The sequence below is a fragment of the Gymnogyps californianus genome, chromosome 12 (assembly GCF_018139145.2).
Source record: "Gymnogyps californianus isolate 813 chromosome 12, ASM1813914v2, whole genome shotgun sequence".
Taxonomy (NCBI): Eukaryota; Metazoa; Chordata; class Aves; order Accipitriformes; family Cathartidae; genus Gymnogyps; species Gymnogyps californianus.
Genome location: NC_059482.1, coordinates 23,625,830 through 23,695,116, shown reverse-complemented (window position 1 = coordinate 23,695,116; position 69,287 = coordinate 23,625,830). Strand labels below are relative to the sequence as shown.

Sequence of the window (69,287 nt, the reverse complement as noted above, 5' to 3'; positions counted from 1 at the left end):
CCCTGGATAATGTAATAACATACCATTTGTGTCCTTCGTAGGTTCGTGGTGCTGAAAGCATAGCCTTGGTGTTGCAGCCTCTTAACTTGCTTTCAGTGTAACATTCCCTGCTGTGATGGTCTGTAGAGTGAAAGCCGTAACTCCAGGTGAGAGATTTGTTTTGGGCTAGAAGTGTTACCCTGATTTACCATCAGCCCAGCAGTACAATGGCAACATGTCCCAGAACTGATGTGATTGTCACTGTAGGAGAGCTGCTGTACTATCTTTAACACTCAAAATTACAAAGCATTTAAAAGTATATGGGGCAGACTTGCTAAGTAACTCTTGTGTAGCTTATGAGCAGGTTTTATACAGCATGCAAAGCACAGGGGGTCAATTCTTGAAGGCATTCTGTCTTTCTATATTAAGTGTAATAATCTCTGCCCCTTGTATACGTGTGTAGCCTCCATCAGGGAAAATGGTAATGAGTTTGCATACCAAGGAGATATTAAATCCCCATTCCCCTTCAGTAATGTATAATGTCAACAGAAGTCTTTGATGAATGCAGCTTCTTCTTAATTAGATGCTTGAGCAGGAGATTATTAATCCATTTATCTCAAATTCTAATTGTACCATGAATTGCTTGCTGTTTTATGCCTAAGTTTATGATCATAGTTAACTTCCTAGAACCTTTAAAGAGACATACTCATAAATGAATGTATTTCTGGAAACTTGAATTGTTGTATTCTTGTTTGTATTACTTTCCTCAATATGTGTGTGTAAATATTCTGAAAGCCTCACTCCATGAGCCAGGGGTATCCTGCAACATAACAATTGAGCAATGGCAGCTATATGCCATTTCCATGGTAGTGACATCTGACCTTTAAAAAAATGGATTTTGGCACCAGTAAGGGGAACCGGCTGATTATCATGGCAAAGGCTGGTCTTTCTGTACCGGAATTACTGAGTGGGCATGATTTGGGGACCTGCCAGCTTTCAAATGCATGTTAAAATCATAAGCTTAGGTTCTGATACTAATGTATAATTACTAATGATCCTATAGATCTAAAAATCCATCCTAGGACATTCAGGGCAAGCCAATCCGTTTGCTAAAAGAGCAGGTAGTTGCCTGGATGACACACATTTGCCTGGATACAGCCAAGGATTCTTTTGAAAATATCCTCATAGCAGGCAGAAGCTTTTTTTCCTTTGAACACGCTGAATTGGCCTAGTTGGCAATTCATGGTCTATACTGCAATGGCTCCATCTGCTGAAACAACTCATAAATCACTGGAAACTTCGGAAAGTTGCAGCAAATGGGATTCTTTCTCCTATCGTCTGTGCTATTAATGCCCTCTGTGTTTCTATGTCTAGGGTGGGCTGCTTAAGAGTAGACTAAGAACATACTGCAGTTTCTGTGTGTGTATGTGTGCCCACACAACAGAGGGATGAGATCGACAGGCACGTGGCTGACATTCAGTCAAGTGGAATAATAAATTATAGTGAATGAAGTCACTTTCTCAGAGTGTCGCTGTTTTTATATGGGCTGTTGTGTAGGGCTTGCTGTGTGCAAACAAAGGTTTAATGGCACCATCTAAACTGTACAGTGATGTCTGGGAAGAGAGAAAGTATTAAAGTGAGGGGTTTTTTTCTGCTGTGTTCTACGGTTTTAACCATCTATACTGGCTGCTATTAAAAAATACAAACAAACCCTACCACAGTTACTTCCTATTCTAAACACAGTGGCAGATGATAGCTCTTCTGGCACCTATGGGCTCACATGTTGCCAAATGATTGCTTTTCGGTGGTGTTACTGATGTCCTAGCTGACAACATGTCCCAGTTGTCCTTTCCAGTGCTGAGTGTGTTTCTCATTAAGGTCCCTGTATCTCACTGCTGAACAAATTAAGACTGGGATGAGACTGACTGCTCCCATCCTTTTGGTTCTAGGAGGAGCCTTCATGGCAGGTGCTGTATCTATGTTGACATGCAACTGGGCTGAGTTTAGTTCCAAGTATGTATGAAATAAAATTATATCTGCACAGCTGAGTGTCATTGCATCTCATTTTAGACAAGAGAATAATTTGCAGATGTCTGTTCTGGATGCGTCTGGCAGGCTGTATAAACAGAGATATCTGCTATCTGATTAGCAAACACAGAGGAGTTTCTTGCACTGTCTGCACTTGGGAAGCTACGGTAACTTGGTGTGTTAGCTCCTGCTTCACTTTAATTTTTTTCCTCTCCTTTCTTTTAGTTGGAGGGCTGCTGACCTTTTTTGTGTGTCTCATCATTACCCTGAAACTGTTCTCTTACTACCAGGTGAATCGATGGCGTGGGGAGGGGAGCACCAAGTCTGTCAGAGGAACTGCCAGGACACAAAGTCAGCAGATCCCAGAACCCTTCCGTCAGTGTGACTGGCAGCAGACATTAAAAATTACGATCAGAACTGCGATTTCTGCACCCTACAGTTTTCTGAACCCCTCCCAGTTCTGCCAAGGGTGTACTTTGTGGCTCGGAGAAAGTCAGTTCTCTCTTTTTCAGTTTCCCTATCGGAAGAGAGAGTCTTTGGGCCATGTAGACGTCTCTTGCCTCACCAAGACTGGAAGGATTAACTTGTACATTTCAAGGCATAAATTGCTATGCAGGGCCAGACCCTACGTCAGTGCATCAAAGGGAGGTTTTGTGATTGACTTTGAGGGGAGCACGACTGTGGTCCAAGTGCCTACAAATGGACAAACCCCACAAAGATGGGGCAAGTTAATGCTTCAGTTCCTTCCCCTCTCTCCCCTAAACCTCTCTGTTTGCTTTTCTTATTAACCTAATAATATTCCTGCTCAGTCTTCAGGCTCAGTTTTCTCCTGAGCGTTGTTTGTTCCTGCCGTTCTTTCTGGCAGAGCTCTTCTGCTTGAAAAAGGCACTTTGATTCATTCTGTGCTCTTGACTTGGAACTAATAGGACTCATCCGATCTGGTGAGTCAGAGTAAGTTCCCCTGCATCTCTGCCTTGTGGACTGAGTGAAGCAGAGGCTCTGCGGAAAACAGACATGGGATCATATAAGTAAAGATTGGATAAAGTGTATGCACAGTGTGCCAGATTCAAGCTGGATAACTAATTCAGTGTAAAAACACGCCTTTTTTGCCATGAGGGCGTAGCCTTAATGGAGAATAATGGCTAAAATTATTTCAGTTCCTCTCTGCCTTTCACAAATTTGAAAGCAGTGTTAAGCTGATGCTGAGCTTTTTTTGAATGCTGCATGCTTCTTTTTAGTCAGTCTTACTTATTCTGCTTTTTAGCCTCTCTTGTCTTCTCTTCTTAGAACATATGAATCTTTTTTAATGTAGTACACGATCTTGCAAGAAAATCCTGCTTTCTGGTTATAGCATTTTGTGAGGCACATAATCTCAAAGGGGAGATTTTTCATGACAGGATCTCCTTTTAAATTAGCCCAAGAATGACAGTGTCGGATCCAGGCTTCCCATGTTGTCTGCGTGTGGCACTGAAGGAGCCATTTATGCCAGAAGCCAAGGAGGTACCTAAGTGCCTAACTCACAGCTGAAACCTTAGAGACAAGAGGAATTGATGCTGAGGAGGAGCTCATAGTCAAACGCCAAAACACAATTAAACACAATTAAGGATTTGTGCAACAGTCTGGCTGTTCCTCTGTGCCCCATTTGTAAGAAGGGGACAGCAGCGTTGTCTTAATTCCCAGGTGGGTTAAGTAGGTACACCAGTTAGAGACTGTGGGTGCTCAGAGTCTGGGGCGGTGGAAGGGCCCATTGAATCCCAGAAGACAGAGGGAAGGGATCCCTGACCCAGTTTGCTGGAGACTGCCCAGGGACCAAAGCAAAAGCAGAAGGGGATAAAATATTCATGCTGATAGCAGCACCTTGACTTCATGAGAAGTTGACTGGTGCAGTATCAGCCATTCCTGCTTACGTAACGTCGTTCGTGGCCTCGGATTCACCTGATCCCTATGATCCCTTTTGTGCTTTTTGTTCGCAGCAGAACATTCCAGCCATCACTCCAGGAAGAATGAAAGAGGACAGTCAGAGCAGATCACGTACCCAGTGAACCTGAAAGTAAAAGGTAACTAACTATTCGTCCTTTTACAGTGGTTACCTCTTCTCTGTCAGCAGAGTAGGATTTTTATAACAAATCCTACATCACGTTGCTGAGATAGGCTAGCAAGTGGGTAGTTTCTGCTTCTGCCAAAGGAACAACTATTGCTTTCATAACCTCTTAGATGTGACATTATTCCTTCAAAATCAAACCTTTGTCGGAAATTACTGTTTTTAGAAGTGATCTAAGATTGCCATCTTCAAGCTTGATGTTGTATATTTGACAGCACTTCAGGTATAAGAAGTACTGCCATTTCCTCCTGTCTGGTCTTTTTTGTGTGTATGTGTCTTTCACTAGGCAATGGAGGCATAGAAATAAATTTTCAAATGGAAAGTATTTTTATAAAATCACAAGTGTTGGTGGCTAGTGAGTATTCCAGGGCACATGAAGTTCCTGGAAACATTTTCAAACACGTTTTTGTCTCATCTTTTTTTGGTGGCTGATAAAAGTAATTTGTATCTTTGAAAAATCCCTTCACTTGGACTCCTTGGGTGTTGTGGAGCTTTTTGTGTTTTGAAAGTCAGGGTATTAGTTTAGGTTCCTAAACAATAGTCTAACATTAGATATCCATTTATTAAAAATCCCCAAACTCTTCATCATGAGTTTCACGTGTGATGCATGCCTCACAGTCTTGCAAGTCAACAAGCAAACCAGTCTGTTTTGTAAAGGACTGGTAGTAGTGCCTGCCCACTGTACAGCTGTGCAAGAGTGCTCTTTGATCTACCGGTGCAGAGATAAGACCCTGCTAAGAGGATGTGTTTACCTTAGAAGCTCTCTTTGATGGGTTCTCTCATTTATGAGAGTTGAGCTCTGTGTCTGCTAAATTCCACTGAACAAACACCATATCAGCTTCTTAGCATGAGACTTTGGGGTGCTAGCCCTTACACATTGCAAAAGATTTTGTACTAAACGTGACAAGGCAGCCGTCAGGCAGTCTGATTTACAAATGCAGTGAATTTTATCTGCCATGCAGTGCAATTTGGGCTTATGAGGCTCTTTCAGCTTTGTCCTTAGATCAAGGTTGTAAATTTGTTGAGTGCATGGGCACCTAGGATATGCAAAAATAGAGAACAAATTCTTCACTGCCCCACCCTTTAATATCAAGAACATTCTCATTGACTTCAACCAGCCAGCAATCACCCTATGTCAATACAGTGTAGATACTGTTTTCTCTGTCCATGTCATTCAGTGTCACCCCATCAATGTTGCGGTCCTGCACTTGGCATCATCTGCATCTCATTCTGTTTACTACCACATTATTAGTTCTGAAGGGAAGCTTAAAGTCCCTATTCTTCTTTTTACATGAGGTTAACTTATGGTAGGGATTCAGTGATGTGCTGGTCATGGTTCTGTGCAGTCACAAGAGGATGTACATGCCCCAGGGCTGGGAATGGTCTTCATAAAGCCTGAGGCTCTGCTTAAGATTGCTATATCTATGTGGGTTTCAAAAACATGGTGACTCCCATCTATTTCCCAGCTACAGCTAGTGAAACCATGACCGGGTATGCACTGATACAGCACCCAGAACTCCACAGAACAAGCTGGGGTCTGAATGTTAGAGCAGATTGGTTTTTCACTAGACTTTACACAAGAAAACTATGTGGTATTTCCCTTCTTTCTTCCCAGACTTGTACTACTTTCTGCTAGCCCCCCCACTTTGCTACCACCTGAATTTCCCAAGAAATTCACACTGCAGACACAGCTATGTCATTAAGAGGCTCCTGGAAGAGGTAAGAAAAGGACACTGCACTTAAACCTGTCAACTTCTGAGACTCTCCTTGGATAGTAACACTTCTTGTACTGAGCCATGAGATTCATACCAAGGTTGACATTGCTCCCTTGGATGCTGACGTTACAACTGTGTGTCAAACATTGCCTTATCACATGGGCATATTTCTTCTGATGTTTGACAAAAAGCGGGAAGCTATTTCTGATATTACAAAACTGTTTTCTTAACTCTGTGGGGCCCTGGAGGAGTAAACAAATGTCCTACAGGCTGTATGTGCACTCTGCTAAAAACGCAGCGATCACCAGAGCTGTCAGCAGTTGCTTTCCTTGTGTCTAAGTCCAACGGTGATGCAATTACACTGTGAAATAATGAAAATTTCAGACATCACACAGTGGTATTTTGCTAATCATGGGGATTTCACACAGTCCTTTCTAATCCCTCTCCCCTTTTTTAGGATATTTTAATGGAAGTTACTGTTTGATCATCATGGATTAACGTATAAAGGAGCTCTTGAAGGATCTGGCAACTTCATAGAGGTGATACGAAGTGTGTGGGACTCTTCCACTTCCTGCCAATGAACCAGACCAAATTAAGCCCCCCGGTCCAGCAGCTCATCACAGATCACAGAATCATAGAATCATATAGGTTGGAGAAGACCACCCACCTCCATTGGCCCAGCCAGGCAAGGCTGAGCGTGGGCCATGGTCAGTGCAGGCAACATGCATGGTGAATGCTCTGAAACACTGACAGCAAGAAGAATCCTTGCACTAAGATGTTGACATCTTGTGTTAGAGTGAGTAATGTGCTGGGATGCGGGTCAGCCTCTGAGACCTTCACGGGATGGCTGCAGCATAAGCAATTTCAGCGTCAGTTAATTACACTTGAAGACACTATGGTGGTTGTGGTATCTAAACACAAAATAGATGGAGATATGGAGTGATGCCTCAGGACATGGTGACTTTAGTGTGAGGGAATCAATGAAGGGCTTTGAAGTCTCTTCTTGTTTGCTTTGCAGATATTTCTCTTTCATCTGATGCTGTTGCTATTTCAACAGGTATCGGGGTTTTGTTTAATGTTAAAAACCAGGGATTCGGTTGTCACATATAACAAGAACTGCTGGGATGCAGTTCTTAGCATCTAACATTATAGGAAAGTTATGGCTGACCTGCACCACTTTATTCTCCTAACTGCCTCTGCAACTACCTTAATGTTGATGTACCGCAGACATGGCTCACTTTATCATGTCCGTACTTATCCTCATCTCCTTAAACACAGCAGCTACCCCACAGATGACGATTCCAGTGCCTACTCAGTGTAAAGAAAGGAAAGGGAAGACACTGGGATCAGGGGTGCTGCCTGTCTCATTTTATGGCCTGTTAGATGACCCTTTGCATCTCTGGGTCTAAGTTTTCTCTTCTCTGTGAAAGGCTGTAACTTTTTAAGGTACTTTGAGATCTGCAGAAGAAAACCTTTGTAGCTCCGTTAATACAAATAATTCTTTCCTGTGCTTCCCGTGGCAGTCTCCCAGCGGCTGTCACCTGGCTTGTCCAGGATCCCCTGCAGAATTTCTCCAGAACCCTTTCTTCCAGCAGCGTGGGCAGCTGAGAACAGTAAAGGAATATTTGTTCAAAGATTTTTGGGGGTATAAAGTATATTTTTCATGCCAGTGAAAGTATGATATAGTTCTCATAAAGCCCTCGCTGTTATAAAGCACTTAAAATAGCTATCCTTGCAAGCTGTTCACCTCAGCTGGCAGCCTTTTTCACACAAGAGGATGTGCTGTGGATGCTCTGCTCTGTTAATACATCCCGACAGAACTTTTTTGTGCCTTTCTGTCCCGGGTAGAGGAGGCTGGAGGACTTTGTCCTGCTGCCGTTGGCCTGTCCCGCTTACACAAGGGGGTTTCACTGGTGAAGGCTTTACAGCCATCCTCGGTGCTAAGGGAAGGAGCCACCCGTGGGTTATCTGCTGGCTGTTTGCCAGCGCCGGCATCTCATCGGTCTGTATGGGCTCGTATGCGGCAGAGGCTGCAGCTGTGTTTTCTCACCATAGCAGACACAAAATAATGACTCATTTTACAGGGCCTTCCAATCAAAACTGCGTGTACCTTAATTGCTCTCTATTTTTTCTTTTCAGTGGATTTTACCAAATATACATGAGTCAGTGAAGCTTATAAATGTAAGCAAGTAATGCCAGTTTATTTTCTTTAAGCATATTCTACTTCATAGCATTGCTAGAGGTAAGGTTCTAGTCTGTTTTATTTATTTGTGCAGGAAATAGAGTCTGCCTTGCTTACAGAATACATCTTGAAATTAGCAGTAAGGTCAATCTACATGCTTTTTGTTGCACAGCTACTCTGATGTATGTTTGTTACAGAGTTCACCTTGCAACATAAAACAAAGGAGGTCAGGGAATGCAAGCATGTTAGTTCTGTTCCCTTCTAAATACTGTCAAATACCATTCGTTGCCCTTCATGGTAGCATTACTGAAATGCCTTCATACAAAATACCAATATCAAAACCAATGGATTTCATGGAGTCTCTGTTTAGTGTCTCTTGTGAGAATCGTTACTTTGGGTAGGCTGTTTCATCAGTTTTGATGGGGGTGGTGAATAAAAAGGGCTTGAGGAGGTATCGGTACTTTCCGCTAGAAAGGCTTTTTCGGAGAAGAGTATTTTGCAGTATTTCTTAAAATCTGCCCTGGAACTTAATTCCCTAGCTGGAGAATATTTCATTTCCAGCTCTTCCCTGGCTTCTTTTTGGGCTATTGTCTCCTGGAAGTGTAACTCTGGTGGTTTGGGGATCAAAATGCAATATCTGATACAGCAGTATTGTATGCATCGTGATGATCCGAAGGAACGAGACTTTAAACTGCCTTGTGTAAGCTGGGCAGTGGCAGGCTGTACTGGCTGGAGCGCATGCCCCACATTCACAGCCAGCTTCATGCAGTGACTTGTGGTGACACAGCTAGGAAGAGAGGAACACACAGAATCTGGGCTGAGAAAAAGAAACAGCATTTCTTAGAGCTGGAGAGAAAATTCCAGCCCTGTTTAGCAACCACGTCCCCTCTCCAAACTCTTGTGCAGAAAGAACCATCCCATCCCTGAGGGAACCGTGTACGTTATTTTCTTCTTCCCAGTTTTTAGTCTGCCCACTTCAGTCATGTCATTTTCCCCGTGCAAAGCCTCTCAGCAGTTCCCCAGCTGCTGGCACCATTCTCTGTGGGTCTGCAACCGTTACACGGTAACGTATGAACAAAGCTGCTGCTCAGGAGGAGTAAGGGATCTTCTGCTGCTGCTCCTCTAAGCCCTAGTGACCTTTATGGCAGTTGATTGCCTTCCCAATCATTTGTATTATTTTAAGTGGACTTGGGCCCAGACTCAACAACCAATTTAATCTCCGAACTTCCTGCTGAAAGTAATGGGCTGCAACATTCATATTGACTTTGTGGGATTTATCTCTTGTGATTCATTCATTGCTCTTTTCTGGATCTGAACCTTTTCCATTCTATCTATCTAACGTGTATAGGGAATGAGCACAGCTCTGCCACCTCTGCTTGTTGCACAGTGCTCTTTGCACACCCTTCAGATGATTGTTAAATTCCATGATATTTGTGAAAGAGTGTTCATAGCTAGGGTTCTGCTCAGGGCCTAGCTTTGAAGGCATATAGGATGGCATTCAGGCTGCATGCTCTGTGGGGCTGCCAGACACCGACTTCTTACGTGGCAGCTTCCCTGGATAAGCCTCCATCACTTGCTGTCCCCATCGCAACATGAAACACTAGTCACTGGGAGGACTAATTTATAGATGGCCTGGATAGAGCCCTTACACGTTTGTCCTGACTCTTAAGGTATTTCCAGCTTTTACACCCATATGTGAGATAGAAATAACTGGCACTGAAGGTTTGCAGTTTGCCTCGGAGGGCTGTAGATCTTCAGTGAACAAGTCTTGTTAATCTTGGGGAAGCAGCTGCGACCGTTGGCTTGTATGTTTTTACCCCCCTACCTTGTACACCACTGTCAAGACACGAGAATTGATTTGCGTTTGTGTGCCCTAATGTGCAGATGGGATTCAAAGGAGCTGAGACTCTCATTATACGTATGTTTTCACAGCTAGGTTTCATCTGATTTCTTTTGCTGCTGCCTCCCTTTCAAGCTATGCATGTACAGTGAATCATAATGCCGACAAAATCCAGACCTTTCGTTGTGTGGAAGTTGAGCCAGGTGCTGCTGGCTGCTGTATCCATCGATGGGTTTCCTGAGAGCATGGTCAATGACAGTATCAGGCAAAAGAAGTGAGAGGACCTTGTTTGACACCAGTGTGTCTCTTACAGCATCCACCCAAGTGCATGTTTACTTTAACAGTGCAAAATGCATCTTGACATTGCACGCTGGCACGTTTAGTTATTTTCCTTGCCCCAACTCAATGCTTCAGCATGCTCCAGAGTAGATTGTGATAGGGAAGATATCTAATGCTCTCTTTTCTGAGGGCTGTGAGGAGCAGCTTTTACCATTTGTTGCTCTCTTGGACTATTAGTCTTACAGTGAGGGTATGGCAGATAGTTCCTGTCTGCAAGTTACCTAGCTTTTCCTTTAGCTCTAGCTCAGTTTCTTCCTTTACTCTGTCTGAGACATGCAGCAGAGGACCCTGCCCAGCCCCGCAAAGGGCAACACCCTTCCCAGTGTTGCAGTTTGATTTTATTGGCATTTTCCCCTTGTCTGAAGGATTTTCCTGCTCCCATGTTTCTGCTGAAACCACCTCGGTGGTGGTGTTTGTCTCTCTTCTAATCATGGCAAGTTTTCAGTATCTCTCCTTATTTGCTTCCTTGCAGTTTCGCAGTGTTTAACCTTTTAATTACGTCTTTCACTTATTTTGCTTGTGCCAGGGTATCACAGGATCTAACGATGGCTGTTAAAGTCATTTTCCAAATTGGCAGTTTGTCATGGCATTAGCCTCTCGTGCCTTAGGACATGCGCCTTGTGTTAAAAGTGCCCTTTCTGTCCCTCTGCTTTTTTTTTTTCTTTTCCCTCTTTTTTTTTTTGCCAATGGCAGGATCTTTCCCTCTTTAGCCTAGCCTAGGAGCAGAAAATTGCAAAACCCTTCAGTGTATTCTTAGGAGATAGCAGGCACATCAACACAGTGAGGTGCAGACAACGACGTGCCTGCTCCAGCCGTGCCCGAAGCCTGCCAGACATGCACCAGTTCCAGTTAATTCTGCATTACACAGCACTGAGCTCAAGCTAATGTCACCTCTTGGCTCAGACTGGCTCTAACTTAAAAGTTTGCCCTGCTTTGGGTAGGACGCCGAGCCCAGTGACCTCCAAATTATTCCGTGATTCATTGCCATGCTTACATGGCTGCATGACTCCCAGACAGAAGGTGGCTGGTGTACATGCTCAGATCATTATCTGAGCAGGGGCAGTCTCTCAAACGAAGGTTCAAAAAATCACCCAGGCAATTCCTGTCTGATCCAGAGGTGTGTCAGGGGAATGACTGTGAATTCCCTGGAAGCCTGAGTTTAAAGCCCAAAGGCCCAATACCTCCATTTGCTTTTCTTGTGAAACCATTTATAAAATGGGTTTTATACTATTTCTTTTATTCCCCTGCTCATATCACCAGTACTGGTATACAAGTAGTATCTTTAAGTCTTGTGTAACAGTGTTCACGCTAGGAGAGTAATATTGGTATAGTGTTATATATAAAGCGTTACAATTTTTGTGTGCCGGCAAGGTTCGGGTTGCTAATACTGAAGGTAATGCTGTGTTTAATGCACTAGCACTTCTGTACTAGAGGTCCTGGGTAGATGTGTTTGCCGTTATCCAGTTCATTTAATGAGGGCTTTTCTACTTAAAATAACAAATTGCACACACATTGGCCATCATCACCACAGGGCATCCTCCCTCGTTCGTGCCTGGAGAAGGGGGCTAAGGAACATGAGCAGAGGCCAAAGCTATCTTAGTTAGCCTTGTTCCCTTAAGGGCTCTCCGTTTCTCATGCTCTCAATTCCAAAATTATCTCATTACACACCATAGACCCATATAGCTTTGCAATTTACTCTTAGTACCTTGCCCTCTATTGGTCTGTGAACTTATTTATATCTGAACCATTTTTATTTGTCATCTTTTATATTAATGTCATATTTAAAAGCTTCTCGTGGTGCTTGGCCTGCAAATGGATACTTTAAATCAAGCCGAGGTAAATCTCTCTATAAGAACAGTTGCTCTGGAAAGGGCACATTTATATTAGATTATATTCAAACTGTGCTGAAGGAGTGGAATTGAACCAAGAGGGAAAGATTATTTTTATTGCCTGTTTCTCCTATAAGTGGCGTCATTTCATCTGGCTCATTCTTTTTTTATTGGTACTTTCACTCCTGCCTCAATTGCCTTGCAGAATTGCTGCGATTTGGAGACTGGCAATTATACCTAGGCTGGTGTCTTTCTGGTAAGGTGTCTTTCACGTCTTGCAAAAAGAGTGTGCTGCTGCTTCGTTTGGAGTCAGACTGCTAGGTGATGTGTTTTAGGTTTGTTAAGAACTGTGAGTCAGTTTTCAAACAAGAACACTCATTAGCTGGTACAGGTCTAATTGAACACTCATTAGCTGGTACAGGTCTAATTTGACAGATCTCTAGCATGACTGAATGCTGTCTTAGAATTTAACAAGTCAGGTTCATTGGGTAATACGTGTTCGGCAAAAGCAAGATAAGGCTTTTGGAAAACAAAGAAGTCATACACCTTGTGTATCTCACATTTAGGATTGTCGTTTACATTGTTGTGGAGAAGACAGTAAACATTACTGACAGGGTGACAATGACTTCATACCTCTCGTGATATAAATGACTGCAACTAATATACATTGGTCACATTAGGAGTAAGCATTAACTTCTGCTTTCACTACTGTTTCTTCAGAGTGATTTCTGCAGGTAAGGTATGGACAAGATCCAAAAATACCAAATCCTTACCTGTCTTAGTGGAGTGTAGAATCCTGCACCTAATACTATTTTAGCCTCTGTTTTTTGTTGCCATTAGCATCCCCATACAAGGAGATGGATCTGTGAAAAAAAAAAAGTACCAGAAGACTCTAAATGAAGTTTACACCTTTAGCCTTTGCTGGATTTTCTATAGTGTGAGCTCCTTTTCCAGTACAATTGGCTAAGAAAAGCTAGACGTCGTGGTATCGCTAACGGATGACAAGGAGGCAGCAGCTAAACAAAAATGAGTGTATGTATGTCCAGCTGTTGATTCCTTGACTAGAGCTGAAGTCGTTCAGAAGCCTGCTGTACTTCACATTGGGAAAAGACACTTCTGATTGACAGAAAGTTTAAAAAAACCCGTGAGACAACACTTTCTCAAAAATTCATTTTGGTTACCCTTGTTGTCTGTTTGATTTTGAAACGTTTATTTAATTTTCAAATGAACGGTTGTATCTTCTTTAGGGGTAGCTGAATTCATTATACTTTTATACTTTAGCCAGTAAAACCTCATTAATATATGTTAATACTATTTGCACATATATGTATAGACATATATTATGTATTTATACATTCTTTAGATACATATTTACCATATATATCACTAATTATTCTATTAAAAAAAAATACTAAAAAGTTAAATGTTGATGGCACAGAAGTTATAACATGGGTTTCCACAGAGAACAGGAACATGTATTGATCTAAAGGGAAACAGGATCTGCAACGCATGAAAGGAATGGGGTTTGACCTGATATATAGATATATATATGGATATTTATCTAAGATGTGATGTTAATAAAGTTGATTTTGATCTCTCAAGTAGTGTCACGTTAGTCAAGAATACAGCCCTTTGCTTTCAAACATCTTTAAAAAATTGTAAAACGCATTCAAACTCGCTAATACTTAATGCTGATATTGTAGTATTACTTTATATGAAAAATAAAAATCAACTACACCTGCAGCAGGTGATACCTCAGGGCAGGGTGCCGGTCAGACCTGTCCCGCTCCCCGATCGCGGTGCAGTGGTACGGGGCAGGCACAGGACGGGGGAAACCCTGTGCCGAGGCAGCCCTGGTCAGCGGGATGCTGCCCAGCACATTTTAGGCTGTGTCATTGTTGTTCTCTCATTTTCCAAGGTGCAGTGAGGAGCTTTGTGTCCTTGCTGTATCCTCTAAGCCAAAAAGATATCGAGTGTTAGAGTGTCTGCTCTCCGGGGATGCTCGCTAATAAAGCGCTCTCCAGCTGGCTGCCAATGACTGATTTTTTAAATATAACCGAAACATAGGAGGTTACAGAATCCATTAACCCCAGGATCTGTTATTATCCCTAGAACAACAGACATTTTTATGAGCTAAATTACAACTTTGACAACAAGATATTTTAGAAAATAATGAATTGGGCCCTAAAAGTCATGAAGCTGGCTTAGAAGTCATAGATTTTTTTTTTCAGCAGGTCTTAGATTTTTTTTTTTATATTCTTCTGATGTCTAATTCTTAACAATTTTTAAGTTTTCAGAAAGTACTAAATTCTTTTTCCCCTTACTGAAACATGGCTCCAAAGCTGGGGCTTTAAGGAAGCCAGTAAATATTGCAAGATGAAAACATGCCACGGTCTTCTAAATCCTGACTGTTAATTATTAAGACAGCATAAATCAAATGTAAGTTTCTGATACAGACACAGCATCTGAGAGAACTGCAAGATTACAGTCCCCTGAGTATAATCAGGAGATGCTTTGTTTGGATGCTTCATCCTCTTTCACCGCTGAAAGCCTTGTCAGGAAGATGAAACTTTTGTATTCTGGCAGAGTCAATGACAAGGCCTCTCATCTAGCAGACGTCTGTCACCTTGACTGACCAACCGTTCCGGTTCTCTCAGACTGCCACAGCTTTAAAAGGGAAACCGGGACTGGTGCCATTTAAATCACAGACTCTGGAACCTTCAGCCCGATGTTGCGCTCTGCAGCAGCGGCACGGAACGTGCATCGCAGGTCAGGCGCCGTCAGCCAGGTGCGGAGGCTGCGGAGAGGCAGTTCCTTTTGTCCTCCTGGGAAATACCTACAGCTAGCAGCTAATCTCCATAACACTTTCCAGCACCTGATTTTGCTGAAATCTCAAGCTGCCAGTTTTTAGGGGCTTTCTCTTGGTGCCCAGGACTTCAGTCACGCGTTCATAACTAAGCCTGATACACCTTCATGGCTGACAAGGGCCAAAAATTATTTAAGCTTTAAGTTAGGTGATTTACCACATCAACACTGTAGCTGGTATCTTGTCTTTGAGGTCATGGTCTCTAAACTCTAAATCTGGAAAAAATATGGGGTACTGCTATAGGAACACTGGCATTCAAACATTCATGGTTCGCAACAAACAGCAAGTGTTGCCTTCGTTTCTGGCTTCAAGGGTGGCCGGGAATCCAGCATGCTTACAGGAAGATTTTTCAGCTCTACTGTGATAACCAGCCCACACGCAATTTGATTTTTAATGCACCTTTACCTCACCCATGGGGAAGGATGTCCATCCGGTAGGATGGGTGCGTGTTTTCTCTGGAGCTATGTAATGAAGCCTGCGTTTACTCCTGCTCTTCTTGCAGGACGCAGACTCGCTCTTGCAGTTGTGGTCCAGGTGGAATACCCCAGCCCACAGATGGCCAGACAGGTACGACACTGGCTTCTGCACGCTCCAGTTAACGTCCTCGGTGTTTGAAAGATGAAATACTGCTGCTGGAAAATCAATAACATTAATCATCATCATCATCTATTTTGAAGGATTAACTTGCTATGGGTATGTCTGTCTGTCTCCTCTATGGCTCTGAAAGTTTGGCTGGCTTGAAATTTAACTCGGAGGCATTGTAATTAAACCTTGACATTTGAAGTAATTAATGAGCAAGCTTTACATTTTAGCGTAGTCTCAAAGGAACAGCAGGGTGCTGACAGAAATGAAATAACTTTGTTATTTTAAAAGCGTCAAAGTTTCTGTAAGCATGTGGTTTGTACTGCTGGGAACAAGCTCTTCAGAAATAGCACCGTAGCCCCAGTAATCTAAACCTTGGCCCTTCTCTAAGGAGGGATGGAAGAAGGGAGTCCCACCGCAGGGAACTGAGGGCAGGAGTTAGTATTCCCCACCAGGGAATACATCTTACATCACCAGCTCTGCTCCTTCAGCCCAAAATCTTGGGAAGGTCCAGGAAGCCCAGGCTGTGAGCATCTCCAGGAGCCGTCTAGGAAGGAGGCAGATTCCAAACCGCTGCTTAATATTTCAGCTGGAAACTGGATCTTATTTACATCTATAAATAGCCAGAATATGTTTCTTTCCCATCAGTGCCTCTGGGAGGCTGTTCATCGTCACATGCAGATTCAGAAAGGTAAAGAATGATCATGTGTATTAGCCCAAAAGCCTCCGGGAGAGAGACACGGTCACCTGTCAGCCAGTGACAGCCGGCGAGTGGGTACACAAGTCAGGATTGCTGCCGTTTCACTGCTTGAGCAGTGTTGAAAAGGCAGCAGTGTAAATACCGAGCCTTTTAAGTGACGAGGTCAGGACTGGCAGCATCTGTGATACTCTGACGATGACTCACCCCCTACAAAGTCACGAGCATTTTGTGGAGGACCCTTGGGTCAATCTCTTGGTTATAAGAGCTTTTGCTGAGCTTAAAAAAGTAGTTCATAAAATCAGGCTCCTGAGGCCAATAAATCGGAAGCCAAATAAATGGCCTCAGATATTTTCATGGCATCCAATAAGTACTCAGCACTCAAGAAAACCAGAAGCAAGTTGCTTGTTTTCAGTGCCCTCAGTATGGACAGAGAGCCTAACTTAAGAAGTCCATTTTTTAAGTTGTCCTCCTCCTGTATGAATAGATTTCTGATGTGTGCAGAGTAAAAGATGGAAAGGAGGGGTTAAAACAGATCCTGTATCGAAGCGCACGGGTCTGGGCAGCGTGTGAAGGTTTAGACTTCATTTCAGGCAGCAGTTCAGAGCAGCCTCCTCCCGCTCCATTACTCAGTGCCGAGGTCTTAGAAATGAACCGTGTTTCCACAAGCCACCTAAGCTGTGGTGCCAGATGCTCCCCTCACTCGTTTGTGTGTGCATGTGGAGCAACTCCTTTGGCTTTGGTGGGCTGATTGATATAAACTGCATTATCTTGCTCTGTGTGTTTAATCCTGATGTTAATGACTAGCAGTGCACTGGGAACAATTTATCAAGCTTCTTCCCATCTTTCTGTGCTCTGTAAACGGACACGTCTACAAGCCCTTACTGCATCACAGTTATGACAAGTGGCAGGCCTGGCTGGCTGCGTTCCTTCTCTCTGCGTGTTTCTGCGAGGTAGGTCACGCTAGCAGCCGTCCTGGTCATAGCCATGACCTCTCGTTCACGTAAACTCATAGCTTTATGTGAAGCAGCTAAGATTTTGAGTTTTGCTCTAGTTGCCTACAGATCCCAGCCTAAGCTGGGTGCCATGTGCTGAGACCGGCATCTAGACCAAAGGAATAAGGTTTGGGGTTGCGAGTTAGCTAGCAAATGGTTTTAAATACTGATGTGAGCTCTAGTGAGAGGAGTCACATTGCAAAATAACACTCGAGCTTCACGAACTGATTAGATTAGCACTCCAGCATACTTGTATTAGCAGTGCTGAGTGGCCAGGTCCCCGCTGCATTAGTAGCTCGAGTGCTTGCGGTTCTTGACCTTCCACCCATGCTGACAATCTGCTAGCTTGGGTTCAAAGTAAGCTTTGGATTAAGCTAGAAATTTCAATGGTTAGAGGAGAGACCTTGAGCTGACCTTTGAAGAAATTTTTTAGTTTCCCAGGACCTGGGAAACAGCGGCTGGGAAACAGCGTGGGGTCACTTACAAGGTAAGTATGCCTGGAGGAAAGTGGTGCTGTGGCAATTCAGCAAATGTGAATAGGCTGTGCCAGGCTCTGCCTCCCGCTGCAAAGGATCCGGTACCCAACGGGCAGAGCTGTTTGTAAAAGTATCCGTGCACCACATCTTGGCCCTGGCCAGCTTTCTGTCACAGGCCATTAAGTACGACCCTGTTCTGCAGTGCAAACCATTGCATTAGTCATTGGGTGCTCTATCAGTCATTCGTGTCTTCGGGCATCCTGCAGCTTTACAGGTGGTAGAACAGCCCAGTTCCCACAGGGATTAGGGATACATCACGCAAGAAAATTTAGGGAGCTCTCATATCTTCACATGGATGAGGCAGGATAGCTGGATGTAGGCAGGGATGAAGGCAGAAACTGGAAGAGCCATCAGTCTCCATGGCATCTCCTCCTCCTAGGACAGAAGAATTTGTAGCACAGATTACACCATCACTTAAACCAAGAACATTGCTTTGTGACGTCCAGCTATTGCTCTGAGGAAGCCCTGGGAAGCCAGTGGTGCCCCAATCCAAGGCAGGGCCTGGACTGTTAAGGAGACTTCTCTTTGTATACTGCTGATCCTTGCTGTTTAGACCAAAGTGATGAGACCATCAGAAAAACAGACGAACAAAGCTGGAAAAATCACACTTAGGACAGACGTCCTGGCTGGCCAGCTCAGTTTTGCTCCACTGGGTGGGAACAGTGCCATAGAGTGGTGGCCTGGCAGAAGCTGTGAATCTCAAGGCTTTCCTTCCCCTTTTGAATTCCTTTCAACTTAAGTTTCACTCCAATATGAAGAAAACCTGTCAGTGCAGACCCACCAGTACTGGGTCCTTCATGCTCACTCAACTACACCTCACCTGCTATTGTACAGAGCCAATACAAGACATGATCACACAGGACAGTGCATGTCAGACTCTTGATCTTGTCTTTTCCAGTCTCTAATTGCCATCTCACTGAAGATGTTCCCGTTTGGTATGTTTACTGCTATGCTATCTCAGGTATGGGAAGTTTGACATGAAAATGAGGAATCTGCCAGCAAACATAAATCTATCAGGGCACTGATCACAGAGCTCTTGCTACTGTTATTTTAATGATATTTAACAATTAAAGCCCAAAGATTGTAGTTTTAGGCTGGTAGTTAAAATTGTAGGTTGTGATTTTCTGACGTGAATAAAACAGGCAAGACTGCGAAGGATCGGTTTCAGGATGGAGTGCTCCGTGGCAGGGTAATTTCTGCTGTGTCGCGAAGAGCGTACTTCATTTCTGTCACAAAAAACCAGCCAAGCATCCAGCATCCCTTGTTTGGAAGTCCATCAGGAAGGCACCTCCTCATTCTCTGGAGGCTTTGCCTAACATCTAGAGCCACCGGAGTGGTGAGAAAACATAAATCAGATCTTTGAGCTATTTGTGCCTGAACTTCAGTCTCAGCGAGTGAGACCGGAGCCGGAAGGGGTTTGTAACCAGCCCAGCGAGGGTGGACTAGGTCACCCGATCCGCAATGAGCCTGCCACTAATTTGAAAGCTTTGAGCATTGTCTGGGGGCAGATTTCCTCAGTGTAATGATCTGTCAAACAGCGATGATTTCTGAGTGCAAAACCTGTGGCCATCTGTAATCCTTCCCATCTAATCTCTTCCAGCCTTTAAAAATAATTTCAAACTCTTTCCATTCCCACGATGCCTGTAAATTTGGCGGCTCTTGGCTCTGTGGGAAGGGAAAGACCCTTTCTTTCTCCTTTCTGTGCTAGCCTGGTAAGATTTTAGCATCAATGGGGTTTTTAATTGTTTTATTATGAAGCACACAGACATAGAGCCCTTTGGCAAGGGCACCCTTTAGAAATAAATTGAGTTACCATCCTTATAATAGAAAAGCTAATTCAGTATGGATCTGTCCTCCAGTTAAAGGCATGCGCATCCCTTAGGGAATGGTATTACCGACTGACCAGACTTCTGCTAGTAACTGCTGTTTGCTTTTCCTGACAGACCCCACTGTCCTGCCTGCGGAAATGGCTTTTTGATGGCTGCTACAGTAACGTGCTCGTGTGGGATCAGCCTGGTCCTGGGCCCTTCTCTAACGGTGCTGCTGTACTTCCAGGACTACTACATCATCCACTGCTAGAAGGACTCAGCCTGGAGACTGTCCTCTGACCTGCCCAGAACGTAGTTGCCCTCTACTTTCTGCCTTCCTTTCTACCCAAAACATAGCTGGCAATACAACCGCAGGTTTGAAGTAGCCTTATCCTTAGTATGGAAGACGCTACTGAGGCCGTAAAACTCCCACCTGGCTACAGAGAGAAAAATAAAGAATTGCAGGTTGGTGTCGGTCCATAGTGAAGGTGAGGGAGTCGAGCAGAGTTGTGAGAGCTGCAAGGATCTGCGTCTTGGTCACTTCTCATGTGTAAGTGGCTGAAGGATGGCTGATACCTGACGTAAAGCCTCCCAGCGAAACAATAGCCCACTGACACGTGTAAGCACATCTGAGCCAGCAAGGTGGGTTTATCCTGGATCAGCTCTTTGTACCATTGTTATAACGTTGAACAAAGGCCTCCTCAGACACTTCCTCTGCTGCCTTGGCTTTCTTAATACCTTCCCTCTCTTTTTATTTGCTGTCCTCTGTTCTTATTGGGAGGGAGGGATTTCACGTGGGACAGGACTGCAAGGGATTTTAAGGGTCCACTGATTCCAGTGTCCTTTAAAAGGTATTGAGCCAATTCACAAAATGTCTCTTGGGTCGCTTGGTGCCCTCTCCGTCACCAGGCTGCTCCATGCAAACTCCGTCCAAATGGCTCCACTGAGCTGCTACAGCCCATGCACCAGGGCACCGTGGGTCACGCCAGGGAACCGTGGGTCACGCCAGGGAACCGTGCCCTGCCACAGCTGCTGCAGGCAGCGGTCTCCATCTGTGCTTTGCTAAAAAAGCAAGGTTCCCATCCAGAGATGTATTCAAGCCATGGAGCCAGCTAAGTAAGCCGTGCAGCAGATCTCCTGTGCAATAGCTCTACTTGCCTGGAGTCATCCACTACTGGCTGCACAGCCCCAGGCCACCTTCTCTGAGGATGGCAAACACCATCGTCTCTGGGTGTTAGATGGGTTTGCTCACGTGTGCTTGCTATCTCCTGAAATGAATTCAACCAAGAGGAACATGCTGGTGGCCTCATTCTGTCGTGCATGCTGGTACCTGACCCATCCAGGCCGGGCATGCCTTGCCGTGGGAGCCTCCTGCAGCTGCTGCCTCCAGCACAGAACCAAAACCATCCATCGCGGCACTGGAAGTCTTACAGGATTACTCACAGATGGTTCAAATCTTGCCTTGGAGACAAATCTTTGACCAGTGGCCAAAAGTTTTTTTCTCTCGGAGTTCCTCAGCAAAGACAAGGTGCATCGTTCCTGCTGGGCACCCGGCCAGAAGGGCTGTCACCAGAAGCCAGGAGTCAAGACCTTAGTGCTAAGGCCGGCAGCAAGGGGAGCAGTGTGATCTGGAAACACAAAAGGAGAAGCACAAAATGCCAAGGAGATGACTTAAGAGACGTGTCGTTGCACAACAGGGAACCAGGCTTGGGGAAGGAAGCAGCACTCGACTCTGAAACATCTCACTGCGCTTTGGTAATGCAAGCTTTAATCAAAGCCTTCGCACTGGTGGTGTTGCAAGTACTACACAGCATTTGTTTTTCTAGGTGGTAAACTGAATGAACGTGTCTCAAAGGCTGCGAAGGTTGTGCCATACAGACTGGTTTGGCTGGGTTGGTGTTTTACTGCGGTCAATAGACTTTTTATCAGATGCTTTTACTTGTTAAGTTTTCCTTGGTAGTAGGAACAATCCAGCAAATAATATAAATGATGGAGCACCAGGAGACACGCAGCCAAGGAGATCACTTGTTTGGCTGGATCCCCTCCTGCACAAGGGAGGCTTTGTGCAAGCTCACAGAAGCGCCGTGTTCAGCTTGCTGTGAGCAGAGCTGGAGGCAGGCTTCGGGCTTTGTCTCCGTGCAGAGGCAGGCCGGCTTTGTTAACCACGGGGCTTAAAACTCATTAGTTCCGAGGTTGCGGCCAGGCTGCTGGGAGGGTACGGTTCCTCACGCAAGGTGCCCGTCTCCCAGCAGCGGTGGCAAGGAGGCAGCTGGTCCTTTGGGCAAAGGAAGAGGCTCAGGCTGCCCTCGGGGAGGGTCCTGCGCTGCCCGTGAGAGCTGCCATGGGGGTCATGCTTCTTTGGCAGTGCTGACCTCCTCTGAGACCTGCAAAGCGGGAAGGGACCGGTGTCACCAAGCTGGCCGACCCATGGGTCAAGGACATGGGCTGGTCGTGGTTCCACCAGCGCCTGGTCTCATGCAAGTTGTCTTTGACCCCTGTGGATCCAGATAACATGAAATAAGTCAAGTCATGCTCACAGTGAGTCAGGTGCCAGGCACCCCTTGCCCCGGCAGTGTCACTGTCAGCTGCCAGCGTCACCTTTGGAAACATTCTGTTTGAGGTGACACCAGCATCATGTTGGAACAGCCCAGCCGGTACTTGGGGACCAGCCTCAGAGTGGCACCCCCATGGGGAGGGCAGGGTGAAACCCACCTCTCAGAGATGTTTTCCTGGCTCTTGCAGGGTTAAGCGGCCCCTTTTGGCACAAATCAACTGCAAACGGGCCTTGGGATCATCAGCTGCCTCCCAGCTGATTCCCACGGCATTTCAAACACAACATCACAAGAGTCAGGGATAACACACGCGAAAGGCCCTGCTCAGTGGGACAGATAAGCACTAACAGAGTTGTTGCAGGAACAGAGAGAGCGTACTGAATTTCTACTTGCAGGAGTGGCTATATCTAGGGAGAAGAAGATAACCATGAAAAAAACATCCAAGGTTTCCCTGGGATGCCCCTGTTCTAAACATGCCATGGCGTGGACCCTGCCCTTGCTAATTCTGCAGATAATAAACATGAATTCAAATGCTGGGAAGAAGTCAGTTCAGCTGACGCTGCCCTAGACTGTACGCAGGTTTAAACAAGCGCTCAAACCTAGATTTCCCTCCAGCCTTCTCCCAGCACTGTTTCCCTTCCCCTTGGCTGTCCTTATCCCCAGTATTGCAGAGGGCACCCAGGGGGTTGGTCTGGGTGTGTGCATCCGCAGCCACGGCCTGCCTCGCCAGGGAGAAGAGTGATCCGGGGATAACCTGCTGGGAGCGTGTCAGCCCTCCCGGAGCCCCCGTGCCTTTGCCTTCTGCCTCTCGCCAGCTCCTTTCACCCGTGGCTATTAATTAGTGCACACAAGGGGTACTGTAATTTCTCTTTCTCAACAGTTTTCTCATCCTTGATGGGAAGGAGGCGTTTTCACGTCCCTCTTCACATCCCACCTTCTCTGTCCTGCTCTCCAAAGGCACACTTGGCCTTTCATGAGCTGGGAAAGGACTTCTTGTCCCCCACTGGAACCTCCCCACGGGAAAGCCCAGCTGCAGGCAGCTGTAGCCTGGTGGTGCCCCTGTAACAGCTCCTGCTCCCCTCCAGGTTCCCTAACCACTGCCCCCACGCACTTTGGGGTCCTTCAGTTTTTTATAAATCCCCTTAAGCAGCACCAGAGCTCCTCCTGCCTCCTGCTGCCCTTGCTTCTGCCTGCAAGTGGGACCAGCATGGGCAGAGACCCCAGTGGGCACGCAGAAAAGGAAGCTCCTGGGCAGGACAGCCTGTCCCAGGGCGAAACTATCCAGCAGCACCGAGGGCAGGAGGAGCTGTGCCTCAGAGATCCCTTCTGCGCGGGCAGATGCGCTGCAAGACCCTCGAACAGCCCCCTCCACCGTGCAGGAATGCCGGTAGGGTCCTGCGAGCCGCCACAGTGACAGTGAGCTCACAGAGCGGCTTGTGCCCGCATCCTGCTGCCTGGGCACCGCGGCAGCATCGGAGTGCCACGTGGGGGGCAGCATGGGGCCGGCGGGGTATCGGCAGGGGCATGATGGAGCAGGCAGAGTGCAGCAGGATAAGGCCCATGGAGAGGGGGTGGGAGTCAGTGAGCTGGGAATTGGCCCACTGGGTCTCCCTGTGGCCCTGCCCGCTGCCAGGGTGCTTGGGACACGCAGCACTCCTGTACCAACGCAAGGAACCGGCCCGGCGCGCTCAGCACGGGCACACCGAGCCCCTCCGGGCCGGCTGCCAGCCGGCACCCAGCACGCCGTCTCCCCGTCTCCTCACAGGTGGGCAGAGAAGGGGGGCCCTGGCTCCCCGGCCCCAGCTCTTTGCCCGGCTGGGGCAGTGCGAAGCCTCATGCTGCTGTGTCTCTGTGCTGCCCCAGCGTCAGGGGAGAGAGGTGGCATGATCTGATCATCACGCACTGCCCGCCATACCACCGCCTCGGCCCCGTGGGTGAGCGAGCCTGGGCACTGCTGGCATCAGTCCCAAGCAAGGTCAAAGCTCGGGACAGCCGCAGCAAGGGGCAAGGGGGCATCAGAGGGAAGAGGGGGGCAGCGGGAGAGCATAGGGCCAGGCACACCCAGCGACGTGCCTCGTTTCCCTGCAGCCTGTGGGATCCAGGCCAGCCCGTCCCCCTGGAGATCAGCGCAGGAGTTTGCGGCCGCAGACCAGTTCCTGTGGGTGATGGCACTGCAAGACACACAGCACAACCTCCTGGCCTTTGGCTCCATCCTGAACGAGCACTGGATCCTCAGCACCGCATCCAGCCTGCGGAGCAGGTCTGTGCCCTGCAAGGGGCCCTGCATCGCCCCGGGCAAGGCTTGGGAATCAGCAGAGAATAACACCACCTCCCAGTGCTCAGGAGGGTCTTGTCCCTGCCCAGCCGCTGGGCGAGCATCCTTCAGTCAGAGCAGAGGCAGGCGGAGTTTGCCCCGGGCTTTTCCTTGCACCCAGTCCCCTCCGTCCACCCCCCGCAGGCAGCAGTTGCTGGCCTTGGTTGGGCTGAGCGCCATGAAGAGGCGATGGGAGGACCAGCCCCAGTATTCGATCAGCTCTGTCATCCTCCATGAGGACTTTGACGAGGTGACGCTTCACAACAACGTCGCTCTGCTCAGGACAGCCGCCCTGCTGGAGTTCAGCAGCGTCGTTCAGCCCATCTGCTTCCCCCACGGGAGCCTCTCTGTCTTGCACCTCGTCAACTGCTGGATCTCGGGCTGGATCCATCCCACCGCAGGTAACCCCCAGCTCCTGCGGCAAAGAGCTCCCACCGGCAGGGCGGAGAGCCACCTTCCCGCTCCCTCCTGCCAACAGCCCCAACGGGAGGAAGGGGAACAGCGCTTATCCCGGGAGGAAAAAGCACCCACGGGTCACCCATCCCTGTTTTTTGGAGGCCAGGGGCTGCGCAGAGCCACAGGCTCATGGTGGTCCCTCGGCCAGGCAGGGGAAAGTGCTGCAGCAACTTCCTGAGGATGCTCTCCGTGGTAGACGTGGATCCCTGCCCGCTGAAAAGGATCGCTGCAACTGCATGCTGCAGCCACAGGGACGCCGACGAAGTGGCAGGCTGGTTGGTAAGGGACACAGAGCGCCAGCCCAGACCGGGCAGACGTTTAGCCAAACCGCCCCCTCCCCGTTCTGCTCATCTCCGACTCCAGGCTGGGAGAGCAGCCAAAACACTTGTTGGGCTCCTCCTGCTCGGTCCTTACAGGAAAAGATCTCTTCCGCACGGCTTGCAAATAGCAGGCGTGGGAGACTGTCTGAACGTGTGACACCCGTCTCTGCGTGAGCTGTGGGGTGAGCGTCTCCCTGCAGGCCTGCGGGCACTGCTCCTGGTCCCTGCACCTCTCCTGCTACTGGGGCCTCCAAGGGCCTTTGATGTGGCCAGGGTCAAAGATGCTCGGGAGGCAAAACCGAGAGGGGTTCCTTGTGGTACGTACCAAAGAATCAGGCGTGAGGCTGGGCTGATGGGGGCATGAGCAGCCACAGGGAGTGCTGCCGGTCACTTCGTGTGGGGCATGCAGGGACATCATCAGCCCAAAGGCAGCCAGACCCCTGAATCAGTGTTGCGTTGCTGCCGGTGATGATAAAGGACCGAACTGCTGTGATCTGCCCTCCTCTCAGCCTGGTGAACCTGACCTCTTCTCTGGTCCACAGCCACCAAGAGCGATGGCAGGAGGGACACTGCTGAGACACAACCCTGCCTTTTTTGTCTCTCAAAAGGGTGATGCCGGCAACCCCGTCATGTGCCAGATTAGAGGGACTGAGAAATGGGTCCTGAAAGGCATTCTCAGTGAGGGTGGCATGAGATGCTACGGACCGTTCCGGTACACCCCAGTGTCCTACTACAGCGACTGGATCTTGGCCACCGCCGAGAGGACAGGACCTCCCGCATTCCTGACGCTAGTGAGGGCGTGAGCTGATCTGCAGGCTCCACCCAAAGACTGGGAAGAGGCTTTCAGACCAGCAGTGACGATATTTCAGGAAGTTGGTTTCAACCCCAAGAAGGGAAAGACAGACCTGAACTCATCTGGGGCTGGGCCATCTGAGCTGATTTACGACTCCTGCAGTGGGAAAACGCTTCCCATCTCCAAGGGACACTTACACTTGCCTCGGGTGCTTGGGAAAGGGGTAGCTGCTCCTTTCTTGCTGTTTTCTTTACATAAATGAAGCATCCTTTTGTGATCGGAAAGCCTGCTAGGTTCATGAATGCCATGTTGAAATGATTTGCCCTATATGCTCACACTGCTCCACTCTCTTCTATTGTCGGTGCCTGCTTAGAGATGTTAAACTCCCACATCTCCCAGGGAATCCCCTCTGGTTCCTCCTGCATTAAGTGATCACCAGGGCTTGCCCAGAGAGAAAGGACAGTTCCTGTGAACATGTCAGATTTGATTACCAGAGAATAACTGCTTGTGGTGATGGAGGGAGGGGGGAGCACGCAGAGCAGAGCTGGCTGACCTAGCAGGGCCAGGCAGCAGGGCCTGGTGGAAGCCAGCACATGCTGGGACACACCAAAGAGATGGCCTCACAACAGAGCCATGGGTTTCTTTATCATTTCACGCAGAACTGGTTTCATCTCACTGCAGCTTGCAGGGTGCTACATTTACCCACTTGACAGCAAACTTCCCCACAGGGCTGGCTCCTTCTGCAGCTTCCACTGCCCGCCTTGCAGCATCAGACAAGCCTAGTGCTGGTTACCAGACATCTTGACCTGGTTCCATGCTCTGCGGTAGCTGTGCAAGGACATCTGCAAGAGGAGAAAGGAAAAGACCTTAATATGTTCAGACAGCAGTGATATGTTGTGGAGAAAGCTGCAAGGCTGGAATCTAGCCTGGCCTGAATTGCTGTATTGCTTGCCCCTTCACACCGCCCTGCTCCCACCTGAGATCGGTGCTTGCTGTGGCACGCTGAGGAGAGCTCCTGCAGGTCTCCACCAGCTTTGGTTTATCCCCTGAATGCCACAGGAAGCCTGGAGACCCCACGCAACAGCACTGTACAGAAGCCCGCAGCCTCTTGCATGGCAGCAGGGGTGTTCAACGTGCCCTGCCACAGAGGGGCCGGCAAAGAAAACAGGTTTATAGCCTCACCCTTATCCCAGGGACAACTACAGGTTCCTTCTTTAGCCCCCTGAGCACTCGCTGCTCTCCAGCTCCCAGAGGCTGGCAGGACTCTGGGCACTGCTGCACAGACAGCATGCAAGCCAGAGCCTGGGTCTCCCGGTCAAGGGGAGCAGCTGGGTGAGAAGGGATCTGCTTGTGCAAAGACAGGACTGCAGGCAGGCTGCCCACCAGCTCTGGGGTAGCCACAGCCAGACCCCTGTTTCTGAACTCACAGCACTGGCGCTGATGGGTCAAGACCAAATCCACACAGTTCTGACGTCTGAGAAAGGCTGGACCACGTAAGCCCTGTCCATTGCGGACTGGGGTGCTGGGGGGCTAAGTGCTGGACAGGCGCAAGCCCAGAGCTTTCCCCGTCCCAGCCACAGCTAAGCCCATCCCTGGTCGAGGCCGAGCAGGGTGTCAAGGCACAGAACCACGCTATCCGTCCCATCCAACCCAGGCACTTCTCTCCCCACACTGCTGTGCACACGGGGCAGGGATACAAACATGTCCTGCTGCCTCCAGGCTTTGACTGTTCTCCTCTGTGTTATCTCTCCATCTCCACCCAGGCTGCAGGAGTTGGGGCAGAAGTCAAAGATATTCTTGCAACTTTGCCATGCACTCATGTTTGGATCTTGGCCAGCCTTTCCTTATCAGGGAGGAGTCAAGATACAAGTAAGAAATGTCTGAGATCATCAGAGAGGACTACAAACACTGGGGAGCCATCAGGGGCGCTGGAAAAGGCCGGTGCAGGTTACATACGCAGAGCCGGAAACATATCAGGCTGCCATACGTCCCCATCTCCTTACACACACGACATGTTTCAGTATAGCAACAGCCCGATGGTGCTTCCTGTCAAATTAAAAGCTGTGTCCTTGCCTTGGCTTTCCCTCTGAGCTCAGTCATTAAAATTCAGCTTCTGTCCTCGGGGTAGGGAGCGATCGCTGCTCCATAAACAGGAAGAGCCTCCGGCTCTGCCAGGCACCGGTGAAACCGCCGCACGAGAACTCTCGCACGGCTTCCTGGTGGGTCAGGAGCGAGCACTCCAGTCCCCAGGGTGGCTGCCGGTGGGCAGGCACAGTTGCGGCTCCACTGGGACCCAGTGCCCGGCTGGTACACGTCCGGGCTCCTGCACACCCAGCCCAGTCTCGCTCACCTCGGAAACTGCCACCTTCCTCTCCCAAGCCTTGAGGCTGTTTTCGAGGTCAGTAACAGCCATCTTCTTCCGCACGTAACTCAGCACAGGGGGGACGTCGTAGTCTGAGAGCTGCTTCCGCAGCTGCCGATTCACACTCTCAGCTTTGGCTCGTTGCTGCCGAAGGAATAGGGACAGAGGGCAAGGAGATCCCAGGGAAATGTCCCTCTGCCAGCTGGTGGCCAGCCCTCCAGGGAAGCAGGCAGGCAGGATAAATTAAACCCCGGCACTGAGTGGGGAGCAGTGGGATGCATCCACCGGTGACTCCATCTCTGCCAGGCAGCACTGCTAGGGAGCCCCTTGAACCCGCTTCCCAAAGCCGTGGTGTCCCCACCAGGCTATGCGTGCCCAGACTGGTATGACAGCAGTGCCACTTCTCCCCAGGGAGGACACTGCTGATGAAAACTTCAAGGAAACAAAATTTCAAGAAGCCAGTGGCAGGTCCTTGCGGAGCCAGGGCCAAAATCCCCAACATGGCCTGTTCTGCAAACCTGCCCGTGCTCACTGGCACCAGCAGGAGCCCCGGGACTTGCTCAGACCCAGAAAGGCACCCAGGTATCCAGCTCATTGCCGGGCCTCGAATGGGCATCGGTATCCAACATACCACAAAAAGTACCTCAAAACAGTCCTCCCAAGTGAAGTCTCAGGGCCTCCCAAATCACTCTCTTACCTCCTCCACCAGAGCAGCTTCTCTTTCAATTCTCTGCAGCAGCTCCTTCCTCTGGGAGATGTCTTTCATCAGAGACGTGGACGTTTCCATGGCATCCTGCAGCTTCCTCTGGAACACGAGAGCAGGACAGCATCAGCGGGCGCAGCGGCAGCGCCCAGCCACCTGCAAAGCCACCCCTCTGCTCCTCCAGCTTGGTCTCAGCTGGCGGTGCAGGAGCTCTGCTCCCAAGGGAGCTCTGCGGCACCGCTCGTCCCCTGCAGAAGGCAGCGTCATGCCCTGGTCACGCAGCTACCGCTTCGTTATGTCCTCTGTCACACTGCAGCACAGCCCGCGGCACAGCAGCCAGGGTTTAGGACGGACCCAGACAGAACGGCTGACCGGAGAGAAGCAAATACACCCAGCTGAGAAGCACTTTTCAGTGACAAGAGCAGAGACTCAGAGTGACGGCTGCAGCTCATGACATCTTTTCAAATGTCACAGGTTATGCAAAAAATGTATTTTCCTGTGTGAGTCAGCACCAAAGCTCTTTCCTACTGGAATTTTCCCCTGGGGTGTAAAATAACCATGCTGCAAAGCATGAACCCCATCGTCAGGCTGCAGCCAAACACGAATGAGGGCATCGCTGCTTCTGGGGTGTTGGGCAAACCTCCCAACCGAACTGCTAAGTCAGTGGGAAGGCAGAGAGGTGTTCGGCATCCTCTGACTGAGAAAGGGAAGGATGCAAGGGCTGTTAATCAGCTCGTGTGTGACCCTCGGAAACAGAAGAAAGGCAAAGTGGAGGTGCTGGGAGGTTCACTCACTTTATAGAAGTTGAGGACTTGGACAGTCTTCCCTGAGGTCAGTTTTAGCTGCAGCAGCTCCTGGTTCTTCTCATCAATCTTCTCCTGGTACTGGGCATTTCTAACCTGCAGCTGCTGCAAACGGAGCTCGTGGAGTGTCTCTCCCATCTGCTCCTTCTGCAAACCCCAAGGAAGCAGAGCTTGACGAAAGCCGCATCGCAAGTAAGAGAACTTTGCTCTGGGGGGAAAGCAGACCTAAAGAACAGAGCCTTCAGCCTGGCTGTAAACCTGGGGCTTGGGGAGAAATGCGAGACACAGCATGCTGCTGAGCCTGTGCTCTGTGTCCTAGCTTAGAGGGTCGAAGCAGCGCAGACAGGTCCCCTCTGGTGAGGCTCCTGCCATGCCAGCAGCAGCCAGTCCCCAGGGAACTGCTCTGATCCACCAGACATCTTTTCCCAAAGGGCACAAAGACATCTGCCAGCTCCCACTCTGTGAGACTTCTGGTCTCATGCCATGCATGGAGACACGCGCCAGGTCTGAACCTGGGCAGATGACAGTGCCCTTTGACAAAGGCAGCAAGGTCAGGAGCAAAGGAGGAAGGGGAGGAAGGGGAGGAGGAGGAGGGCCACGCATCTCTACACAGAGCAGGCCCTGAGTCTGCACTGGGCTGTACTCCTTTCATTCTTCAAGGGGCCATCTAGTCCCTGCTTCTCCTCAACTGCCGCACGCACCTGCCTGAGCTGCTGCTGCAGCTTCTTCTTGTAACCCTTGAGCAAATAATTTTTTAAGCGCAACTTCTCTCGCAGCAGATCCTATAGAAAGACAGCAGATTATAGTGGAACAGCAGAGCCTGGGAGGAGAAAGAGCACCCAGACCCCACTCCTGATGGTGCGGTTCCCGTTCATCTCATCCGTACTGCAGCCTTCACTGCTGGCTTAGAAAGGAGCCCAGCGAGAAATGCTGCTCGGCATCACCCTGCCCCAAACGTGGGGGCATGGCCGTGCACTTTTCCCAGGCTCCGCTAAGGGCCCTGCATCATCTGTGCTCACAGCGATGCCGCAGGTCGGCAGCCTGATGAGCACCTGGGCTGGTCACCGACTGACAAGTGTGACAAGGGCTGTCCAAAGAGACTTGCCAAGACAGTCTGAAAACGTGATGTAGGCCACCCAGGAGCATGGGAACTAGGATTTTCCCTAACCAACATACTTGTCAGATGACAGACCAGCCCCAAAATCTGCCATGATGCACTGACCCTCTGGCGGTTCTTCTCCTCCATGTATCTCAGCAGCTTCTCAGAAGCTATGATACTCCCTTTCTTGCTGGAGATGGTGCTGACGATGTCTTTCTCAAAGTCACTGATGGCTTTCTTAACATCAGTCCACCAAACATCTGCCTCTTCAATGACTGCCTGTAGAAATAAAGTCACGTAACAGTCAAGAGGTGCTAACTTCCCTTATTCAAACAGCTTTGGGAACTGAGAACACCGGAAAGGACCAGGCATGCTCTCCGCTGGCGTTACTAGCGTTTCTCCTGTGGGAGCGCCGAGTTTCACCCTGCGCAGCTCAGGGCACACGGTGCAGGCTCACACAGCACTGCTACTTCACTGAGTGAAAAAGAACAAGAAAAAAAATCTCTCACGTGCCTGAGCTTCAACATCTCTCACTCCATCCTGACCTACAAACATTGCCAGCCTGACTAAGCCAACACAAGACAAATTACCACCCTGTGTTTACTCCATATGCCCTGTGGCCACACGAGAGGGACGGGCTGCCTGCTTCACCTCTCCTGGCCACTGCAGGCAGCATCAGTGGTCTGAACCGAATGCAGAGGTCTCTCCTTCCCCAAAAGCTCCTGAGCATCTTGGCTAGGAGGAGGTCTTGGCAGCCAGCACAGGGCAGGCAGAGCTGGTGGTACAGCCACAAGGAGCCTACAGCAGGAACGCAGTCTCGGAGACTTGGAGCATGCTCTGAAGAAATCCCAGAGACAGCGGAGAGGACTGCATGGGGCCCAGCCAAATCAGGAAGCTTCTGGGGGCTGCTAGAATGAAAAATACGTCTGGCACAAAGGGCACACCTTCAAGAAGCTGACAAGAAGGAGATTTTTCTTTCAAGTGTTGACTTCTTGATCTCACACAGCAGATCTGAGCTTGTCTATCTAAAAATCTTCCCCTCGCCTGTATTACTATTGGTTCCTGCCATAATAAGATCCATCTTTAGAGACTGGGCACCTCTGATCTCTGTCAGTGTACTCGCCTTCAAGAAAGGGGTGAGGTGAGAGGATAGTTCTGGCTCCCACTCTCAACTCAGGACCGCTCACAGCAATGCTCTGCTATGAACAGCCCTCACCAAGCAAGTCTGTCTCACTGCCTCAGGGACGGCACGTTGAAAGAGGTGTGAAAAGTAACAAGACTCTTTGACACCTTGGTGATCATAAGGGTCCTGGAGAGCCATACCTCGAGGTTCTGCAAGGTCTGCTCTGAGTCCTCCTTCATCCTCTGAATCTCATCCTTCATCTCAGTCAGCTCCCGCTCAGCCAGCTCACATTTCTGCTCCACTGTCAGGCCCACAAAATAGTCCGTTGCACCATGCAACTTGGATCTGTATCTGCCACGTGTCTGCAACAACCAAGGAAAAACACAGATGCCGTTAGAAAGCCAGCGCTGGCCAACTGTTGCTACGCTTACCTGCATGCAAAAAGAAAATAATCTCACCGGTCACGTTAGAGGGATTCCAGCTTACAGCGAGGACAAGGAGGCCTCTCCAGAGCAGAGGTAACTCAGGGCCACACCTGGGCTGACCCCATCTGTCCTCTCATCCACCCACAAAACTCTCCCACGCAAGCACTTGCAGTTCAATTCAACAGGCAAATCCAGGGCTAGAGGTTAAAGCCGATGTGACAGCTTCATGTGGGCAGGTAAAAACACCTCTTCGTAGCCAAGATGCTAATTGTTGTGTAGGACAAATGGGGTCTCCTACCACTGCCTGGGTCAGATGCCCCGAGGAGCTGAGCTTACTGCAGCACGGGCAGGCTGGAGTATGCTCTTGGAAGAACTGACACCACTCGGGAGCAATTCCCAGTGCCGTGGGGACACAGCGAGGCAGGCGCTGCTTTGCGGAGGGCACGTGCCCACCTGGCCAAAGGCAAAGTTTCTAAGGGCTCAGTCTGGGACTAAGCGGAAAACGGCTACTTTGGACTCAGACAGGCGCTAAAACCCAGTGCAGGACGCTGGCCGAAAGGAGCTCCACCGCAAAGTGTCTAGAGCTTCTGTTCACTGCGTCTCTGGTGAAAAGGTGATGTTCAGGCCAGGTATCTGCTCCAAAAGCCTGTTCACGGCTCCAGTGAGAAGGAAGAGAGCAATACGCGCTCAGGGGAGGTACCCGAGTGTGGAGGCACACAGGTCTGAGCCCACATGAACTTCTCCAGGAGGGAGGAGAGGAGCAGAGCGTCCTGTCACAGACCTGGCACGGCCTTGGGCCAGTCTGCCGCTTTCTTGGCACCAGCCTCCCTATTTGTTTGACTTCTACTTCAAATTATGCTGTGTGGGGGTTAACTCATTCCAGACCTCCCTGGCACTCGCCGCTCAGGAGGACGCAGTGCTGTCACACAGGGAAGAGAGACAGCATTAGCTGGAGGAGGAGAAATGAGAAGGCAGCCTGGCCTTTACACCGAGTGCAGGAACGGCAAGGCAGCCCGAACTCTTACACCTACAAGACCAGCAGCAGCTTTTTGCAAGCAGGTGTCTAGGTTAAGGGCTCATCCCTGTGAAGCCCAAGTGCAGAGGGCTGTTGGGGGACTTTCTTCATCACATTTCAAAGCGGGGAGCTTGCCTGCTGACCCCCTGTCAGACGAGCGTTGAGATCGGGAGGTCAGAGGGGCTGCAGAGGGAGGAAGGGTCATGGCTCCGTGCAGTCAGGCGGCAGCCAGACCCGAAAACCCAGTACCTGCAGCTGCGCAGCCACTGCCCTGGCTCCGGAGCTGTACCTGTGTCAGCTCCGGTGGGGCATCACGCGTCTCGGACAGCAGCTGGAGCGACGGGCCGCACGGCTCCATCTTACGGTACCATTTCTCAAACATTTCCGCCTCCGTTTGGAGCAGGGCGTTGGTGTGGCTGCGAGGAGAAGGGGGTCAGGCTGAGCCCTCGGCCGAGCTAAGCACCGCGTCGGGGAGCGGCTCAGCCGAAACAGGCGACCGCCGGGCACAGCGGCCAACCCGAAAGGCGCGGGAGGGCCTGAGGTCACCCCGGCCAGGACACAGGGGCTCGGCCAAACCCGCTCCTTCCCGGACCCGAAGCAGCCGGCAGAGCCTGGGGCACCGGGTCCTCCCGGGGGTCTGGGGCGGGAGAGCGGGCAGCCTGGCTCCAGAGCCCGGCCACGGCGAGGCGGCACCCGTGGCCCAGCCGGACCACCGGGGCAGCCGGGGGCCGCCCTGCCCGGCCCTGCCCACCCTGGCCCGGCCCTGCCGGGGGTTAAGGCCCAGCGGCGCCCCCAGCCCCGGCCCGGCCCCCGCAGCCCCCAGCAGGGCCCCGCAGGCCGAGGACCCCCAGCCCCGCCCGGCCGCCGGTACCGCGCCTCCCGCAGCTGCGCCCGGAGCTGCGGCAGCGGCAGCGCCGCCAGGCCCTGCTCCGCCATCGCCGTCTCCTGGCAACGGCGGGGGCGGCGCGCGCGCTGCCGGCGGGGCGGCGGGCGGGGCGGGGGGGAAGGGAGGGGGGAGACACGGGACACGGAGGGATACGGGACACGGGGATGGGGCACGGGATGCGGGGGCGACACGGGGACACGGGCGGGCACGGGACATGGGGACAGGAGGCATGGGACATGGGGGGACATGGGGACATGTGGGGGACAGGGGGCACAGGGGGCATGGGGGACACAGGCACAGGGACAGGGGCATGGGGACACGGGGGGACATGGGGGGGACATGGGACACGGGCAGACACAGGACATGGGACACAGGATATGGGGACACGGGCACAGGGACAGGGGGCATGAGGACAGAGGGGGACATGGGGGCACAGGGATGGGGTATGGGGGGATACAGGGGCACAGGGACAGGGGCATGGGGACACGGGTGGACGTGGGACACCGGGCACGGGATGTGGGACACAGGACATGGGGGACATAGGGACAGGGGGAATGGGGGGACGGGGGCACGGGACATGTGGGCACACGGGGACAGGGACACACGGACACATACATACAGATACACATGGAGTGTCATGTCCATGCACATACATGCACACACACCCGGACACACGTGCGCACACACAGACACTGACACAAGGTCACACAGATGCACACACACACGCAGCTCGGGCCGTGCTTCCCCACCCACGCGGGGGTCCTGGGGGGGTCCTGCAGGCCTCTGGGGTGGGGGGAAAGGTGCTGCTGGAAGGGTGCGGGGGGAGGCAGCCCCCAGGGACACAGCTGGCCCCTGCCCGAGGGGCTGCAGCTCAGGGGGGTCCCTGAGCCCCCAGCGAGGCGTCTGCGGTGCAAACGCATCCACGGGAGCATTGGCCGGAGCGACACAGGGGGGTGTGATGCTGGAGGGGCAACCCTGCCGGGGGTCTCCTGGGGTGCGCATCGCTCCCGCTCCTGCGGTGCCCGCTCCCAGAAGCTCTTGGTTAGGCACTGCCTCCCGGCTCCTCCTCGCCAGACGTGCCAGACAGGATCCGGCCCATCAGCTGGTCAGCCAAGCTTCTGGAGGGGTGCAGGCAAACGCTGGCCCCCAGCTCACATTTGGGGTGCATCTGCACCACGGTGGGGGTTTGTCTGCCTGTGGTGCTGCAATCTTCCTCTTAACAGACTCTGCTTTATCATGGTCTGGCTGTAAAACCGGGGGCAACAGTAGCACCAGTCCCAAAGGCAGCTGCCCCACAGGCATGCCTAATTTTAGGAGCTTTGTGAGGGTGTGGAGCATCGTTTCTAAGTGTCCCTGTTGCTGGATCCAGACCATGGCACAAGAATGTGCTCTGACTTCCCTGTGCTGGGTGCTCAGGACCAACAGCGGCGGGTGGCAGGTCTGTTTGAATGTGCATCTCTCCCCCGAAAGCTGATGACGTGGCCGGTGATGCATCTCCACAGCTTTTCTAGGATGAGGGATGCAAGTCAACCTAATTATATAAACGGGAGGAAAATCAATGCCCTGGCAATGCCGGTCCTATTTCTGGCCAGAACATGTCAAAATTCATCTTCAAAACGCTTCTTGAGTCATAACCGCATCCAATCCACAGGAGGAACCATGCTTCCTGGCCTCGTCGGGTGCAGGGATGAACACCCCTCATTGCAGGATCTTCATCACATACAGAACTCGATGCCAGAAATCAAGCATTTTGAGATGATGAGGAGGGGACAGCACGATGTGACACAGCCTGGAAGTCCTCTTTGCATGCCGGGTGGGATGGGGATCCCATGGAAAAGCTTAACATGGGGTCATGAATTAAAACCTGTGTTAAAAGCAGTGCTTGTGTGAGCTGGCTGATTAAGACCGCAGAGGTAATTATAACACCAGATTGTCGGTCTCTGCACCGGCCCACGTTTTGTGATGCTCCAACCTGAGACAGCCAGTATTTCATCGTTCGGTAGGATGGGGAGAGGCAGCTGAGTGACCCAGGGGAGCCATGATGGGATGGTGGGCAGGGATGGCATCTCTGGAGGGTCCAGCAGTGTTGTGCCAGAGGTTTTGCAGCTGCAGGAATGTGGGGTGCAGATTTTAAGAAGTTTATAGCTCTGTCCAGCTGCACAAGCTTTTCAGAGGTCAGCAGGAGACTCAGCACATCTCTGCCAGATTTATCCCTTGCCAAACGCCAGGCTCCAGAGCTCTGAAGTACCTTCAGGACAAGATCTCCAGGTGTTTTCAATGGCCAAACCCATATTTTCCCTGACTTTGCTCTGGGAAACAGCTGGACCTTTCTGGCCAGATTTGAAAATAGTAGTAGTAGTAGTAATAATAATAATAATAATAATAATAATAATAATAATAATAAAAACAGCTCACTGGCATTTCAGAGAAAGTAGGTAAAGCTTGGCAAACTTCCCTGTAACTGCAAACAGGGCTTTCTGCTGTGGGAAGCGCCGGGCAGCATCAGAAACCAGCAGGCAGCCCCGGTTCCCGCAGCCGGGCAGCCGAGGCGTCAGCTGGAGGAGCTGGCAGCACACCGGCTGGCTTTCCTGCCAGAAATCAGCCTGGCAAGCCAGTTCCGTAGCCTGCCGGTGTCCTGCTGGAAAGCGCCAAGGAAGATGTCACCGGTGATGAAACTGCTGACAACCCGGCGTACTCCACCGGGAAAATAATCCTTCAGAAAAATTTTAGCCAACTCGACGTTCGAGTGCCTATGCCCAAATAGCAGCACCCTGTGGAATGCAAATCTCCCTTTTAACGCAGGATTTTACCCTTGTCCCATGCAGAATTTACTGGGAGAGATGAATGTCCCAGCCGTGTAGCGGTGCAGCTCTAGTTGTCTCGCTCTGCAAAAAAGCCATACGCACATGCCGGTATCACCGCACCGCTTTAAACCTATGACTCAATGCCTTTGCATATGCTGTCATAAATTCCAGTTTATGCAAGGGCTGACTGCTTTGCTTATGCATTTCTGCATCTCCTCCAGGTCCTAGGAGACAACATTGGTCTTCGCTCTGCAGTCTTGGTCGGAAGAGGCCAGTAAGCTGGACTCTGGACGTGGCAGACTTCCCCAAGGACAGCTGATTTACCTCTCGCTTTGCTAAGACAGGTTTTGCAGGAGCGGGTGTCGAGCTTGCCTTTTCTCTCCAGTGCCGAGTGCCCTGGGAGAGCGAGCATTTTGAACGCATCCTCCTTGTTTTCCAAAGATCCTGTGAAAGTCTTGCCTGGACTGCGTTCGGTCAGGACGCAAAGTATGAAACGATAAAGTCTTGTTGGGTTTTCTCATCATTCAGTCTCAGGCACCTGGAAAGCTCACTGGGTTTTGCAGTGCACAGTTGACTCCATGTGCTGATCTTCCCAGGGAGACTTTCCTTAGGTTTCCTCAAGGCCCAGCACTCACATCAGCTTTAGCCCTGTGAATTGAGGACCCTGTGGGTCCTTTTCCTTTCTTAGCACCCAAAGGAAAAGAAAATCATCGATGTACTTCCATCAGGGAGAGCCGCCTAAGGCTTATATCTCCTCTGTTTACCAAGTGCTGCTTTTCCCATTAATAGCAATACTAAGAAGGGCAAAATCTACAGGCAGTTTGAAGGCTCCAACCTGACCTTGGTTTTGACTTGAAAGTGCACGCCTGCAGAAAAGGCAGGACAGTGGTGGCCCTGTGACCTGATGCCTGGAAAGGCTCCTCGGCAGCCGGCATGAAACAGCCTGGAGCCCGGTCTAATTTCCAGCTGAGCCTAAGCTGATGTTTGGAGGCCAGCCAGGAGCAGCAGCAGAGTAAGACCAAGCAACCCGTGTCCCAAGCTCGGCTCTGTCACCTCACGGGCTGGTGGCTGGTGCTGAGACCTGGCTGCACCCAGCTGGCATGGGCTTGGGGAAGGGCTGGAGTTGTTCCCCTGGGACTCACCCGGCACTGGGAGGTGAGGGCGTGAGATGGACTGGCCCGGAGGGTGGTGATTAGTGGCCAGTTGGAGGCCAGTCACTAGCGGTATACCCCAGGGGTCCAGTTCTGTTGGGAAGCAGCTTTTCTGAAAAGGACCTGGGGGTCCTGGTGAACGCCAAGCTGAACATGAGCCAGCAACGTGCCCTTGCTGCAAAGAAGGTGAATGAATGGTCTCCGGGGCTCTGCATTAGGTAAAGCATTGCCAGTCCGATCATCTTCATCAATGATCTGGATGATGGGGCAGGGCGCACCCTCAGCAGGTTGGCAGATGACACCAAACTGGGAGGAGTGGCTGATACTCCAGAGGGTCGTGCTGCCATCCAGAGGGACCTGGACAGGCTGGAGAAATGGGCTGGCAGGAACCTCCTGAAGTTCTCCTGAACAAGGAGACGTGCAAAGTCCTGCTCCTGGGGAGGAACAACCCCAGGCACCAGTATACACTGGGGGCCACCCAGCTGGGAAGCAGCTTGGCTGAAAAGGACCTGAGGGTCTTGGTGGACACCAAGCTGGACATAAGCCGCAAAGACGACTAATGGTGTCCTGGGCTGCGTTAGGCAAAATATTGCCAGGAGGTGGAGGGAGGGGATGCTTCCCCTCTGCTCAGCAATGGTGGGGCCGCTCCTGGAGTGCTGGGCTCCTCAGTACAAGAGAGACGGGGACATACTGGGGAGCCCAGTGAAGGGCCACAAAGATGAATGAGAGACTGGAGGGTGGGTACAAAGAAGAGGGAGCCAGGCTCTTTCCAGTGGTGCCCAGTGTGAGGACCAGAGGCAATGGGCACAAACTGAAACACGGGAGGTTCCCTCTGAACGCCAGGAAACACTTTTTCACTGTGAGGGTGACCGAGCACTGGCACAGGTTGCCCAGGGAGTTGTGGAGTCTCCATCCGTGGAAGTATTCAGAAGCCGTCTGGACATGGTCCTGGGCAACCGGCTCTGGGTGGCCCTGCTTGAGCGGAGGGTAGGACCAGGTGACCTCCAGAGGTGCCTCCAACCTCAGCCAGCCTGTGGTTCTGTGAAGTCCCTCCAGAGGAACATGGAGCCTTTCCTCCATCCAAGGTCCCACCTTGGGGGTGACAAGAGGTGATGGGGTGACAGGGGGTGATGAGGGACTGTGACAGGGGCTGTGGCAGGTGATGATGGGGGTGACGGCGTAACAGGGGACTGACCAGGGCTGTGACAGGACTGAGGTGGGGTGACGGGGGCGGCAGAGGTGACAGGGTCCGCAATAGGGTGCGAGGGGGTGACAAGGGTGTCAGGGTGTGACAGTGGTGTGACAGGGTGTGACTAAGCTGTGATGGGGACAGGAGGAGGCTGGGTGGGTGACAGGGGATGGGGAGGGCTTGGGTGACAGGGCCCTGGCGGGTGACAGGAGGCGGGCTGAGGAGGGGTGACGGGGGCCTGACGGGTGAGTGACGGTTGCGATGGGGGGGGGGGGTGACGAGGCGTGACGAGGCGTGACGAGGCGTGACGGCAGCCGCCCGGCGAGCGGGCGCCGAGGGGCCGGACCTCCGCGCCGCCGGGGGGCGCTGCGCGGCGGGCGGCTGGGCAGCGGCGGGCGGGCGCCTCTCGCGGCGGCGCCTTTTCCGGGTTGGCTGCGCGGCGCTCGGGGCCGGCCCAGGCTGCAGCCGCCGCCGCCGGCACCGGGCCCGGGCCTCGGCACGCTTCGCGCGGGCCCCGCGCCCGCCGCCCCCGGGCCGGCCCCGCCCCGCCCCGCTCCGGCCCCGCTCCGGCCTGGCCCTGCCGCCGCCCGCCGCCGCCGCCCTCCTGCGCGCCGCGCCCCGCCTCGCCGGCCTCCCGCGCCGGCCCCGCGCCCTCCTCCTCCTCCTGCAGCCGCCGCCCGGCGCCGCCATGCCCGGCCCGGCCGCCGGCAGCCGGGCGCGGGTGTACGCCGAGGTGAACAGCCTGAGGAGCCGCGAGTACTGGGACTACGAGGCGCACGTCCCGAGCTGGGGGTAAAGCGCCCCGCGGGGACCTCCCCCCCCCCCCCCCCCCCCCCCCCCCCCCCCCCCCCCCCCCCCACTTCCCCGGGCCGCCGGCGGCCCCGCACCCTTCTGCGGGCCTCAGCCCACGGGGAGGGTTCCCTGCCCCCCACCCCCGTTTTGGGGTGTCCCCGGGGGGCTGCGGGCGGCTGGGGGGGGGGCTGGGAGAGGGCCCCCCCCCGCGGCCTGCTGCCCTGTCAGTTATCCTGACCCCCCCCCCCCCCCTCCTCCTCTCCTCTTGGTGCCCGCAGCAATCAGGACGACTACCAGCTGGTTCGCAAGCTCGGGCGAGGGAAGTACAGCGAGGTCTTTGAGGCCATCAACATCACCAACAACGAGAGGGTCGTCGTGAAGATCCTCAAGGTGAGTGTCCCGTTGATGGCTGTAGGGGCTTGCGGTGGCGGGAGGCGAGGGGGAGAGGAGCTGGGTTAGCAGGGCCAAAGGACTGTTGGATCTCCTCCTTCACCCCAAAACTCTTGTTTTCTCGTTAAGGACATTGGGATGGTGGGTTTGGAAATGGATTTGGTGTCCCGCGTGCTGTAGCGATGTTTTGATGTCTCCACCCCTCCTGTCCAGCATAGCTCTGGGCTGAGAGCTCCTCTGGAGGAGGAGAGCTGCGAGTCCTGACGTTTGAACAGCGTTGCATGTGCTGCCTGCGTTTGGTAAATCGTATCTGGCAATGCCTGTCTAAAACAGCCCAGGGACTGCCATGTCAACAGGAATGCGAAGGCTGGAGGAAGGAATCCTTCTGTTAACCTCTAGACAGCTGGCACGTGGCCTTTTCCGAGCCAGGCTGTGGGATACTCAGCAGTCAAAAAAGCAGGCAAAATTTTATATTCAGTCCTTTAGAGGATCTTAAGTGGAAAAGAACTTCACCGCAGGCAGGCCAAAAACACCATGGAAACTTGAGGAGACTGAAAGAGGCTGTCTGAAGTTTGGCAACGTCGACGTCCTGTATTCTGGTGTGTTGGCCCTAGTGGGGTCGGGCTGTGGGGACCTTCGTGCAGCCGTAACAGGTTGTAGTTTGGGATGGCTGAATGCACGGGTTAGCCGCTGCAGGGCATGCCTTACTGTGTTTGGTGCTGAAGCAGCAGCCTTACAGCAAGCTGTGGTAACTGTCCTAGCAGCAATCTGTGTTGGTGATCTGGGGGTAGACAGGAGTGTTAAAAAAAACAGAAATGAAAGGTTAGAGTTGAGGTGCTTTTGGTTGTGGCTTGGCTGACACTTGTGGCTGTCACTTGTTGGATCAGCAACACTTGTCACTTATTCCCCAAGAGCACATGGGAGCCAGTGTCTGACCACGGGTGTTTTAAGAATTTGGGCACACGTTTATCCGCAGCATGCAGGGGGGTCTGAGCTTAGCCTGCCCTTGCAGCCACTGAGACTAGCAGCTACCTAGGACACGCGACTCTGCCGGGCTGTAGCCTTAAGGCATTTGCTAGATCCGCTCCTGTAGTGTGGCTAGCTGTCTCGTTTTGTCTCTGCTGATATCCCCACTCGCTCACTGTGCCTGCTTCCTTGGGATCTCCTTTGGCTTCCCAGAGAACTTGTCGTGGTTTGTCCAGCCACCGCTCCTAGGCAAGGCGTGATCTCCTGTCTGCCTCTGGGAGGAGGTGTGCGCACCCCTGCTTTGGCTGTGGTCAAGGTGGTGGCCAGGTGAGCCGTTCGGGAGAGCCCCTGTGGCTGAGCCTGACGTCAGGGCAGAGTGGTGAGGCTCACGTGCCCTCGCCAAGCTGAGTTCCTCTGGCATGCTGTTTGGGCCTCCTCCTCCTTTGGATGCTTTATGTGGTTTGGGGGTTTTTTTTTAAGTAGGGGCAGGTGGGAATTTCTGCTGTGAGAGAGTAGTCAAAGGTAGCCAGTGCAGAGCTGGGTTTTACGGCAAGATGGCTTGTGTCTAGGCTGGGGAAACTGTGCACTTCTGCATGCTGCTCTGGAGCCCTTGATGGTCTCTTCAGGACTGGTGTGGTTTGTTGAGATCCTAGGTCTTGTCCCACTTAGAAAGGCACCACGAGGCTGAGAAGAGACTGCAGAGAAACTCATCAGAAATCTTCCTCCTTGCCTCTTCCCAGCCTAAAGAGCCTCCCCTGGAGCGATGCTCCTCTCCCTGTGGCAGCTGAACTCTGTCATGTCTAGGGAGCCTGTCAGCATTGGACTGTGAGTCAGCTGGCAAGAGTCATCCGAGGGCGGCTGGGTGCTCCTTCTCCTTGGGGCCTGAATGTGTTGCCTTAATGGCCTGCGAGCAGGGGACTGGATTGTCCCAGATTTGAAGCGGATGGTGTTGCCACCAGTTCCCCTGGCTCCCCCCACTTGCATTAACATGCAGACAGCATTCCTGCGAGTGAGCAAGGAAAAGCGGAAAGTCCAGATAAATAAAGATGAACTTTCTTCTCAGTGGAAAGTGGGTCAGTGAAAAGTGAGTTTCAGAGCACCGTGTTGTGTATGTTATGAAAACCTGCGAAGTGTGGCAATAACATCACTCTGATCTGTGGAAAGTGCCTCTGGTTTCCTGTAGCTAGGCTCAAACTTAATTGCGAATGTAATCGCATGCATCTACAGTGGAGCCTTAGCAAAGAGGCTGGGAGGCTCTGTTCTTCCTAATTCAGGCTGGATCCTGTGAGGTGGGAAATGCAACCAAAAGTCTTCAGGTTTTTGTGTGGCTGTCGGGGTGGGACAAAGGGGAAGACTGTTGCTGGGTGATGGACGTGGCTGTTTAGCACAGTTGCTCCTTTCCCTTTAAGGTTTTTTGAGAGGACAATTTATGTTAGGTGTTACAGTGATTTTTAGCAAGAGTCACTGTTTTAATATCTGCGCCTTATAGGAGGTGACTGGTGTCTCTTCCCGGCCTTGCTCTTTGAAGCAGCCTATCCTTACTGAGCTCAAGTTAGCACGTAGCAAGTACTTCCCCTGCCTTTTTTTCTCCCCTTCTTTGGTGTTGTGCTACCTGAACATCTTGTACCCTCCTCCAGAGAGGTCAGGAAATTTTATCACCCTTTCTCTGATGCAGAACTGAGCCACAGAGATTTCCTGTGTGACTTTGGGCAAGTCCCTTAGCCTCAACAAAGCTGAGACTAGAGCATAGGTCCTAGTCTAGTGCTGCATGAACGAGATAACCGCTCTTCCTCTTCTGGCAGCCACTTGCCTTGTTTGTTTAAGTGCCCTGTGAAGACTTTAGCTTTGGACAAGGCCAGGGAGCTAATGGCTCTGATTGGTATCACAGTGCCCCAGGGCTTTTGGGCTTGCATAAAGCAAGATGCCCCGTTTGCCTGGCCAGTACCCAGCGTTGCCTTTCTGTTCTGCTACCCCAAGTGCAGGACCAGGCATAATCCTGCAGGAAAATGGGATGTGCTTATGCCACTAGTTGCGGTCATAACATGTGTCAGCAAAGGAGCAGAATTAAGATCGTGCAGACGACTATAACGTTACCATTTCCTGGGTCAAGTGCCTTTCTTTGCAAATATGATGCTCTTCATGTCACTTTTCCCAGAAAGAATCTGCAGCTCTTTTAAGAAAAGGCAAACGAAGCAAGCAGGTTGCTTCTCACTCCACTGCAGCAAGACATCAGGACGCGCCATGTAGGACAGTGCATGCAAAGCAGCGAGGCAGGAGCCCTGGTTTGCCACACAGATACCCCCTGCCAAGCGTCCTCCAAAAGCCTTTATCTTGAGAAGCGAGGCAGAGGGCAACTCCCCACCTTTTCAACCTGTTCAGGGAGCAAAGATTCAGCAAAAAAAGCGGTGGAGCTGAAGTCATCTTGGCCAGGTAGTGGAGGACTCTGCACTGTACTGACTTTCCTACCCCTCACGGGTAGTAGGGCATGGAGGTAGCCAGCAGCTGTGCTCCTGCAGTCCCTAGCTGGTGTAGGAGGCTCTTGTGGGCTTTTTGATCTGGCTAGCCTCGGTACCGCTGTGGGTGTGCTTCCCACATGCTTAGGGGAGGGCCAAGCCAGGAAGAGGGAATGTGTGAACATGTCGTGTACATGCTTTTGTGTCTTGCTTAAATTTGATGCTAAGGTTTGACTCCCAGGATGAGGTCTGACATTCCTCGGCATGTACAAAGGAAGTTTAAGAGGTCTTTGTTTCCAGTGAGTCATGTATCGTCTACATCCAATACGGGTATCTAAAGCACAGCTCTGCTCCTTCATATCTAACCACATATGTACAGATTTTTGGTGGACCACTGAGGTCAGTCTGCAACCTTTGTGCTGTCTCTTTGATGAACTTCTCATTTCGCTTTTCTGCTAATGCAGCTCCAAAATGTCTGCCGGTCTCCTCCTGTGCCTTAAAAGTGAATCCTCCATTCTGGGGTAACAGTGTTCCTGGGGGGTGTGAACAGCATTGCAAGTTGCCACTCTAAAAGCCAAAGATAAACTTTCCACATTGCTTGTAACTTTTGTGGGTGATTCTTTGTGGCGAGAATGCTGCTGTTAAAGTTACCTACAGTTATGGCTGTTGGTGAGCTTCAGCTGTACCGCAGCGTCCTTCACAGCCCGTTGTCTTGTACTGGTTACCACCACCTGAGTGTCCACTCAAAGCGGAGATTACAGCATCCATATTGTCAGCTCTGTGCAGGAGTCCTGCTTTCCTGATGCACGTGTCTACGTACACTCTACTTGTCTGCGGAGCATTAAACCCATCACATAAAGAGACTGTTTTGTCTCCTTGTATGGTTACTATCTGCATAGGCACAACACGCAGGCGGAGGTTAGGGGAAGAATGCAATTACAAGGAGAGGGACCAGTGAAATGGAGGTTGTGCAGCAGTGATGAAATAGCCCCTTTCTACTTTGGTGGCTTTTGTCCCTCTGCGTTGAGTCCATGAACTGGAACTTTCAACCATGTACGTGGTTTCACAAGTGCATTCTTGTTTGTTTGGCGCTTTTTTTTCCCCTGTTCCCCCTTTCGGGCTGTGTGAACCCTCCAGAGCTGCTGCTCATAGCAGGCACTGCTGCAAGGTCCTTCCAGTGTTGAACTCAAAGTATTGCTCTAGTAGCTAGAGAACCATTTGGGGGAGGTAGCCCTGTGGCTCTGGTAAATTTTTGTCTGTCCCTAAAAGCTTTAGAGCCCACATACATCAGCGTGTTCCAGATAGGGGCTGAAATGACTCCCGTGCTGGTGTGCAGAAGGGATTGCACAGGGAAATAGGATTGGATGATGTTGGTCCCTCAGGCTGGAGCTTTTGACTGCATCGGTGACCTTCTGCCAAAGCCGTTCAATGCCTGCTCCTGGTAGCTGTCTGTGTCTCTTGCTCCTCCTGCGTTTGCATGCACTGAATCAGCTCTCCCTGGCCCACTTCCTCCTCTGGCAGTCTTGAAATGAGCCCTTTTGCAAGAGAGCCGGGTACACAGCTCTTCTCTTTTAAACGCCAGTTGCCCACACTGAGCTTGGCACAGTTGGCTGCTGGAGTCCAGCCTTGTTTGGAGCTGAGACCAACTGAGACGGTACCGGGTGTCTCGCAGAGGCCTGGAGATGCAGCTGGTAACTCTCGCGGTGGTATTCTAGCACCAAGGAACTGGTGAGCTGCGAAGCTGCAGCTCCTGCGAGGAGGGTGAGTTACGGCACTGTGTCTGTTGGCAGTGGCCTAGGGCAGAGCCTGAATGAATGAATGATTCTCATCCCTTGTAATGGTGGTGGTGGGGATCGGGGCTTGGTCCTTGTGCATCTCCCTCTTAGTTGACTGTAGAAGCCTTAATGCATCGTGGGCAGCCCTGGAGCCCCAGGAGGGCTGTTTTGGGAGGCGCTAGCGGGGGAGGAAAGGCATTCTGAAGGAAAGAACGGTACTGCCCTCAAAACACGTGCTGGTATAGTCTACCGAACTTAAATAAAAAAGCAAAAGTGCTTTAGTAGTGTCAGGGTAGGTTTTTTTCCCTCTTTTTCTAAAATTCAAGAGCAGCTTGGGACAGTTTGAATTCCCATAATGGAAGTTGTAAGATGCAAACAACCAACAGAATATTAACACAAGTGGGCTCCTTGATTTTGTAGCTCTTTTGAATATGATTATTTGGTTTCCCAGCTGATGTCTGGCCAAATAAGCACTGCTGCTCTGAAGCCAATTTTCCTATTGAGCAATTGGCGTCAGGCTTTATAGGCTGATTATTGTGATCCTTTCGATAATGCTTGCTAGAGACGAATGAGCTTCTAGTGCCAGCTTTTAAATGTTTAAAGCCTGTCATAAGGATGCTGCTCAAGCCTTTTGCTGGTCCTGGACATTGTGTGTTGAGATTTCCCTGCTCGTTCACTGGAAGCATCGTGGTGTTTCCGGGCTATTCAGGTTTGGTGAGCAAAGAATAGATCTTTTTCTTTACAGGGTGGTGGAAAAAATGACTTTAGTTTCTCGTGGATTTCTCTCTTTTGACTGCTAAACCTTCTCCCCTGCTGCGCTAACCCCAGTTCTTTTTCAGAGCACCTGCTGGGCAAAACCCAGCACCTTCTGTGACTCTTTCAGAGCAGCACGTGTGCTCCTCAGCTGGTGGTGTGTGTGTGCTGCCTGGCTGCCTGCTTTTGGCTGATGTCAAATGATTTTTATGCTTTGGATTTAACTTGTATTTCACATTCCTTCCTGGTCACTACTTTTCTTTCTCAGCGTGGAAATGCGCAGAGAACTTTGGATAACAAATTTATTTTCTCTCTTTGCTTGAATTCGAGCGATGGGTCCCCAGGTTGTTGGGGAAGGCTGGAACTGAAGCATCTGAGAGAAGAGCGTACTCCCTTTGCTTTAGAAACCAAGCAAAAAAGATGATTAACCAGGCAGCCATTTATTCGTTCAAGACAGGAAGTGATGGTTGCAGCCTTGTATTTAACGGTTTATTTTAGCAAACAATGTTAATTCTCCCAGCTGGTGTTTGCTGCAGCTGGACTCCTTCCCTGCTTACAAGTTTACATGATCTCATGGAAAATGACCCAGGATCTGATCTCTTGGTCACAGAGAGGTGTTTTCTTCTGCATCTACCTGACTGCAAAGCAACTACTTATCCCATGCCATTTCTCACCTCTGCAGAGGGATGGCATCGCATGATGCTCCCCAATCTTTGGGCAAAGGCAGTCGGGGTAGCGCTGGCCGCTGTCACTGCCTCTTCTACCTGACTTTCAAGTGGATTGAAGCACCCTCATGGGATCCTTTTGGCTGGTAGGGTAGGAAACCTGCAGCAAAGGGTGGCTGGCTGGGGACAGTCGAGTGAGAGCTGCCGGGTCCAGCAGAGACCATCCTCCTGTGGCTGGAGGTCACCTTGTCCCTCGGCTCTGGGCGCTCAGCGTAGTGGACAGCCGTGAGCTGCATGTTTTGTCTCCACCATCTACGGCCACCTCGCTTCCAGTTTGCTTGAGAAAGGAAGCAATTTCCTGGGAAACTGGAAGACTGGCTTGTGCTAGACAGTCATGTTGTTCTAAGGGTGCTGCTGCAGTTGAAGTAATTAAGCCCCTCCCAGTGTAGACACAGTTAAACTGAGACATGTCTTTTAGCCTGGTTTCCTATGGAAACGAGCCTTATGCAATCCTGCTGTCTGTCAGCCTTTCTCCCCCTCCTCCCCCCCAGTAGTTTTTGCACTGGTAGACCAATTTCAACCAAATGCGACAGAAGTCTCCAACCTGTGAAGTTTCTACAGATTTCATGGAAATAGGTGTTTGCATAGAGCAGAGGGACTCTGTCGGAGCCTGCCTCGGAGGGAAAGGCTGCAGTGAGGGTTTGACTCATACTGGTCACTGGAGAATCCCAGCGTGGAGGAAAGATTTGAAATGCCTCTGCCGTGGGAACAGATGGAGTTGGAGTCTGCACCTGTATAAAACGTTGCCTTGTAAACACAGGCGGATCAAACTCGGGAGCAGTTAATTTTGTCTAGGTGCCTGCTCCATTCCTCTGCTGGAAATCCCCCTCCCAGAGCAGGGGCACTGAGCTGTGTGGGAGACACAACCTGAAATGCCGCTGTTCATAGCGTGGTTTAATAAAATAGCCCAGTGAGTACTGTTAAAATACTCTGGCTGCAAGGGCTGGTGTTTTAGAAGCTCTCCCTGCTGGGAGAGGCAGATGGTTGGAGGCCATAATAGCTTCAGTTAGTTCACATTTAATCCATGTGTGTTTGGAGTCAACATCCTTGGAGAGACAGATCCGGTGACTCTGAGAGACAGTTGTAGCGACCCAGACTTAATCCTGGTGCTTGGAGGATATGCTGCTGATTGCCTGTGGTTTCAGCAGTACTGGAGTCTGGGGACAGGAGGGAAGTCAGCGGAGTTTCTGTCGTTGTGAATGGTTAGCTCCAGTGCAGTACTGGCCGTGCGCTGGAGTGGTTTGCACCAAGGTGTTTGACTTGCCAGAGGCAAGAGCTTGGGCTTGGAATCAGTTACTGGGCAAAAACGGAGCCCCCGTGATGTGCTCTGGGGTAGCAGACGGCATTTGCAGTTGTGGCTGGAGGAACGGCATGGGACAACATGTGGGCAGGAGGTGGTGTGTGGCTGGGTAGGCCGGTAAGGTGAAAGCTGTGCGGGGTGGGGTGGAGGCCAGCGGTCGCCACTGTTTTCTCCTGCAAATCTGAAATGGGGAAATTCTCCATTCCCCTGCATTGCTCTCTGAAGAAACTTCCAGGCAATAGCTTTTCCTCTAAGACAACATTACTTCAGCCCGTGGCATTTCTCTCTGCCTCATCCCTATTTACCTAGCGGTGGAAAACTCTGTCCTGACCACTGGCTGCAGGTGGAGAGAGCGCTCTGACGATGCACTGCTTAGGACCCTGCAATGAGCAGGGCTTCCCGTACCCCCACCCTGCCCAGAGGCTCGCAGGGCCCTTGCCCTGGCTCACAGCCGACGTGGAGGTGGTGTAGCCGTGTGTGGGCAGCCTGGCCTGAGCTCTGCGCTACTGCAGCTTAGCAGGAAAACATGCAAACAGCAAGCGGCTTTTAACTCTCCCTCTTGCTGAGACTGTGTTCGCTGGAGTGTCTTCCCTCGGTGATGTCAGAGATGCTGCTGTTGGCGATTATCTGCAGGCATTTCATTAAAAAAAGACCAACTTTCTTCTCTGTTTTTTTCCCAAAAGTTGCTGATTTTGTCTGTTCGTCTCTTTTAGTAAGTGTGTTGCAGGTAGGGGTAGATTTCTGGTGGAGATCATGCAGGGCATCATTTTCCCATCCTGAAAAAAGTGGAAACATGTGGAAGTGACTGGAAGACAACATCTTCTGCCCCAGTGGGAGTGGTGGTTGCTATGGAAGGAGAAATGGAAATCTCGGAGGGATATCCTCCCCTACCTAGCTGATGCAAAAGGCCCTTGAAATAACTACAGTACAAAGGAAAGGGTATTTCAAAGTGGGCTTTGGGTCCTCTTGGCTGTGTTCAGGCACTGTTTCAGCTCCCGATCAGGTGCAAGTGTCGCAGCAGAGAGTCTGTGGTGCATGTCTGTCGGTAGCCAGGCCATTCAGCGAGCGCCTTTAGGATGGCATTGGCTCAGCTCCCTCTTTGAAGTTCCTTGGAAAACAGCTTGTGTGTGCATCTGCCTTGCTGGATGAGCAGAGTAACTGAATTACATCCTCTAATTCCATCTTGGCCTTCTGGTAAGATCAGTGCATGTGGGCGACACAAGGGTGGTGTCTGTCCCCATGCTGACGTAAAAGAAATTAGTCCCTAATGAAGCGTCTTCCTCTCAGGTTCAGAAATGTAGCCCTCACCTCTGCTGGTTTCCGTCCCCCTGCTCTGGCTGCTTCTCCCTGTCTGTCCGACCTCCCACCGGCTCCAGCCGTGTCTGGGTACTGCCCTGGGGCTGCTGGTCACCCCTCTCCAGCGAACCCTGCCCCGTGTCGCTCCAGCTCTGGCTGACAGCTGCGGTGGCCCTGCTGCCATTTTCCACAGTGGCTTTATGAGGTGCTGACGCTCCCTGTGCCGGCATCGGTGTTATTTTTGGCACTTTGCTTCGGGCTGAGATTCTCATCTTTTGGCTTGAAAGTCTAGCTCCTGCCTTTTAACTTGGAAGAGGAGAAGGGCAGGATTCAAATCTGAAGGTTTCAGCCACCTGAAGAGCCTAGAAAGACAGCATATTTTGTCACTTATATAAATGCCATATTTTCCCACTATATAAAAAGCTTCTGTTCCTTCTCCCGTCTGCTCATACATTCCTGTGAGGGGTCTGGAACCAGGGATTGCCTTGGATTTGCCTGTATCGGGAGTGCGAGTTGCCCCATCGGCACTCTGCAGCCATCATCCAAGTGGGAGGCTGCAGCAGAGGCGAGGCGACGAGCGCGAGCTGTTGAGCTCCTGTGGCTCCTTGTCCTTCACGTAGACATCTGATAACGTGTGTCACTTTGGTAAGGTGCCTCGTACCTCTTCGCCATTTGCCGTTACTCCCCTCCTCACACACCAGACTCCGTGCCAGATGGTGAATGTTTTAGAAAGCTAAATGTCTGGAGAGGAGTGTTTTCATCAGCAAACCTCAGAGATAGGGCAAGGGCTTTACCAGTCCCTGCAAGATGTCTCTGCAGTGGTACCGGTGGTGCAGGAGGGGATGTTCTAGCTCCGCAATGAAGGGCTGTTAGACTCAGTGACTCACAACCGGTGATGCCCACACCGGTCGCTAACCAAGGCTCATTAAAAATGTCTCACCTCTTAGCTGCTCTAAGCTGCCTTTCCTTTCAAGCAGGCACAGAGCTAGAGTTGTCCTGGGAGTGGATGAGTTACAGAAATGATCGTTCCTTTGCATTGAAGTGAACCGCTGGATCAGCAGAGTGTAAAAGCTAACCCAACCTCCAAGCCCCTGCCTTGGAGCAGCTGTTCTTTGTCACTCTCTGCAGGGTGATGTCCAGAGAAAAGCTTACTTTGCGAAGGGAGTTCCTGGGACTGCATGGATTCGAGGAGGAGTCAAAAACTGTTTAAAATGTCTGTAGGCTTTAAAAATAATCATGATATATGGATGCGATGGCATGCTGTGCAGTTCGGTCTCTGCTCTTGGGGTGGTTGCGAAAGACACGTGCACATAGTTAGGCGTAGCAGTGTCTGAGCTTACTAGAAGTCTTGGTGTTCGAGACTCTAAGGTTGTTGTTTCATTGGATTAAAGTATTCATTGGGAAATGGGTTGGGATTAAGCAGCAAAAAACTGGTTTGTGCTGGTAAACAAAAGCTGAGATATGAGGTCCGCCATGCTTGTCCTGTGGCTCTAAATGCGTAACATAGAATGAGTGTGCTGAGATTTCCACATAACAGTCCAAAGCGCTTTTAACCACAGTTACTGGAGTCACAATTGTGTTTGTCTGGAGTGGTTTGATTTTCCCCCGATGAGTGGAAAGCTTTCACTGATGAGAGGGAAATCCTAGTTCAAGCAAGGTGTGTGTCTCCTCTTTGAAGCTAAAAATGTTCCCTTGTGAGGGTGGGAGCAGAGAGAGGAGGGGAGGTGATGTGATCCAGTCAAAATCAGTGGCAGAAATCAGTGTTAATTTCTGAAAGGACTCTCACTTCTAATTTCTTTTGTCTATTTAAGCCAGTGAAGAAAAAGAAGATAAAACGCGAGGTTAAGATTCTGGAGAATCTACGTGGTGGCACCAACATCATTAATCTGATTGACACTGTCAAGGATCCAGTGGTAGGTGCCTGTGTGTCGTGGTGTGTGTGGTGGGCTTGCCTCCCTGCCGGCTGCAGGCACTGCCCCATGACTTCTGCTCTCAGCTCGGGTTAGGTGCTGCCTGTGCCCGTGCCTTTGTGCCAGCCAGGAGCGAGCGGTGTCCAGCTCATTAGGGTCTCCTGAGGTGGGTTGGTTTGGATGAGCTCATGTTCCTCTCTATGTTCCCCAGATTCTTTTACACCCCTTCTGTGTCTTCTGTGAGTTTCCTATGGCTGATGGGGGAGAAGTTTTGTAGCCCTACAAATTTTCTGTACGAAAGCAGAGCCTTCCAGCTTCTGTCTGGCATCTGGAACACAAGTATCTGCCAGGGCAATTGGATATTAAGCACTTTTCATCCTTCTGGTTGCTGTCCTGCCCAGTGACCAGAGGTCATATCCTTTGTCTGCATTGCCACAATTACCCCATTCCCAGGAAGTTTTCTCTGACTAGCAGCTGGCTGAGGTCTGTGACCCCCAGCCTGCAGGCAGCCACGGAGAGGAACTGATGCTGCTGTAGCGTTGGGAGTCCTGGCTGACCTTCCCCCTGCGATGGGCTGCGAGGCCTTCGCCCCTCGTGACACCTTTTGCCTTGCCCAGTGCTGTCTCTGCTCCGTGGCACGGGGAGGAGCAGCGCCGGCCAAAATGCCGTGTTGGTGCTTGCTGCGTGGGGTATAAGTGGAGCTTGCCTCTGCCCGCTGCAGGAGCAGGGCTGCGTTTCTCTCGCTGTCCTGCTCCTGCCCCGCTCTCCGCAGTGAGGGTTGGGCAGGAAGCAAAAGCTTTCTCAGGTCTCTTGGAGCAAAGAAAGGTCAAGAGGGTGTTTTAAACCGTGACTCTTTCTCTCTTGCAGTCAAAGACCCCTGCTCTGGTGTTTGAGTACATCAATAACACAGATTTTAAGGTGAGTCTGCCTGAGTGTGGAGGGGGGAGGCTTCCCATTTCTGTTAAGAGTGCTGTGATCTTGGGTTGTCAGATACTCCTCGAGAGCTATGGGGGGAGTTTGGAGTTTTCACCTATGTCAGCTTCACTTTCCTTTCCCCATGTAAATCAGAAACCTGTAAATAGGCTTGAGATGAGAAGGAATAAAAAGTTTGTGTGCTGAATCTCCTCCCAACTTTGAGGAGTAAGTTCAACAGGTTAGATATTCTTACTCCCCTCTCAATTTAGTAATTACTGCTGTGCTATATATTCAGCCCAAGTTAATCCCTGTGCTGCGATGCTCTATTTACAGCAGTGCAGTTGATGGAGCAGGTGACACTGATTTGCGCTGGAATCCTTCAGACCTGGGGACTGTGGGGTGGCAGAGGCTGGAGGGTATATCTCCCGCTGCCGGTGGGCCTGGTAGCGGGGGACTGAGCAGTCTTGAATACATCTTAAGAGCTTTTCTGCTTGCCTGAGGCTGCAGCATATTCCCTGGCTCTTCTGATTTCTGGGGAGCTCCAAGTGGTATTACTCCTTCCCGAAATGGGGGTCCTTCTGTCTGAGTGCAGCTACAACGGCCTGTGCTACTGAAATGCTTCTGGCTGGCAGCAGCAAGCTGATCACAAAAGGGATATGTAATTAGCACCACACCTATTTTAATGGTATCTTTGCTTCCCCCATGTGAATCTTTACCCTAAGTCATTAAGTCAGTGGTGGAGAATTAATTGAGCAGTTGCCATTAGAAAGCCAGCAGTCATCCCCTCCTGCACTGTTCAGAGCTCTCTTTCGTTCCATGTTATGGGACGGTGCTTTTTTTCTTCCTGTCTGTGCCGGAGTGTTATGTAGGTACACATCTTGTAGGATGCAGCTTCAGCAGGTACACCAAACACCCAGAGAAGGACCCTGGGTTGGTGTTGGTGGAAAAGAGGCAGCTTGTCAGCTGGCCCACGGACCATCTCACCTGCAGCCCCGCACGCTGCGAGGCAGCACGCGTTGTTTCTGTCCCTCTGGGGTTGGTCTGGCGAGCTGAATCCTGCTGGGTGGGACCCTGTGCATAGCCAGAGCTGCAGCCATGCTGGCGGTGGTAGTCTTAGTGCTATTTAATCTCACGTAGAGACTTACTGCAGAAGGTAGAGTAATAGTAACTTGCAGCAGCGTCTGCCCTGACAGCTCTGGGTGGGGAGATGAGCGTTGCCTCCATCAAGTAAACAGCCACGAGAGAAGTGCTACGTGGTGACCTTTCAGGGCTAATTAAAGCAGGCTTGGTTTGTCTGGCCTTCGTTGACATCAGCTGGGCTGTTCCAGTGCCACATGTCTGTCCGGAACGTGCCTCTGTCCTGCTTCTGATGACCCAGGGACTCTTCATAAGGCTGATCCTGGAAGTTTTTAACTTTTTGTATTTAGAAATATTTATTTATTTATTTAATATATGGCTTGAGATAAAATAGGTTGCTAGGGCAGCAGCACACCTTGCTGAGGATCGCTTTGCGTGTCTCCTAGTCAAAATGTGATTACACCACTCTGTCGTGTCCGTAGAGGAAAAAATTATCATCTAAGATATCACCCAGTAACTGAAATATGTTTACGAAGTGGAGCGTTAAGTAGTAACTTGAGGCTGGTGGCCAATAGGGACTCTTAACTGAAAAATGCAGGGCTTGGAGAACATGGTCGGTCAGCCGTCCCAGCCACACTGAGAGCCATCACAGGCACTGTTGCAGCCAGTAAGGCAACGTTGGTCTGGCCACAGCAGAAGTAACAGTGCTCAGCTCTGGCTGTTGCATTAGAAACAACTGGATTAGTTTGCAGCAGATCATTTCTAGCCTCCTAGGAGAAAGCCTGGCTCCTCGAGGAAGTCCAGATTCATAGCTGTGCAAGTCCAAGACAGAAAGTATTGATGCTTTTGATGCTGATTGGTACAAGGCAGGAATAACTTGTCTTGGGAATGCAAGCGTGTCCCCCAGGGCATGCAGTATGGCTGTTCCTGTTCAGAGCTTATTTGTAACCTGAATTTCACTAGCTATGTATGGGGCGTGTGGGTTATTTGAGCTATGCTCCCATGAGCTCTGCTGCCTATTTGGGTAGGTTCTTGGGACCGCAGCTAACTGGCAGATTACAGAGCTGCTGCTACTCACAGGTGCCTGTGGATATCTTCTATACAGAGGCTCCCAAGCTGTCTCTTCCCTTGCTCTGAAGTGCCCTTGCCAAGCAGAAAGTACACAGAGTAGATGAGACCACTTGTGTTGGAGATCTTGGCTTGCCCTAAACCTCTGTACGTGAAGCAGCTGGAGAGCACCCAGTCACTGTCCGCTCTGCTCCACAGTCCTGATCTCCCTGGACAGCCAAATTCTGCTGGAGTTAAGTGCCACATGAGCTAATCCTGGTGACAGGGACTTGCCCTCTTTGTTTTGAGGTGACTGCTGCTGATCTGCCCACCTCTGCATTGACTTCTGGATTCAGCAGTACTGATGAGTACCATGCGTCTCGCTGGCAAATCACCTTCAGGGTGTGTGAGGGGGTTCCCGGGGCAGCTTGTGTACAGCAGGTAGCTGCTGACCGCTTTACAAGATTGCATTTTTCTCTGTCCTGTTGGCAATAGTTGCTCACAAGCTTGGATGTCTCCTCAGTTGTCTCCTTTCTGGCAGTTTCTTTCCTTCGACATTATTATTTTTTGCTTAGTGTTAATACTTTCACCCCTTTGCCCATTCAAGTGGCAGGATACTATTCATGGCCGTGCACCCATGAAAATAGCTGCTGGGTTTCCTCGGCTCTCTGTACATGGACAGAAGCTGCAGTTCTGTGGGGCCTAAGCCATGGCTGTGGACGATTCCAGATCAGAAGCACAAGCTTGTATTCCACACGGTTTGGCTATTTTTAAACAGGAGACTTAGGTGATACCTCCCTAGAGCTGATTACGTTTTCTTAAATTACCCGGCTGGGTCCCTTCTGAAAGTGACGGCTCTGTACTCGCAGGGATGATGAGTTGGAACGAGACTAAATGCATATTCTGCTGTGTGAGGACAGCAGCTTGTGTATGGGGCTAGTGTTTCTCTTCAGACCTGCTGTATTACTTGTCATCTGTGAGCACTCAAGCTACCCATAGTCATCCGCCTTAAATGATAGCTGCACCGCAGAGCCATGCAGTTGATCGAGTAACCATTAGTGAAATTAAATGTCTTTTGCTAATTGGTTTCAAACTAGAAATGAGATGCCTGTCCTTCAACCACCGTCAGCTGTCACATATTTTGTGTAGTCCATGAGCATACCTGGTACTGTGCCTTTCATTGCTCCAAAGAGGCAAATCCCTTGGGAAAGAAGGGGGCAGAGCCAGTTTTCGAGGAGCACTTCTGAGTTGGGTTTGCTCTTTCATTCCTAAAACACACTAGCAGGTTTGCAGCTGAAGAGGAGGAGATGGGCAAGAAAGGTGAGCGGTGAAAGGTTGCTTCAGGATGTTCAGCCTGTTGGAGTTGTGGAGACAGCAGGCTTTTGAGTCAAATTTTCCATTTCACCTGGACCTCGGTGAATTTTCAGGCCAAGTCGCTGTGAGGGAAGTGTGCGCGCGCGGGTTTTATCCTTGTACATCCAAGGTTAGTTTAAAAAACAGTTGTTGCCCTGCATAGGCAATGCAGAAGTATGAAAGATTCTCCTCCCTTGCATGGCTGCCGAGGCCGGGATGCTTTGGGAGCCATTTCTTTTTCTTTTGCTGCTGCCTGCTCTGGCCAAAGCAGTGTCTCTCTCCTCCGACAGCTCCTCGCAGCCACCCTGTTGCTGTGCAGATGCTGCTTCCTGCACGTAGCCAGCTGTGTTGCTCGCTCAAGGGAGAAGAATAAGCGTTTTAACTCCTGTCAGCCCCATGGAGAGGGGAAGCATGTCTCTGCCTCCTCGGGCACTAACGGGATTAGTTTATGATTGGTTACGTGATGCATGCCAAAATATCACTGAAAGCTGGAGAGGGGTAGAGGCTGCCTGTGGGTGAGTTTGGCCTTTCCTCGTGCTCTGTATGGAGACAGGAGACCAGCCCAGGTCTCCGAGGCCTTGTGCGATCCTGAGTGCTGGCAGTTAGCTAAGCAGGTGTTTGAGCTGGGTCTGAGTGATCCCCACAGTGATCTTTCTGATAGTTTTACTCCAAAGAGCCATCTGTAAGAGCAGAGCATGGGACATGTCTGTAAAGGAGGTGTCTGCTCTCCCCTGCTAGGCTGGGCAAAGGGGATTTGGAGCCCACTGTCAAAGCCTTCTTGGGACAGCTGCTCTGCAGGACCCACTTGCAGTGGAAACCTTGGCTCTGTCCTTCAAAGCCTTCTGCGTTCACCGGCTGCCTGCAGCGGGGCTGAGCACGCTCCTGCAGGGACTGTTCCCCGCAGCCAGCGGAGCCTGGGCGCTGCTAGCCACACTGTTGGCCTTGGCACAGCGAGAGGGTCAGAGGTGCTGGGTTTCACAGGCACCTCTTCTAGGGAAGCCTCTTGAAAGCTGGTTGCCCAACGGCTGCCTCTGCTGAAGTCTATGAGTCGGAGAAGTGGCAGCATCATGGGCCCGAGAAGAAAGGCATCGGTGACCTCCCTTCCATCCCCTCCCTGCTTACAGGCAGCGAGAGGCAGAGGAGCTAGGGAATGGAGAAAATGGGGTCTAGCCTTGTTCTGCCACTGCCTGTCCTGCCCTCCTCCTTCCCCAGGTGCATTGATGTTGCCAGGTGAAGTTGAACAGGGTGATGATTCCCAGAAAGACATGTTTTAAGCATCTCTGTCCCCCCCATAGTGTTTGTTACCTAAGCAAGCCATTTAAACAAACTCCTGGAAGGGCTCAGCTGTCCTCTGCTGGCCCTGGGTTGTGCATCAGAGCCATGCGCAACCAAGTCAGGACATCTATCCCTGCTGTAGGTTGTGGCTATGTCTTTTTTGCGTCCCTGCTCACTTGTCTGCTTCAGTTGGTTGCTCCGAAGTGTTAGGTTCATCCCAGCTCATGAGAATACAATGCTGCTTGTGTCCCAGAGGCTGTTAAAGCTCTGCGTGTTTAAGTGACACTTGTATGTTGTCAAATGATTTCCCAGAGCAGTATTGAGGGTGGTGGGGCTGTTTTAAGCTGGCCCTAAGTAAGGCAGGATCCTGAGGATCTCAGCATGGACCTGGAGGGGATCCGAGGCCAGAGCTGCTTTCTTGGAATGTGAATTGCAATCTCTTGCTCTGGGATTTTTCCTGAAGCTGCCAAGTGGTGCCCGTGGTGGGCAGCTGGCTCCAGTGCTGATGCAATCGGTGATTTGACCGAGCTGTGAGATGATCCTTGTTTGTTAGAAAGGGCAGAGGGGTCTGGTCCTGCTGCTGCCCTGTGAATGTCCTTCCTTGCCCTGCCCTGGCGTCTCACCTTGCTTCTCCCCGGACGAGAGCACAGCCCAACGGGGTCGGGCTGGCGCCGCTGCCAATGACAGATATAGAGCAGAAGGCAAATTTGGGGCCAGTTGTGACCTGGCATGGGAGTGACAGGATGATGAGTTCTCCAGTGACGGTGCTGGTGGCACGGTGCAGGTTAAAGTGCACCCTGGATCTTTGTCACTTCCGCATGAGCAGCCACAGAAGGACACAGAGGAGAGCAGGGTGGCGAACGTGTGCTGGCAACAAGCACTTCACTGCGACTCTGAGCGGTGCTCTCCTTGGCCCCACAAACACTTCTGTGCTGTTGAGTTGCATTAGCCTTTATCCTGGGATAGAGGGGAGCCTCCACGGCTCTGAGGCCGTCTGGACCCCTTGTGCTTCCCCACCCCATGCTCCTTTAGGTTAATGTTTTCCTCTCCCTGCCCCACCTTGAGCACTTGGAAGCCTTGCCCGTGTGTTCCCAGCCTGCCTGCTCTGAACGCTGTTCTCCATGATGTCCATGTCACCGTGATGACTTTGCATGTGAACACAGATCATCTGTGCCAACTCCAGCATGCTCTGAAGGGCTTCCTGTCTTCCCCTTGGACAGACAGCTTGCCTGTCTCCTGCTGGAAAGAAGATGTGACAGGTCTGAATGATCCCAGTAGCATTTCACAGGAGCTCTTGCATCCTTTTGGGATTTCCTAGCGTGTAGCCCTGGCAGGTCTGAGACCAGGACAGCCCTTGGGAGAGGCAGCATTCACAGGGGATCTGGAATGGGATCAGTGATTGGAGGCAAGGTGGGGTGCACGAAATGAAACTAATCCAAATCTGGAGTATTTATTTTTGTTTCTCTCTCCCCTCCCCCCTCCCCCCCCCAAATCTGTTTCAGCAACTGTACCAGATCCTGACAGACTTTGATATTCGGTTTTATATGTATGAGCTGCTGAAGGTGAGTGGCATTGCATATGGCAGTCTGGATGGGGAGACCAGGAATGAGAGAGGCAGTAGCGGGGCTCACGAGGCAATGCTACTAAGCAGTTACTTCTCTCATGTTCAGGGCAGAATCCATGTCTCATAACCCGGGAAGGGTTGGGAAGAGATCTGGTTACCTGGCTTGTTGCTGTGAGGTATTACAGCCAAACTGGGGACCTTTGGTCACCTTCAGAGAGTTTCTGATTCTCTGGGGTCTGTTCTTTCCCCGTGAAGCATTTGTGATTGTTAGTCGCCAGGTAGGGCTGTGCCTGGTCTCCCTGTGTCTCTAGCACCATTGGGCTGCTATGAGGAAAATCAGCTCCCTCCCAGCCAGACCCAGTACAAGCACGGAGAGGTGATTGCAGGGCTGGGGAACTGGGGACTCTTTAGCATGCTAGAGAGAGCAGAAGAGAGGGATTGCCAGCTCCGGGCTTTCTTCTGCTCCAGTATTCAAATGCAGCCCCAGAAGGTGACTTCTGCCCACTTGGTCTTAGACCCTGTGTCTCTGGGTTGGGGATGTAGGCACTTCAAGAACAAGCTGGCCAGCTTGGTGCCCTGTGGTCACAGAACCCCATGGATGTGGTCTTGGGGAACGAAGCTTCTGGTTATGCTGGCTGTTATATGTTGATATAACACTGGTATTTTCCTCTGAGACCTCCCAGCCAAAGCTTTCCCTGCCCCTCTGACGAAGAGTGCCCTAAATACCTCCCCTTAACTAGCCTCGCTTGCACCTCCCCATGGAAATGCTCACGGAGCCATATGGCAGATCTGTTGCGCTGCCTCTCTGGGGTCTCCGGCTGCAGGACAGGGGAGGCAGCAGGGCATTAGGGAGAGCTTACAGGTTTTGGCTGATCCCAGGGCTGTTCTGTGCTGACCTGCTGGAGCAGCAGCTTGGCTGTGTCGGGTCCTAGCAGGGCCTCGGGACTTCTGGGCTGACACTTTGCAGGTCCCCTGCCTCTGGAAATGAGTGGGACAGGCTAGGGAAAGCCCTTTGTGCTCCAGGACTTGCTGACTGCAGGAGACTTCCTGAAATAGATCTAGTGGGCTTGAGTGAGGCTTTCTTCTCTGCACCCCCAAGCTTGCTGCACCTATCTGCAAGGGAAAGGCCTTCCTACGGAAGGTTGGAGGCAGCCCGGGATTAGGGTGGGAGGGGTGATGAGGTTTAGAAGATCCAGCCTTGGGACAAGCAAGACAGTAGAGCAGCTTCATCCCTGGAAGCAGTTTGTCCAATCTGTTATAGATCTCCTGTACTGGAGATCCCAGGACCACCGTTTGCTGTGACTCCTGTTGGTTGTGAGGCCACGTGTCATTGCAGGGATGTTCCCTGAGGCCTTGCTGTGATGGAAGCTGTGGCCTCTTATGCTTCCTGCTGCGGCAGGGGCCCAAGGGCCGTGTTACTTCCCTGGCACTGATGTCTTGGATATTGAATGACTGGAGGCTGTACCCTCCTTCCGTGCTGCTGGAGATCTCAGAGCATCTGATAGATGTTGATGGATGGATCTCCCTCCCCCTTGGAGATGAGAAAACAACATTCTCACCCCCTTGCTCAAGGGAACAGCTGCAGGGGGGGGGCGAGTGGTGCAAGGTCAGGGAGCTGGAGGGCTTATGTGTGCTCCTGCCTTCAAGCTTTAAGCAGCATCGCCCTCCCTCGTGCTATCATTTGCCTTTTGTAAGTGCAGGTTTGGCTTAAATGAGCAGGGCAGGGGTGACTTTCTAGCATGTGTTTTGGGACACAGGTCGAAAGCTGCACTGGAAGGCCATAAAACTGTATGCATGTAAGAATCATCCCCTTCTGGGGAAGAGAGCGTGACCTAGGAAGCACAGGGCTACCCAGGTTGGAGCATTGGGCTTGCCACCAGGTGGGACGCCTCTCTGCATCACGTTCTTCAAAGACCGTGCAAGGAACATGGTTCCAGGACCTGTGGCTGCAGCAGCACACGAGATCAATACAGTCTCGTTGCCAGCTTGTCACTTCATCACGTGCAGCGTAAGAGCTGAAAATGCCAGTTTCTTGTGCCAGGGTTGCAGCACTTCCTTGTGAACGGGGCACTCTTGCTCCTGGCCAGGAACTGTCTGTTATATTGTTAATGCTGTGCCCGTGGTTATGGACATGTCTAATGTATGTGCGTGTGTCTGCCAGGCCCTGGATTACTGTCACAGCATGGGGATCATGCACAGGGACGTCAAACCGCACAACGTCATGATAGACCACCAACAGAAAAAGGTACTGTGGCACCAGGGCTTAGAAGCAGGGTTTTTCCAGGGAAACTTGAAACTCCGCTGCCTCTGTACCCATAGCCTGGGCAGCTGTACTTACCCCTTTAACCTTTCTTTACCGGCTCCCCTCTGCTTGTGCCTGCGTCAGGAGATGGCCAGAGTCCCACTGGGGAGCACTGCAGTGGGAGTCCATGGCTTGGAGGTCGCTCTTCCCCCCCCAGCCGACCACGCTGGGTTTCTTTGCTGCGAGGAGCAGGTCTGGGCTGTTAATCTCCACATGGGGAGGTGTGGCAGTAGGGTGCAGAGGCCCTGGGCAGAAGAAGGGTGGCCTTGTCTGAAATACACGTGGCTGTTTTTACCTAGGGAACGTAAGCTCCTCCTGTAGTACAGCCTGCTTGTCCCACAGTGGCTTTCTCACTTCTAGGGTGTGCTAGTTAGATCACAGGAAACGTCTGTACCCAGCTTGCTACCGTGGAAATGGGCAGCACAGGGAGTTTCCCCACCCCGTCATGGCACTTGTACCTCATCGGGTGCTGTGTGTATCTGTCTCTCCAGGGACCTGGGATTTGCAGCAACGAATTAGTTGCTGGTCCGCAGGTCCCTCCCTGTCAATCAGCGATGGCTGTACAGGCAAGGCAATGTTTATGAGGAGGGGGAAATCTCTTACTAGACCCGCTGTCCTTCAGTAACATGGCAGGTCATCCATCCCTGCGGCTGCGGAGGAGATGGTCTGCCTTGCAGGATGTGGTGGGCCCCCCTCCTACCTCGTTGCCTGCCCTCAGCCCCCAGTTAAAATCAACGCTGCCTTCGGCCCAGCCCGTCTAAACAGCGGGATAAGACAGCTGGCTTTTGCCTGTTCCCTAGTACGCAGTGACCTGTCCGCTGTGGCTGGTGGTGCTGGTAAGGAGCCAGTTGCCCAGCAGTAACAGCGTGCTTGGACTCAGGAGGCAGAGGAGCTCTCTAAGCTGGGCTTTGCCCCACCAGCTGGTGATAGGGGGAAGGGAAGAGCCTGACCAGAGCACTGCTGAGAGCATCTCCTGTCCTCAGAGCGCCTCCCTGCATCCCGGGCTCCACGCTTGCATCACAGGATTGAGAGGTTTGGCCAACGTGGCTTCACCTAACCGGCTCATACTGAGGCTCCTGACTCTGTGTCTCTTTATCGCATGTTCAGCTGCGGCTCATAGACTGGGGTCTGGCCGAATTCTACCATCCAGCTCAGGAATACAATGTCCGTGTGGCCTCTAGGTACTTCAAAGGACCAGAGCTCCTTGTGGACTACCAAGTAAGAGTCTGCCTCCTCCTTGCTAGCCAGTGATACCACTTGTGGTTGCACTTTGGCCACCTTTGGGTTGTCTGGTTTTGCCTGCCAGGGCATTGCCTGGGTTGGAAGGAGGCTGGCTGTGAAGTGAAAAGGCTGAGGTTGTCTGTGCGGTTGGGGAACCGGGCCGTGGTGAGCGCGCCTTTTCTGACAGCTTCTCCTTTTTCCTCTCAGATGTATGACTACAGCTTAGACATGTGGAGTTTAGGCTGTATGCTGGCAAGCATGATCTTCCGAAAGGAGCCCTTCTTCCACGGCCAGGACAATTATGACCAAGTAAAGACTTTGCTACCTGGCTTATTTCATGAGACGTTTGTCACCACCTCACCTCCGTGTCTATAGTGGGGAGGTTCTGGGGATCGGACCACCAGGCTGGGAGGATGTTGCTACATGCTTAGTTAAGCCATCTGGGATTATGCTTCATTTGCCTTGTGTAGGAGACTTGTTTTCTGCACATATTGCAAAAACAAGTTTCGAGGGAGATATTCCTTCCATCTGGGATGTTTCCAGAAGGAGAGCTCTTAGATTTGGGCAGCTCTGCCTCTGCAAAAGAGTGGTGGCCTGCCTTTCTCCCTCTCAACATGCCTTTTGTTCCAGCTGGTTCGCATCGCAAAGGTCCTGGGCACAGAAGAGCTGTATGGGTATCTCAAGAAGTACCACATAGAACTGGACCCGCACTTCAATGATATCCTGGGCCAGTAAGTGGAGAAGTGAAATGCTGCCTTTTTTCCTTGTAACACAGAGAGGGAGATAAACTGATGTCCATCCCCTTGAAGGCCTCTCAGCAAAGGCCTGCTTTGATCTTCTGGGTCACAATGCTGCTTGCAGGCCTCCCATCTGGCTGCTCACGTCATCTCAGGAGGTCACTGAAATGCAGGCTCTTTCCTTTTGCCTCTCCCATGATCCACGAGCCATGACCTGTTTCTTCCTTCTGCTCATTGACATCCTAGAAGTGGAGATGTAGACCCTGGAGTTGAGTGTGGGCTGAGGGGCTCAAAATCTCCCAGTTGAGATTTCTGAAAAGGACAAGAGGTGGATGGGATAGCAAGGACAGCTTCTGTGAGGCTGGCTGGCAAGCCAGAGCACTTCTGGTCCCAAGGGTGTCACCCTGCCTGCTGCATGCTGTTCTCTAGTCCCTGTAGACAGAAGGGAATGTGCAATATTGTGCCTTTCCCAGGCGTAGGACATCCTCACAATTGTGTACCTAAAGAAGAGGGTTTTCCCCCTTCGGCAAGTGCTTGCTGAGCAGTAGCTTGTGCAAGGAAGAGCTGTAGGCAGTGTCCGTCACAGCCATCAGAAGTGGATAGTGGGAGGTGACTCCCCCGGGACCTCTGGGTACTGCTGTGCTGGTCAGAGCTGGGCAGTGACAGCTCGTCCCTTTGCAGGCATTCCCGGAAACGCTGGGAGAACTTCATCCACAGTGAGAACAGACACCTGGTCAGTCCCGAAGTCCTAGACCTCCTGGACAAGCTCCTGCGATATGACCATCAACAGAGGCTGACCGCCAAGGAGGCGATGGAGCACCCCTATTTCTGTGAGTCTGTGGAGAAGCTGGGGTCAGCTGGGACGGAGAGGGGTCTTGGGTCGTGGGGGCAAATTTCAGCTCCCTGCTCTGCAAAAGCCTTCGTGGCTCTGTGGGTTTTGAGGGCAGTTTCTCTGGAAGGGTTTGCCAGGGTGGAGCTTCCGCTTTATTAAATGCTGTTTCCCCTTCCTGCCTGGTCTGTGTCTCCTGCAGATCCAGTGGTGAAGGAGCAGTCCCAGCCCAGCTCAGAAAATGCTGTGCTCTCCAGTGGCCTGACAACAGCGCGATGAAGACTGGAAAACGACGGGTAATTCAAGATGTTTACAAATAAAAGCAAAACCTTCGGTCACACAGTGAAGGGAAAAGAACCAAGGACCCCCCCCTCCTTCCCCTCCCCTTTATACTCGGCAGAAATCTAACCTTGGGGGGGGTCATAAACCTCAGTTCCTCTCTGGTGGTTGTGGTTAATGTAACTCTAACCCTGTGGTACCAAAGCCCTGGGCAAATGGTCTTGCAAGAGCTAAACATGTAGTGATATCCCCAGGGCTCAACACAACTGATTCTGGTTCACATCTCTATGGATCCTTCTCTTCCTTCTCAGTCCAGCCTTCCCCACCACGCTGGTGGGGACAAATTGGTCGTTCCACCATCAGCCCTTAGCATGCCTCTTTCTAAACATGCCTTTCTGACTTGTAGACTCTGGATGAACCAAATTCAGGCTGGGGGTCAGCAGGTGCAACTCTGTTTTGAGGTCCAAGTCCTACTGCTCACTCTGGGCTTGAATTTGGCCCTTGAATTCCAGTTTCAATTGCGAATGCCGGGGCGGTTGGGGGGAGGGGGGAGGTTCAACAAAAAACAGCCCACAAACCCAGCAGCATCTCAGGATTGGTTTGGAGCATTAAAACGAAGGCACTGATCCGAGTTGCTGGGGAGAGGTGAGATTCCCCCCTCCAGGTGTGTTTGACAAAGGCTCGCTCTGAGAAGAAACTCAATAGACCTGCTTTGGAAACTTGTGAATGTGAGGGCTGCTCTTGTGGCAGGAGAGGGGAGCGACTATCCAGACTTTCCCACTGAGCTCAGGAAAGTCGGTGTTGCAAGACTTCTTGTGATAGGTGTGCAACCACGTACCTCATGACGTGGCTCCCATGAGAATTCGTGCCAGACGCAGACTTGTGCCAGAGCACAGCTCTGGAGCGGTTCGATCCAGCACCGCAGGATGGAGGGGTGGAGAGGAGGCCAGGGAGGAGAGCACAGGGAGGGGGAAGGATCAGCAAACAGCGGCGTGGTCTGTCGGGGAGGGGGGCTGTGCAGCTACTGATCCAGGACTTGGGATCCCACGTAGTGTTTTAACAAAGAAGTCAGCCGTTTGTTGAATTCTGGGGTGCCGATCCTGTTGTGGGGGGTGGGGGGTTCGTCTTGCGGGTTCTTTCATCAGATCCCTCGATGGCTTTATAGCCCCACAATTCACAGTTGCCTCCTCTACTTGTTCTGTGTGTAACTTCATCAAGTGGTTCTGGTGACACTCAAACCTAGAAGCTGGAGATAGTGTTTTCCCACCAGCACCTAAACACAGAATTTCCTTCTGCGGCATTGTCGAAATAGTTAATTTTTTACAAGGTTGCAATGTTTCTATTTGAAACATCTGTTTACATTCCATATTCCAATAAAGTTCTATTGGCATCGATAGCAGGTCAATCCATTTGTATAATTCACTGAAACCAATAAATATCTATACGTCTGAACGTCTGCCGTCTCAAATCTATGGGATAGCCAGAAAGTGAGAGCTGAAGGTATTGCCTCCTCGAGGAGGCCAGGTTGGCTCTTCCGGCCCCTCTTGTCTGAGTATTTTGGGATCTCTTAGTCTTTGGTTGCAGTTCTTCATGCTGTCAGCCCTGAGAGTTTCACAGTGGCCGATTGTCTCCGCTTCCACGGGGCCACAGAGGAGGTGCGAGGTTTTGGGTACAGTGCGGGAGTCGGCCGCTGTGGTACGTTGGACTCAAACAGCCAGTGCCCGCGGTACCGGTCTCAGTCTGTCTGTTACACGGCTGGTCAGAGGAGAAGTCACCGATGCATGGCTGGAAGTTGGGGGTTCTCCACGTGTGTACCCCCATGCTTGTCTCCTCTCGGCCTGAGTGGATGGCTTTTTCTAAAGATGTGCTGAGCAGGCTCTTTTTTCCTCCCACCCTGGGATGTGACCGGTGCGTCAGCTCAGTTTTCGGTGTCCGGGCTGAGGAGCCGTCTGTGGTGTTGCTGCCATGCCACAGGGCCCTCGCTAACATTAACTCTCTTGCAGATGCTGCTGAAGGCTTTGAGGAGTGTTTCCAGCCCTTTGTCCTTCCATCTGCCCGACCTACAGGCTGCCTGGCCTGAGAGGCGTGGGGGTCTCTTGTGCTCTTAAGCTGTGCTAATACCAGCAGGGTTGGTTTGGGGTTTTAACATCAATTTCTGAACTGATTTTAAACGTGTATTGAATTGCTCCATTGAGAAGAGGCAGGAGTGGATGTTTCTCATGGCCTGTCCAAGTTGCTATGGGGGAAACTTGCCTGTTTTCCAGCTCTTGTGTGTTGGCATTCCCAGCTTCTGGAGAGCCAAGGCAGAAGAGGCGGGGGGGAGAAGAACAGGTTCAGTGCGGGAATTTTGATAGGTGAAAAAGGTTGATCGTTGTATATGAGTGCTTGACAGTCTCCAAACCTGATGGTGGAGTTTGAGTGGTGCTTCGGGAAGTATCAGTTCTGTAAACCTGAGTCAGAAATTCCTTCCTGGTACCCTCAAGCAGAGGAAGAGATGCTCTTCCCAGCCGGTGAAATGGGTAAATGGCTTTCCCTGGTTGCAGTAACCAGAGAGGCTGGAACAACCTGCCCTGTATCTCCCCACATCCCTACCCCAGCTCTAGGGTAGGATGAGCTGTGACAGATTCATCCCGGAGGGAAACATGGCAGCTGAGTAAGCGTAGCCTGGGAGCGAGGAGGGTGTGGAGTCTCCTGATCCCAGGGCGGTGTGGACACTTGGCTGCAGCTCGGTCCAGTTCCTCTCTGCACCCATCGGCCCCTCCAGCAGTCGGAGCAGGAAACCCTGCTCTCCTCTGGACCTTAGCAAAGCGTCGTCCTGCCTGTAGGGACAGCCGGGAGCTGGAGAAGACAGTGTCTTGTCCTTAGGAAGGAAGGAGACTGGGGAACGTGCATCTTCATATGCTTTCTCCTGGAGAAAGTTGGGAGAGTCCTGGTGCACGTCCTGGCCTTTTCAGCTAGCCTGGTCCCAGCTTTCTAGCAGAGGTAGAGCGCAGGTTTGGCTGAGTGCCTTGTGAGAGGAAAGGCTCAAAACCGGAATCGTGGCAGCCGTTGAGGGATGCAGTAGGAGAGGGATGTGGTAAGCAATGTCCCCAGCTTGTCTGTGCCTGTTGGAAGTGTGCCGTGGCATGACAGGAGCCTTTAGCAGGACTAGAGGCGATGTTTGCGGCAGTGGAGGGAGACTTAACACAGGAGGTTGGGGAGAAAAAAGTCCTAACTTATGTCTGGCTGCCTGTGAAAGTGCTGCTTTGCTGGACTGCGTCTCTCCCTTGCCTTGCTCAGCCCTGCCTTCCCCTTCCAAAGCAGGCTGAGGATCCCCCGCTGTCCCCACATCCAGAGGGGCATGGAGGGTGCGGCCGGGCCTGGCTGGGAGTGGGGTGGCAGGACGTGGGGCAGCGTGCCCCGCCATCTCCTCGTCACCTGGGGCCGCAGGAGCTCTTGTGTCAAGCTGGCAGTGCCCTGTGACGCTCACTTCCCTCCTCCCGTCTCTCCTCAGGTCCGATGCTGTTGCTCCCAATTTTCCATAAGCAGAATGAGAACCAAATCAAACGTCCTATCGGCGCGTGTAGAGTGACGGCGGGCAGACTGTGCGGCGCGGGCAGGGCTGAGAGCGGGTCAGCACGCCTGGCTGGATGGCACTCGCCTCTTTATGACCGCAGCCCTTCCCTCCGAGTGTTAAAGGTTCTTCTGCCTTTGGTTCCTTGTTGAGCTCTTCCTGACCCAGAAAGCATGGAAACGTGAAGGGTGTGCAAAGCAGTTGTTGGTTAGTTGTTCCTTCCTCCGTTCTGGCTGTTCCCCCCAACCTCTGATGGACCACTGTTAGCCAGCTTGCGCCTGTCTCTGCCAGGGCACGGGGGTGGCAGGGGGTGTACTATCACGGTGGACAGTTCTATATTATAATTAAAAGAATTCTATATTGTTGAATAAAAGTTTTAAAAGAAGCATACGAGGAGGAGTATTCAGTGGGGAGGGAGCTGTGGGACAGGACCGGCCACACTGGAGAATGCTGGCAGCGTGAGCCGTTCCCCGTGCCGTGCTAGGACAGGCTGGGCGAGGAGAGCAGGAGGAACTAGTTGTACAAAATCACCGCAGGCAGAGGCAAAGGAGCCACTTGCCACCTTTGGGGGTGTCCCTCCTTAGGCCCCCACACTCTTCTGGAGGTGCCTGCCTGGGTGGTGGCCTGAGTGCTAATGCTGGTACCTGCTTTTCCCAGCCTGTGGAGCTTGGGCATGGCTCTGTCTCTGCACCCCAGGAGCTCCCATGTCTTCCTCTTTCTTGGACTGAGACTCTCCTCCTCCCCAGCACCATCACTGCAAAGCCCTGACGTGGTGCTTCACCGGCAGCTCTCAGGAGAGCCTGGCTGCAATGCTGGTGGTTGTCCAAGCTGTGCTCTGGTCTTAGATGTTAACGGACCACTTGAAACTCTGGTCTAAAAACCTCCAGCTGGACTCTGTACAACTGTACACGGTCATTTCTCTTCCGTTGTCCTATTCCTTCGCTGCCCATGTGTTTTTCCCTACGCAGTTTTCCCCTATACTGAAGCTGCCCAGGCTGAGGGTACCTCTGAGACAAGGCTCTTGACTGGGAAAGATAGCCCTGTTGTCGGTTCCCAGGGAGAGGAGCTCGGGTAAGGCGAGCTATGGGCTCCTGCCGGCGCAGAACCACACGGTGCTGCTCTCACCCAGCCCTGGGCAGCGGCCAAAGTGGAAATGGCAGGCGTGAGTCCTCGCACAAAGCCTGAAATTTGCCAACACCGTCCTCGTGCGTCGCATGTGGAGATGTGCCGCTGCGGGGCCAGATGTGGACATGTACATCAGGTAAGTTCAAGTTACTGGTGCT

General features: G+C 51.5%; 2 protein-coding genes across 4 annotated transcripts; one reads left to right on the top strand and one right to left on the bottom strand.

Moving 5' to 3' along the window:
* Positions 1 to 26,571: 26,571 nt before the first annotated feature.
* Positions 26,572 to 33,844, bottom strand: CCDC113 (coiled-coil domain containing 113). The gene is made up of 8 exons (XM_050904201.1): positions 33,752 to 33,844; positions 32,223 to 32,384; positions 31,023 to 31,178; positions 30,502 to 30,582; positions 29,792 to 29,947; positions 28,992 to 29,099; positions 28,283 to 28,438; positions 26,572 to 26,774 (listed from the first exon to the last, which is right to left on the bottom strand). The coding sequence occupies exons 1-8, from the start codon at positions 33,842 to 33,844 to the stop codon at positions 26,712 to 26,714; spliced, it is 975 nt and encodes a 324-aa protein (XP_050760158.1). The 3' UTR covers positions 26,572 to 26,711.
* A 6,148-nt stretch (positions 33,845 to 39,992) lies between these two features.
* Positions 39,993 to 68,383, top strand: CSNK2A2 (casein kinase 2 alpha 2). Of its 3 annotated transcripts, XM_050904100.1 has the most exons (12): positions 39,993 to 40,284; positions 40,563 to 40,674; positions 51,754 to 51,855; positions 52,720 to 52,770; positions 59,022 to 59,081; positions 61,245 to 61,328; positions 62,493 to 62,603; positions 62,814 to 62,915; positions 63,237 to 63,337; positions 64,025 to 64,173; positions 64,375 to 64,468; positions 67,945 to 68,383. In XM_050904100.1, the coding sequence occupies exons 1-11, from the start codon at positions 40,181 to 40,183 to the stop codon at positions 64,449 to 64,451; spliced, it is 1,053 nt and encodes a 350-aa protein (XP_050760057.1). In that variant the 5' UTR covers positions 39,993 to 40,180; the 3' UTR covers positions 64,452 to 64,468; positions 67,945 to 68,383. The 3 variants fall into 3 exon arrangements, with proteins under 3 accessions (XP_050760057.1, XP_050760056.1, XP_050760058.1); XM_050904099.1 differs by lacking the exon at positions 67,945 to 68,383 and having other exon boundaries at positions 64,375 to 64,987; XM_050904101.1 differs by lacking the exons at positions 39,993 to 40,284; positions 67,945 to 68,383 and having other exon boundaries at positions 40,629 to 40,674; positions 51,758 to 51,855; positions 64,375 to 64,987.
* Positions 68,384 to 69,287: the final 904 nt, after the last annotated feature.

Excerpts from the sequence above, each read along its gene's own strand:
- CSNK2A2 (XM_050904100.1), top strand. The coding sequence starts at position 40,181 with ATGCCCGGCCCGGCCGCCGGCAGCCGGGCGCGGGTGTACGCCGAGGTG. Across the intron at positions 59,082-61,244 it reads ATATGTATGAGCTGCTGAAG|GCCCTGGATTACTGTCACAG; the intron begins GTGAGTGGCATT and ends TGTGTCTGCCAG. Across the intron at positions 62,604-62,813 it reads AGCTCCTTGTGGACTACCAA|ATGTATGACTACAGCTTAGA; the intron begins GTAAGAGTCTGC and ends TTTTCCTCTCAG.
- CCDC113 (XM_050904201.1), bottom strand. The coding sequence starts at position 33,844 with ATGTTTGAGAAATGGTACCGTAAGATGGAGCCGTGCGGCCCGTCGCTC. Across the intron at positions 32,385-33,751 it reads CCCCACCGGAGCTGACACAG|ACACGTGGCAGATACAGATC; the intron begins GTACAGCTCCGG and ends TGGTTGTTGCAG. Across the intron at positions 29,948-30,501 it reads TGCAGCAGCAGCTCAGGCAG|AAGGAGCAGATGGGAGAGAC; the intron begins GTGCGTGCGGCA and ends TGGGGTTTGCAG.